A 72,089-nucleotide genomic window follows, 5' to 3' on the forward strand; every position below is an offset into this window, starting at 1 on the left:
GTAGCCGAGTCTTGTCTCCTGCGGAAACCCGCTACTGTGTCACTCGCAGAGAACTATTGGCGGTTGTTTTTTTCCTACGGCAATTTCGACCATACCTCTACGGTCGTTCTTTTATTGTGCGTACGGATCATGCGGCCTTGCAATATGCCCTTAAAATTGACCAGCCATCCGGACAGTTGGCACGTTGGTTGGACACGCTACAGGAATTTTCCTTCCAAATTCAACATCGGAAGGGAGTGCGCCATGCGAACGCTGACGCACTTTCCAGATTACCGCGGCGCGCCCCTTGTAAATGTGAGTCGGGGACGCATAGGTGTTCGCCGATTCCAAACCCCCCTCAGCCGCTCACGTTGGCCGTCGAGAAGTCGGACACTCCGATGGAACCGGGTCCGGCTGACGGGGTTTTGAATCTGCCGCGGTCTGTCTGGATCCGGGAACAGATGATGGATGAGTCATTGGTGTCCTTGCGGAAGCGGTCTGCTAAGGACGATGGGAGTCCGAGTACGGCTGTGGGGCCGCAAACCGCTCTCCGAGATGGTCTGCTTATGTGGCGGGAGGGGTTCCAGGAACGTTGGCGCCTGGTGGTACCAACGTCCTTGCGGTTCGAGTTGATCAGAACCCTCCATTGTGACACTCTCTTACATTTAGGGGTGCAGAAGACCTTGTTGACGTTGCAACGTCATTATTTTTGGCACGGCATGGCGACAGATGTCGTAGGGCACGTGCGCGCGTGCCCTGCGTGTGCACAACGTAAGCCGCCGAAACATCCTTACGTGCCGCCTCTCCAGTCGATTCAGGTGTCTCGAGTCAATGAATTGGTGGCACTGGACATATTGGGACCTTTTCCACCATCGGCGAGGGGTAATAAATATTTGCTGGTAGGGGTTGAGTACCTCTCCCGTTGGCCGATGGCCTGGCCGTTGCCCGATCAGTCGGCCGCGGCCATTACCGACGCCTTTTTGTTTGGGTATATTATGGATAAGGGGGCGCCTGAGAGACTCCTCACGGACCAGGGCAGGAATTTCTCTTCTAAATTATTGGCGGAAGTGTGCGCGGGCCTTGGGACTAAGAAAGTACGGACATCCCCATACCATCCGCAGACGGATGGTATGGTTGAACGGCTGAACAGGACATTGTCTGCCATGCTTTGCCACACCGTGAGTGAACAACAATCAGATTGGGATCTGCACATCCCCGGGGTGCTTTCGGCGTACAGGATGACGCCTCATGCGGCTACAGGATATTCGCCGTTTTACCTTATGTATGGTCGGGAAAACGTGCCGCCGGTGGATGTGCAATTGGGAACTGGGGTGAAGGGACCTCGTAAACCACTTCCTGAATACATTCAGGACACGGTTCGCCGAGTCACGGAGGCGCGGGAGAATGCCCGCGTGGCTACGGCCAAAGCCCAGGCCCGGAACGAGCGATATGCGCGACGGTCTGAGGGGGAGTGCCCTTGGAAGGTTGGGGACCTAGCCTGGCTTCATTGTCCACAGGTACGTCCGGGGACCTCGCCGAAATTGCACAAACCCTGGCATGGTCCCGTACGCCTCATTGCGGTTCCCAACCCACAGACAGCACGCGTCCAGATTGGGTCTCGTCGCTGGGTTGTGCATACGTCGCGCTTGAAACCATATGTTGCTCCCTTACATGATGCGTCATCCCCCAATATTGCCTTGCCGGGGTCTGTTGCTGCTGACTCTCCCCTGCCTGCGTCCATTGATCTCGCTGGAGCGCCTGTCGTACCTGTTCCAGACAGGCCGGCCGTGACATTGCGGGGGACGAGGGGCCCTGCTCGGAGGACGCCTGCCAGGTCTGCGGGACCTTCGAGCCCTGCAGCCCTTCCGACCCAGCTGCGGGCACGGTCACAGGACAAGCCCAAGACTAACTCTTTAGGGACACGGGACGTCGGTGGACTTCCAGCTGCGACAGGGGGATTACCCCCTGTCATTCCTCGACTTTCATCGCGTTCCCGTTCTGCGAGTGGGCCGCCGACCGTCCGGGACGGGCCGGCGACCCGCACACGTTCCAAATCGCTTACGTTTCGTTGATTGTTGCTGTCTTGTTATTTTTTTCTTACAGTTGTATTTATTGCATGCTTTTGTACGATCGTTGATGTTCATTGCGTTGTTGTTGTTCTTGTTGTTACATTATATGCTTAGTGTCCTTTAGGGGGGGAAGCTCGGTTCGCCGCATTACGATTTGCTATTGGTCAGCCGAGGTCGGCTGGGATTTTTCTACGGGGGAGGGTGGTGTAATGCGGGCGTAAGCGACCTTCCGGAGGTGACGTCACGGGGGGTGGAGTCATGTGACGTGGGGGTAAGGTTCGGGGCTTTAAGCGGGTAAACCGGAAGGGGAAGGTAGTCGGGGTGTGAGCGGAAAAGAGTGAGGCCACGCGGGCAAGTGTGGAGAGGGGGGGGCGCCGACGGCGATCGGGAGCCAACCCCGAAGATAAGAGGAAGCTGCGGAGTGGTGTGCAGCTGGGGAGGAGACAGCCAGGAGGGCTGCGTGTTAGAGGCAGCGGTGTGGCTGCCAGGAGGAGCTGCGGAGAGAGAGAGAGAGGGGGCTGCTTGTTAGAGGCAGCGGTGTGGCTGCCAGGAGGAGCTGCGGAGAGAGAGAGAGAGAGCAAGAAGCTGTGAGAGCTGCGGAGGGAGAAGAGCAGCAGAGAGTACAGCCAAGGGGGGCTGTGTGAGAGAAACAGCAGCGGAGCTGCTGTTGTGGATCGGGCCGACATTGGAGTCAGCACCGTGGAGAAGCTACAGAGTAAAGACAGCCGTGTGGGTGTACAGCACGAACCGAATAATAAAGGACACTGAGCCAGACATCGTGGTCCAGTCGTTTATTACATATGTATCGGTAGACGTACGTGTGTGGGGGTAGCGGTTAGCGTGCTTCAAACCCGGCGACCCGAGTCCGGCTCACGGTCAACACCAGTGACGATTATGTGAACTGGTCCTAGGCCTCCCCTCGGTCGACTCAGCCTCAAACGAGTACCTGGTGCCGAGTGTAAACATCGCCAGGAGGAAGACAAAGACGGCCGAGCGTGGGAATGGCCACCCACCCCCTCGTGTACCACGTCAGCCTCCAAAGTAGCTCGCTAACATTATCTTCCCTAACATACTGTTAAAGGCTACGTGGGGGATGTTTGTCGTTGTATAACACTGCGAAGAATTGCATTACTTGTTATTAAATTGCATAATGCACGGGCATAATATGACTTTGAAAACCCCCCGCCCACCTCCTACACATTCCATAAGTAGTGACTAATCCCATATCTGCATTTCCCATAAATATGCTAAATTCCTATTTATATGCAAATTCATTTGTCAAGGCGCTCTTCCCCCTCCAACCCAGCTTAAATATACGCTGCCAAGCTTGGTGGTGTTCATTCAGACGCTGTCTTTTCGACAGACCTGTTCTTTACTTGAGGACGGCTGCTTGCGTTGCGGCCGAAACGTCGTGAGAATTATTTTATGTTTTATTTTTATTATTTTATTATTTCCCTTCTACGTGACCTTACCGAAAGAACCACGAAGATTAAATTACTCGTTCGCATCGTGAAAATATTGCAACTGCAAACCCACGAGACGTAACCCCGAATGTATTTTGAGCAACAACAAAAAGTTCGCCCTCCATGTCAAGTAAAAATTACTTCCCGTCAGTAATAAAATAAATCAAGCGGATCACAAGCTTGCGGTGAAGGGTAATGCCATGTTCACTTTTGCCAAGCGCAGAAGAACGACTCTCACTTGTCAACGGATGAACATTCACCAAGCGAGGCTCATTGCATCTCAGCGTCTCTCAAAATAGATTCTGTTCAATGTGCCTTCTTTCTCTCGGCTTAATGAAATTTCAGACATTATTGATTTGCATCTATCTTTTTTATTTCACGCAAATTTGTTTTAAATATTTATAAGTGTTATTATGATTATTATTCAGAGGCTTTTGTCAACACAATTTCTGGATGAAGTACCACACCCGTGCCATATCGGTCGGTCACGGGGGATGTTTGACCATACTTCACCACGCTGGTTGGTGCACATATCACTCATCGACTGATGTTCGCTCACGAATCGAACTCAAGCCACCAGGTTCGGAGCAGCGGCGTGCTCAACACTGCGTCACCTCGAATTTACTCAATTCACTTTGCTAGTTGGCTTTTTTATGAGCATCTACTTTAGCATCACTTCAATAGGATAGATGTGACTTAATATTTTAATATTGGCCCTACACGCAATTATTTATTCCCCTGTTTTATCGCAATTAACGTTTGGAAGATATTCAAAATCTGTTGGCAAGTGGAAAATGTTTTATCAAGACATTTAATACAAATGAAACTTCGGTCCAAATACATTTTATTACCAACATTTACAATTGTTTCAAAATTTACATTGATTAACAACTGTTACGGATTTTTTTTTTGCTTTACATATATATAAGCAACTGCTTAGGGCAGTGAATCACCATAAAAGTAGAGAATTAAATATTTAACACGTGGTCAATTCATAACACAGCTATGCCTGATGATATAATGCAAGCGAACTGCATTTGTAAACACTCATTATGAATGTGATTAATCCATGAATGAAGCTTTAATAAAAACATAAAATGCAAGGATTCAGCACGTTCAAATTCATTACTTTTTAATTCCAATTTGATGAATGCTTGCGGACATTACAGATATATATCACGGCACACAATGTCCTCAGGAATATGCCAGTTATATACACACACAAACCAATAAGCAGAGTCTCTTAACCAGACCTGGTTAATAAAATGGGAGAAATCAAGTGAATCTGCGGCCACATGAGCATTGTGTTGGCACTCACCTCGTGGGGAAATTCCACATTGCCACGCGATATCCCGTTGTAGACTTCCCACAAAGTTGCTACACAATTTACCGATCTCAGAAGGATGATAAAGAAGCAAGTCGATCGCGTCTCGCGACCAGTGCTAGGGCATTTGTGACGACTGCACTGTGGCAGAGTGAAGTGGAGCATGTCTGCTGTTTGGTTATTTCGGTAAAGTCACGTGGGTATAAAATATAACATGAATTAAATCACGACGTTTCGATTGCAACACGAGCAATCATCATCAGGTGGGAAAACTACAGCAAGAATTTCTTTTTTTTTACGTGACTTTACCGAAAGAACCAAAGAGTATGGATCCCTGCAGTCACGAAAACTTCAAATATAGATTGTCTGCTGTTGTTAGCCCACTTGCGCTACGAACCCAGTGACCTGAGTTTGATTCCCGGCTATAGCTAACAGCAATGAGCAAATTGTATATTTGATCTGTTCCCCTAGGCTTCCCGTTCACCGACTCGCACTGACCGGCTTGGTTAAGTATGGTACAAAAAAACAACCCTTACCGTGACCGACAGAGCGTGTAAAACACATTCCTGCGGAGGGAGCTGGTAGGAACGTTGGGTTGCTTGGTCAATGGCCAGGGTCAACGGCGCCGTGGTGTTTTCCGCAAATATGCCCGACTGTGAGGGCGGGCACAAGCCGGCGTGAGTAGGTTAAACGTTGAGTTTTATAAGGGCACCACGGGGTGACCAGACCCACCCCTCCCACCCCCACCCAAGCCCCAAACTCCCCACCAAGCCCCTCCCCACCCTCCCCACCCAGCCCCTCCCCACCCTCCCCTTCCCAACCAGCCCCACCTCTCCCACCCCCCACCCAGCCCCTCCCCACCCTCCCCACCCAGCCCCTCCACACCCTCCCCTCTCCACCCAGCCTCACCCCTCCCATTTTTGAATGCACGACGGACGGACGGACACAATAATCCCCTCTGGGCTGGTGGAACCAGTTGGTTCCTACCAGTATTACAGTAAGTAATATACGGTGCTCAGAGTATTAGGCGTCCCAACGGACTTTGATAGCAACTGTGTAAATGCGATTGGGTTGGTCTCCAAACATTTAGACACAACTCTTTATTCAAAGCAATATTCAATATGACGGTGTGGAATGTCGCCGGTGTCAACGTGAGAAAGGCGAGCAATAGAATGCATACATTTGTGCCAGATGGCTTCCTGGAGCTTGCATTGTCCTTTTAAGCAGTGACGTGTAAAAAAGAAAGGGCGTAGTTTTTTTTCTCACGACGCGTGTGTGTGTTGTTTTTTGTGTATCTGTGTCACTCAAGCGTGTGTAATGTTGTGGATTAGAATGGCGCATTTGGTTTAAATTAAAACATCTCACCCAAGACATAAATAAATAGAAAATATGTGAGTGGTTTTATTTTAAATAAACACTGTGCAAATACCGGTCTCCATGTTTTATGTATACGTTATACACTACACCAGTAAAATACGTCATGATAAAAATTTGTAGCATTTTCAAACACGCGCAATAAAATAGACACGGGAGTAGCAAACAGCAATGCTCAAGAATATTCATAAAATAATGCCGCGGTTTCATTCCCAAGGACTTCGTGTCGTTGATTGACAGCTTGTGTGTGTGTGTGTGTTGACGTGTGGTACTAGTGAGGAGCGGTGGTGTAGCGGTTAGCATGCTGCACTACGAACCTGGCGACCCGGGTTCGATTCCCGCTCACGGCCAACACCAGTGACGATTATTTGAACCGGTCCCGGGCCTCCCCTAGGTCTACTCAGCCTCAAATGAGTACCTGGTGCGATGTGTAAACATCGCCACTAGGGAGACAAAGGCGGCCGGGCGTGGTGTTGGTCACCAACCCCCTCGTGTGCCGTGCCGGCCTTCATAGGTGCTCGCTAACAGCACTTGCCCCAACAGTCTGTTAAGGCTATACGGGGGATCTTTGTGGTACTCCTACCGGCTTCCCAGATGTCTGGCCAGCGTGAAAGAGTAGGCCAATAATAACTTCCAGAGGGAGCTCCAGAGAGCCTCCCCCCCCCCTAGTTCTGACAGCAGTGACCTGAGCAGGCGATTGCAGCCAAGGTACAGCAGGAGTCACGAATATCAAGAGTCATGCACCTTGCGAAAGCGAGTTTTATCAGTGCGGTTTCACGTTTATCCGTCTGCAATATGCCGCGAAAACCATTCCCATCGCACATTCCGGCCTCTTTACTAGCATTGAGGCCCATCTCTCATAACGGAGATAGCGCCCAGTGCCTCTGTTGTTGTTTGACTCTGGCTTTATTTTCAGCCACGGATAGAATTTTTATTCACAACGCCGAATCCCAAAAGCAAGCCCCTGACTCAATAAAGAAAAAAAACTTCTGCAGTGGTGGGGGACACTGCGTGACAAGAGATTTATGCCGATCTACATAAGCATTGTGGATGACCGTATTTATTTGCTGCCTGTTGGTATTGTAAGATGAAATTAATCCAAGTGTGTGCCGGCATGATGTTACAGCCAGCTAGCAGACGGTACTTTAAGTTAAGACCAAAACATTGCATTTTTTAAGTGCACTCAATATCAGAAATACATTTTTCAATGTCACTTGTTGGTACATGAAGCATTGTATTTGAGGGTAAGCCTGATGTTCAATTGATGCAACCTTTTTGATGTAAAGCTTTCGTGACTGCAGGGATTCATATTCTTGGTTCTTTCGGTAAAGTCACGTAGAAGGGAAATAATAAAACAATACAAATATAAAACAATAACAATTCTCACGACGTTTCGACTGTAACACAAGCAATCATCCTCAGGTGGATTTCACACCTGTCGTGAGAATTTTTATTGTTTTATATTTTTAGTATTTTATTATTTCCCTTCTACGTGACTTTACCGACAGAACCAAGAATATGATGCAACCGTATTTAATTTGTGCGGAATAATTTGTGCGACTCTTCATCAACAATTATGCAAAATTATTTTGCTTGTGTCTGAGATGTATTTAATTAAACGTAATCATCCCTCTGTCAGGTGTGAGGCAGAGATGCTGGCAAACATCAAAGTCAGGAGTTAATATTTGATTCACATTCCAACAATTTGTTTACTGCAGGCTGGAGCAAAGTGCCACTATTTTAAGCATAAAAATTCTGCAGTAAGTTAGCCAGACCTCGAAAAAAAATTTCAAATTAAATATCTCACAATCGGCTGTGTAGTCATGCATATGTTCACACACATGCACATAACACTGCATTTTCAGTGCAACTCTGCAGCCTCCTAAAATTATACTGTGCATTGTATAGTGTGAAATATAACACATATTACTCCTTCACCTGTCGATGACTTTTTTTTTATCCAAATACACATTGGCTGCATTCCAACATTTCACACATGCACATGCATTAACACGTACAGCGATCCCCAGCAAATGTTCTTTTCGGTTTACCATAATAACTTTAAAATAATGTCCATAATAATAGTAATAGGGGCAATGAATCGTTTTACGGGAAATAAAAACAAACATATCCAAGAGCAGCACAATGGATTCCCCTTCTGAGACATCTAAACGTACCGTTGCACCTAGCAAGGAGAAATATAACATCTGTAAATAACCACCAAAATCACCGTTTGTTAAACAAATATTTGAGGCACGGCACATATTTCTTTTTTAGTTTAAAGGACACAGGGTTGCGTTCGTGGGATCTGCAGAACCTTGTGGCTAGATTGGGGTGGTTGTCTGTGATGGAATGTCTTCATTTTGAATGATGGACTGAACGGTGGACGTGGCTAGAAGACACTGTAACTCTCGTAAAAAAAAAATGTTCCAGGATGAATGAAACTCAAGTCCACAGTTGTGCCGCGACAGCGAATGGGCTCTTACCCTGATTGAAATTGTACAAATTAATGAAAGGATTTCGTTTGCTGCCCAGCAACTTGGAAACACAAAGCAGAACCAAAACCAAAAAGTACTATCTTCTTGGTTCTTTCGGTAAAGTCACGTAGAATAGAAATAATAAAATTAAAAAAATAAAACTCTGTCTACTCGACAGACCTGCTCTCCACCTGAGGACGGCTGCTTGCGTTGTGGCCGAAACGTCGTGAGAATAATTTTATTATGTTTATTTGTATTATTTTATTATTTCCATTCTACGTGACTTTACCGAAAGAACCAAGAAGATGAATCCCTGCAGTCACGAAAGCCTTAAATCGAAACAAAAAGTAGTATTTCAAATATGAAAACGTATCTGCCCAAGGAGATACCTTTCAGCTTCCATACCGTTAATAAAATACTTCCGAGGACAAAACACACGTTGGAAGGCGGTGGTTACGTAATCCATGTTGCTCACATGCTTCTCGTCGGAAAATAATTTATTTTATTGTTGTCTCTACAACGCTGCATTCTGACCCACTGCCCTTTTGGTGTCATCATCTTTTACGTGCGTTTTGTACAGCGCTTTGAGATGCGGATGCATTGACGTGTGAATGCAAATATTTAACCTCAACCTATGTTAACAATGTCCATGACACTTATCTGTCAAAGTGCACATGGTATACAGAGCAATGTTTGTAATCTGCAAAGCTATTACTAGTGACTCCTATTATCCGTGGGAGTTTTACGGTCGAAACCCCTATTATATATGATCCTAGTCTTCTCATTGTCTGCGATTCTCCAAGGATTTCTTTCCCCATGGGTAGTGGAGTCATTTCGTGAATTACCTCATGGGACAATAAGATCTGCGATGTTCATGCCCCACGTCACCAGATAGTTTTACCGTAATGGGTGAGTTCCTTTTTGTAGATTGAGAATGTTACATTTATATCATTCTTCAAAAATGCACCATTGCAGCACAAGAAAGTATGCCAAGAGGCAGACAGTGACCGGTACGGTAGAAACCAACAACAACACGTGAAAGCCAAACACACTGGCTTCACCGAGCCCAGTAACACAATATAATATATATTTAATATAATGAATTGTAACTTTTTTGCAAGTGTATGCATCCTACAAAGTTGTCTGCTTGCACTAAATCAAATCTTGTAATGTTACGCTTAGTTTAAATCAGGGATGGGGAACCTTTTTTCTGCCAAGGGCCATTTGGATATTTATAACATCATTCGCAGGCCATGAAAAATAATCAACTTAAAAATGTGCTTGTTATATTTGTTCAAACATTTAATTAACTCGCCCCTAATGTGATGGCTGGAACTGCTTCTCTTTGGTGAGGCGTGTGATGTTAGCTGGTATTGATGATGTTGCTGCTACTCGGAATTGCTTTTCCAGGTTTGCTCCTAGATTTATTGAATTTCGAGTCCCGCCTGCGGTTGCCTTGGCAGGGCCACACCAAATGATTTCTCGGGCCTTATACGGCCCGCGGGCCGGACGTTCCCCACCCCTGGTTTAAATGTACTGCATGTACTGCATTGAACGTAAAACCTGTAGCATATGGATGATATGCACTGATACTTAAATAAGACATTTTTATTTTAGTAGTTCACGTTGGCATTGCAGACTCTATTAAATAATTGCTGTTATTGGCCACCAATAGCTGGTGATTCTAAATACCCCTTCGACGTATATATACCTTCAAAAGTGTATTTCTAAGTCAGCAAAAAGGGGAAATTATGAGCATAGGATCACTCGTCCCATCATGCATTGCATCTCACGTGACACCAACCAAAATGGACGTGTCAACGCAAAACAGCCTTGCTTTAACCAAATATTTAATACGAGCTCAAAAAGCCTGTCCAGACAAAAGTTTTCAATGAATATAATAATTAACCCGATTTGATTACTTTACAATCTGTATCTACGATCTGACACGAACAGCGACTCCAAAAATTTGTATTTTTCCACACAAAAAACTTAAAATTGTTGACGACTTGATTCAACTTCTTATATTTAAAGACGTACCCATCGGAAACCGCTCAATTTAAAGATCCCGTTTTTTATTAGAACAAAACATTAATAACTTCATACTCTGTGAGGGTATATTTTTTCTTTCAAAACCGCTTTAATCCGAAATATCTCAAAAGCAATAAAATATGAAACAATGGTTCTCCTTTTGATTTGATTTGCTGTTTAAGGCTCTATCAAATGAAAACACCGCAATCTTATATTTTGAACGGTTTCTGAATGACATCAGGCACATTTTTATGGGGCACCTAAAATCGAGATTGGGGGCCTGAAAATTAAAAATCTCCGTTTTTCAGATGTTTCCTGTTGTTTGTGTCCTTAAAGCTACGTACCAAATTTCAGCTTTCTACATTGTTGGGAAGTGCCTAAGAGGTTTTCAAACATACACACATGCAGATTAAGGTCTTTACTTAAATAGATATAATCTCGCTTCTCTGAAATACAGGCATCGGTACTCCTAATCCCTCTGAGTATGAGTTTACTGGATATATGCATGGGGGAAAATGACAAGCGAACCATGATATTTTTCCACTTTTGTACGAGCCTGGTTAAATCACTCAGTGCTATTAGATAGAATGGAACCGTAGTAATAAATTACATGCACATTTATTACACTTCATCTAATCTCACCCTCCCACCTGGTTGCTCAATTACAATACCGCCCCCCCCCCCCCAGCGGATATATGCCGAGTGGCCTGACCAAATATTTGGGGCATTTAAAAGGCCGTTCCTTAAAAACCCATTCTCTTTCTTCCCTGAATGAAACCCGTCCCTGCCAACATGAGATTTCACACGACAGACGCTGCGAAAACTTCAGACAGGCCCCGTACAACACTTTGCTGCCTCTTGAGCATTAAATTAGCTACAGAATATATTTTTCGATACTTATCGCTGTTGAAAAACGGATGCATATATTGATGGCCATTTTCACATCGATGGTTACTTTTTTTTTCCAGCCTTAAAATTTGTAATGGCCTATGAGAGAGCAGCCATTAACGAACCGGTGTAGATGAAGCATAGACGGTACCGTCTTTTTGCTGTGGCCTGATCTCACGCCGTATGGATAGACCGTCCACAGAGAGTTGCCCTTACCCTTGCTAATGATTCAATCAGATGCTGCGTGACATATCCAGTTAATAATGAAACATGATGGCATCCACTAAAATTTTTGATGGGAAATTTTTCGTGAAAAAATAACAATAGCCAAACCAATAGAATGCAATGAATACGTTCATCTGCAGATTGGCTATTTTTAATGCCTATTTGGATAAACATATGCCTGCTTGGCTAGAGAGCATTCCCTTTGCGCCAGAATGGTGTGATAAGGATCGATAATGTTGTTGAGTGCTAGATTAATCAGCTTTTGTCGAGTGGAAATTAAAAAGGAGTATTAAAAAAACCCCAATGGATTCTGTTGCTCTGCAATGTGTTTCAGGTTGTATACAACGTCTTTGCTCGGCTGCTTCGGGAAATGAATTCCCAGCACGCGGAGCGAGACGTCGGACATCGTGTCGAAACAACACGCGGTACGACCCGAAAACGCGTCGGAGGGAGCTGCCCATCACAACCGTAAACACCGAAGCCGTGGCAACTTATCTTGTCAGAACATTCATCATCGTCGTCACCTCCTTTACTTAAAATACACTCCCATATATATATATGTTTATAAAAATCACATTTCGCCAACGCATCTTCTACCAAACCATCCTACGGCAGCAATCGCCCTCCCAATTTCACAGTTGAACTTCCATATATATATTTATTTACATCATTGAATACAGTTCTTCTTGTATGAACATCAATGCAGGTATCCCTCAAGATTTACAAACGTTCGTTTGATGAAATTTCGCACTTGACAAACTGTGGACACCATTGGAACCTCATTTGCCAGTAAAAATATGATAATTGGTTTTTTACCCTTCTATCTGGCAACAAACCTGACACCTTTTTACAAGGAGTCATGTTTGCATAGACCACAATACCTGCAGTCATAATGCGCCTTTTGGCGTCATCTGGTCCAACCCATGTGAGACTAGGCTCTAAGGAAAGCTGTCTCGGGTGTGAACCAATCAACTTCAAGGACAGTGCACATTATCAGAGCTATGTTTTTTGTTTGCATTATGACTGCAGGTATTGTGGTCTATGCAAACATGACTCCTTGTAAAAAGGTGTCAGTTTTGCTGCCAGATAGAAGGGTAAAAAAATAATTATCATATTTTTACTGGCAAATGAGGTTCCCATAGTGTCGATGCTTGCCCCGAGCTCTCAAACTCTGATGGTGCATTGTCTTTGAGTTGTGCGCCTTTTGGCGTCATCTGGTCCAACCCATGTGAGACTAGGCTCTAAGGAAAGCTGTCTCGGGTGTGGACCAATCAACTTCAAGGACAGTGCACATTATCAGAGTTATGTTCTTTTGTTTGCATTATGACTGCAGGTATTGTGGTCTATGCAAACATGACTCCTTGTAAAAAAGGTGTCAGTTTTGCTGCCAGATAGAAGGGTAAAAAAACAATTATGAAACTGTGGACACTTTTCGATCGACGCAATCGAATTTCCGCGTGAACGAAATTCCACACGGCGCGTGCCGTGACATAAAACAAGGAGCACCTGGGAGGCTGCATCGTCCATCCGCGACAGCGTCGTAACGCCTCGCACCACCTTCCCATTCTAGATTTGAAGCTGTCGTGACTGCAATGATTCATATTCTTAGGTTTTTTCGGTAAAGTTACGTAGGTAAAACATTAAAAAGTAAAATAAAATAAAATAAAAATCACGACGTTTCGGAGGCAACACAAGCTTCCGTCTTCAGGTGGTACCGTCACAGCCACGACAGCTGTATTAAGTACTTGTCGTGGCTGTGACGGTACCACCTGAAGACGGAAGCTTGTGTTGCCTCCGAAACGTCGTGATTTTTATTTTATTTTACTTATTAATGTTTTTACCTACGTGACTTTACAGAAAAAACCTAAGAATATGAACCACCTTCCCAGTCAATTCCAAAATGCAGATCTGTTGATGCTTTCCCCGAAAGGTTAATTATTTTAGTTTGAAATGAATTATCATTCAATAGTTTTCATATGTGTGTTCTTTGTTGTTAATCAGTGTACTGTGGAAAGTGATATAGGTGTTTATTTTAGGTTAGGAAGAAGAGTTGGAATGACTTTCCGAAACGCATCCCTAATTTTAAGCATGATATGAATGGGAAAAGCCATTCCGATTTACGAAATTTCGTTTAACGCCGTGTTTATTGAAGAACGCATCCCTTTAGCAAAACGAGGGATGCCTGTAATGACAGACTGCAACATATATATATAAACACTCTAACGTGGAAAATTTGCAAAAACTAAATTGCAGTGTATATTGCACTGAAAATTACCACACTAATGAAGGCAGCCTAACGTTCAGATTTCAAATTTGTATTTGTACTGGAGGAATAAGCTATAAAGCTCTTTTTTTTTTACACAGAAGTACAGCAGGGTCGGGTCAGAAAGTTCTACAAAGTCGCTTAGTGATGCCGCAACACAGAAAATCAGCTCGACGAGATAGAGCCAGGGAGGGAGGGCTCCAAGGGAACGGGGCAGGGCGGCGAGTCAGCAACTTGCAAACTTAGATGATGAACACCGCACGCACCGGGGGCAAGCGAGCGAGCGTGCGTGCCGCGCGCGTGCGTGCCGCGCGCGTGCTGGCTACAGGGTGGTGGTGTGCGACGTGCACATGCCGTTGCCGAACACCGTGTGCAACGGCGCCGCCGCGCAGTTATCCGCGGCGGCCACGGGGGTCACCCCCACCGTGCTGGAGTTCCCGCTGGCGGTGCCGCCCACGTCCGCGCGCGCCCTACCGCCGCCCCCTCCCTGTTCCGTGCTGCTCCCGGCCAGGCGGGCGGCCATGAGCGCCGCCGTGGCTGCGTTCGCCCCGGGGTTGCTGCTGCTGTTGTTGTTTTGTTGCCGGTGGTGGTGCGCGCCCCCCCCCGCCGCCGGCTGCGCGGGCAGCTGCTGCCCTCCCAGCGGGCGGCTGCGTGGCGCCGTGGCGCGGTAGTCCATGGGCTCCTCGGCCGTGCCTTCCACCCAGCGCAGGCACAGGATGCGCTGGAAGAGCCTCTTGAAGTTGTCCGACAGGAAGCCGTAGAGGATGGGGTTGGCGCAGCTGTTGGCGTAGCTGAGGATGACGAAGAAGTTGGTGAGGCGCGGGTCGAGGGCGCGGCTGAACACGTTGACGAGCTGCATGATGTAGAAGGGCATCCAGCAGACGACGAACACCGCCACCACCATCATGACCATGCGGGTGATCTTGAGCTCGGAGCGCCGCCGCTGCTGCCAGCCCGCCTTGAGGGCGACGACGCGCATCTTGACGATGATGAGCAGGTAGCAGAGGCAGATGGCCACCACGGGCACGAGGAAGCCCACCATGAACGTGTAGACGACGAACGCCGACGACCACGTCTCGTTGGGCCAGATGAGGTTGCATATCACGAGGTCCTCGCGGATGAAGTCCGTGTCGGCGTAGATGATGATGGGCATGATGACGGTCAGTGAGAAGACCCACACGCCGAGGTTGATCAGCTTGGCCACGGTGGGTCGCCTGCAATAATCGTTGGACACGAGAAGGACAACGTCAGACTGCGGTGAAGCGAACGTGCTTCCAGTCAGGGAAATCCATCGACCACATTGCACTCCACCAGCCCGCCACCCATAGCCACTGGCGGAGCCAGTGGGGGGGGGTGGGGTGGCACGTGCCCCCCCCCCTCCAATGATCCGATCGAAATCCCTCATTTCGATCGGATCATTGGGATTTATTCGTAATAAATCGGCATTTTGCAACCCCCACTGCCACTGTGTAGCATATTATTACGTGTCAGGGACTCTATGAGATGATAGGACAATAGTTTGCCCCCCTACCTGAAAATCCTGACTTCGCCATTGCCCACAGCCAACCACCATCACGCGCGCAGTCGGATTGCCACTTGCCCTGGGCGTCCCAAGAATCATCCTCTTTCTGAGAACTTTTCTCAGAACATCTGTAAGTCCCGGTTTGTTTTTGTCAGTGATGAAATAACACACCACTCCCGTCAATGCATTTACTCGTAAGGTAATTCTCGCTCTTGGTGTTGTGCGATATTTCCCTTCGCGTGACGCGTCCCAGCTTTTTTGTTGTTGTACCGCGGGAGGTGGCAATTCTCGCTATCACTCACCTCCACCAGCCAAAATCCACCCTCAAATAGAATTCACAGCACCCCTCCAACACACCCCATTAGCAGGACTCCCCTCCCTATCGCTCACCCGGCCCCAGCCCACTGTCACTCAGATGTCTCACACGCAAAAAACGAACCATTCATTTCTCATGTAATTCTTCCCAGCACCGTGTTGCTCATGTTTAATAAATAAAGTGGTACAAAGTCAGGGCAATCCTTGGCGTCTGTGGTCACGGTTGTTTCTATTGAACATGTCATCCATTTCATTATCACCTTTTTGCACACGGAGCAATGTGCGGTTCTTTTCTCAGTAAAAAAAAAATACTCCTGTGCCTGCTAATGCATGCGGTAATGGGTGAGCAATTCCCACTCGGCGGATGGGTATGTTTAGTGGGTCAACGCACAAGACATTGTGTGATAACCAAATCACAGCTCTGAAAGGCACTCAGCAGGTGATAATGCATCATTAAGGCGCTTCCACACTACGCTCGTAATCGAGGTTTGTTTTTCTGCCATCGGCTCGAATATTTTACGTACAACAGGGCTTCAATAATCCACGGGGCTGCAGGAAGCCGCTGATCACTGGCGGTTAACGAATCCTTCCTGGACTCCCCAGGACCGTTGATCCAGAAACACTCGAAAAAAAATGTCACGGACATCGAGACCCGCTTACGGGAGCAGCCCATTCCCATCGCAATCCGCGGTGCACCGACTGCATCGGCTGCGTCCGCGGATTAACCTGCGAGCCGCGCCAAACCTCTTTGTTAATTCGCAAAATAAATATTTGTTTTGGGTTCAACGGAGGCGGCCAGCTCCTTCCTCAAAATCCACAGCGCACCGCGGTGGATGGGAAACCGCGATGAGCTACAGGAGCGGGGAGCTACAGGGAAAACGCGGAGGTAGGAGGTTGTTTTTTTTTTATCCTTTATATTAAGTTCACTTGCTTGCTTGCTTGCGCGCTTACGCCCGTGCAAATCTTTCGGTCGTTTTTTAACCCACTTCCCGTGATCCAATCGAGCTGACATTTTGCACACAGACTTGTTGTGCGTGACAATTTATTTTCGTGAAAAATTTTTTCCATAACTTTACACTTTTAAGGAAAAAAAAATTATATTTAATTACCAATTGCTTAATGGTGGCAGGCAATCATCTGACCCATAGGTGGCAGCCATCTCAAGCCAGAGGACGAGAGGACTCTAGCCGCCACGCATATAAAGGATTTATAGTGAAAAACTTTGTTTTTACGGGTTAATTTTTCTTAGCTGTGCTCCTGCAGCTCAGCGTTAGCCGTGCCCAACTTCTCTGAATGTCAGTTTGCGATCCGCAATGCATCATTTATTTAGACTAGCTGTGCCAACGTAATTCCTTGAGTAAATCCATAATAAAGGTTTTTTTGGGTTAGATCACGTAAATATAAATGTGTCGTTATACCCACCACCACCCAGCACAGCCAATTAGTAAGGTTTGTTTCGTAAACAAAACATGCCAATTCATTACGAGAACAGCACACCGGCGTGTTGGAGAGTAAACCCACAACATTTACAATTCGAGTGCGACGTTTTGCCAGTCATTACAAGCAGCATCATCAGGCGACAGCCAGATTTATGGAGACATGCTCCTGTTTCATTCTTAAATAGAGGGATACGTGTGATGACACATTTATATTTACGTGATCTAACCCATAAAAACCTCTATGACATTACCTACTATAATCACCCAGAAATGTCTGTCCGTCCCGCGTGTGACGTCACTCCACATGACGCCACCCCCCCCCGTGACGTCACTCCACATGAAACCCACCCCCCTCATTAATATTCATGAGTGGGTGGATTTTTACACTAACGCAGAGGAAGGTCGAGCTGAATGAAATAATTTATTACTCAAAGTCACTTATGACGTTTCTTTACAGAAAGTGACCGTACAAAATAAATATACGCAGCACAGTGCTACATCCGTGCGTGACGTCACTGCAAAAGAGCCCCCCCCCCTTCATTAATATTAATGTCCGCGTGGAAATTGACACTAACGCGCAAGAAGGTCGCGCACTCCACATGCCGCACACCTCCCCTCATTAATAATCATGAGCGGGTGACGTCACTCCACATGCTGCACCCCTCCCCAATAACCATGAGGGGGTGACGTCACTCCACATGCTGCACCCCTTCACAATAACCATTAGCGGGTGACGTCACTCCACATGGGCCAACCCCCCCCCCCCCCCCATCATGAATAATCATGAGCTGAACAATTTTTCCATTGAATATTTCAGATTTGCTGCAATATTACACCCGTCCTTGGACGGGTAAAAAAGCTAGTGTATAATATTAGCCGCGAAAGCCTACGTGTTAAACAGAAAAGAAATTAACATTTATTTAGACTCCGATATCAAGTTTTTAAAAATGCAACAAAATTTTGTTGTTTTGAACCATCACCCACATGGTAAACTTGTGCCATTTGGGTCTTAGGAAAACATTGCCACCTCATTATCCGTGATTCTTTTTTGCTGATTACTTTAATCGCATGGCTAATTCCTCCTATATTCTGTGACGTACCCCACCAAATTATTGGGACAGACCTCTGCGGTGCAATATCCATGGTGCCTCCATGTTCACGGTGGATTATCGAAGACTAGCTATTCACATTTTTTGAAGACCTTTAACTTTCGCGTTCCCCATTGCAGAAGTTGACACCATGCATTCATTTCAGGTACCTAGGTGTGGCCGAATAAATAAATGTATGAGCTGGAATGAAACTTTAGAATGCCAAGAATTGTCATGCAGTGCATTAGTCACGATGGCACTGTGAAATAAAATAAAAAAACACAAAAGAACAGTAAAAACCGCACAGAAATGTATGAACCGGCCTCAAGCTCAACTGAGGAAGAAACCGCATTAGACTATGCCAACCCACGTGAAATAATGGACAATTTAGCAGAACAAATGACTGCGTGCAAAATTGTTTCGGATAATATTTCTTGGGAGTTTCATTCTCATACAGCTATTTTCTGCCGAGTGGTCACATCTTGTTGGGCTTGACAGCTCGGTTGCTTTGCTTTGTTGTAACAAGCGGAAGGAGACTTCCAATGAGACGTTGTGAAGGAAACATGAAGAACAGCAAGAGTCGGTGCTCGCCCCCCCCCCCCCCCAAAGCAGACGGTGGTGAACGAGCCTTTAAAGATCCAATCTTCAAAGTTGGCATCGAAGTGCAATGCCCTCTGCGTAGCAACATTTTGTTCAAATGTTTTCATGTCAGAGGTGAAGCGCGAGAGACGACGTTCACACGGAGGCCAGTTTGCAGAGGAAAATCATGCAAATTGCCCTCGGGCGCATTGAAAGCAGAAGTGAATATCTACGCGGAGTAGCTTGCTTTCGTTAATAACCGCTCTGACAGCTACAGGCTTAGTGCGGCCTGGAAGCGTATTTTTAAACAACACATCTTACAATTCCTTCTAAAGGAAACACATACTACACTTATTAACTGATTACTAATCTATTATATAATTACAATACTCCCCCCCCCCACCCTCCTCTGATCTCTGCACCTGATGGGTTCAGAGATGACGTTGTCCTGCTACTCGATTTAGGACCGGAAGCAGGTGGATTGCTTCACTCTTCTGGCAAATCGCCCGATGATGCTGGTTGTAATTACCAGCGAAACGTAATATTCAAATTGTAAATGTAGATTTACTCTCCAACACACCGGTGGGCTGAAGTAGTAACTAATTGGCGCGTTGTTTACGCGACAAATCTCTTACTAATTGGCTGTGTCGGGTGGTGGAGTGTTACGACGCATTTCTACTTACGCGATCTAACCCAAACACCTTTATTATGAATAACATTCGTCGCGAAAGCCTGCAACGTGTTAAATGTCCTTAATGAGTTTGTCTCCTGTTTCTCCTGCGCAGCAACTGATATACAGAGAGAGAAAAAGCCACGTATGCGTTACAATGCAATGGCCAACATGCGGATAATACTGAATATGAATCCACAAGAATTATCGTTGACTTTAGTGTTCATGAAATTAATGACTTTTGTTTTTGAGTTTGTCTCCTGTTTCTCCTGCGCAGCAACTGATATACAGAGAGAGAAAAAGCCAAGTATGAGCTACAATGCAATGGCCAACATGCGGATAATACTGAATATGAATCCACAAGAATTATCGTTGACTTTAGTGTTCATGAAATTAATGACTTTTGTTTTTCGCCTCTGGCTCATAGGCCATCAATGCAGTACATCTCTCTGGCCGTTTCCAATTAAAAACACGAAATATTCCGCTTGCGAGCACCCACATTTGTTTTCCAAATTACTCCATGGTCGGCAAAGTAATCGTCGCGCAATTACAAACTGGATTTACGTAGCGTCTGGCGGAAGGGGGTTCTAGACTCTGGGTGCAGAAACAGAAATATTGAAACGAGTTGACAAGCCGAGGCATTAGCGGTGCCCCCGTGATCATCGTGGTTAAGGAAGAGATGATGATGATGATGACGATGGTCACATCTCAAGTTGAACTTCTTAGCCAACCATGCCAAACAGCGGGAATTGTTACTACTTTGCAGGGAATGGCATAGGCAGAGATACACTTGCACACAATACGGTTTGGATTTATTTGAGGCTGTACAGAACAGTGGGCATATTTATTTGCATTCAGAGATGTAGGCAAAGGGAATTTCAAAAAAATGAATATTTTTAGCCTTGGAATTGATCAGGAAGAAAGGAGGGGAGGGGTCGACAGCATGGACAGCTGGGGGGAACGTGTTTGGGACTGTGGGGCAGCAGAGGAGAAAAAGTGACCACCAACTGAGAAGAGACTTGACAGGGAGATTCAATAGAATGCCTTGTCTGCTGGAGCAGAGAGGCGTCCGTGAAATTGAGTAGAGTGGAGAGTTTGAGAGTGTGGCGAGGGGAGTGGAGTGAAATGACAGGGAAGACGTAGGAGAGTGCGTGGAGGGGAGTAGAGTTGGATGAGAAATGAAATAGAAAAGAATGTGTGGAAAGGAGTAGAGTGAGATGAGAGGCAGGAGAGTGCGTGGAAGTGAGTAGCGTAATATGAGAGGGAAGAGGCAGGAGAGTGCGTGGAGGGGAGTAGAGTTGGATGAGAGAGGAGAGAGAAAAGAATGTGTGGAAAGGAGTAGAGTGAGATGAGAGGCAGGAGAGTGTGTGTGGAAGTGAGTAGCGTAATATGAGAGGGAAGAGGCAGGAGAGTGTGTGGAAGGGAGTAGAGAAAAATGAGAGGAGAGAGGCAGGAGTGTGTGGAAGGCATTCGAGTGAGATGAGAGTGGTGATGTAGGTATGGCCGAGTACATGGAGCATCTTGAAGCCAATGAATTAAATCTTGAAATTTGATCCGGGAAGTGAATTCAGAGCCAGTGGAGCGAAAGGAGAATTGGGGTGATGTGATTTCGTTCACGGGTGCAGGTGAGGACTCTGGAAACTGCATTTTGGATCATCTTGAATTTTGAGATCAGAGATTGTGTGTGGTGTCTGTCCCTGTGTGTGTCTCAGCATACCTGTACAAAAGCAGATGTTTTCCAATAACATTATAAATGAAACATCTATGACTCTGCCTCTAATTGCACCGTCGATTTTTTTTTCCACAATAAATGCCAAAGCGGTGTTCCGTGCCGTTTACTTTGTTTTAAAAGTTTTCCTGTTTGCCCTGGCTGATGGACCACGTGTTGCCGTCCAGGGCACAGAGGGGAGGAGGAGGAGGAGCCGGCGGCGGCGTGTCGCCAGGTAGCGGCGCACTGCGGGGGGGTGCGGGAGATTCCAGTGCGTGGGGAGTGGGGGGCACGGAGGGGGGCCTGGGTGGGAGGGCTACTGGGGAGGTAGTTTCGTGTTATATTATTTGAAACAAGTTTTGCTGGCTCGCTGGAGGGAGGGGCGGACGGACGGTTGGATGGACACATCTAAAGTCCGTGCGAGCTGCTAGTTTCAATTTAAAAAAAAAAACTGTTTAAAAAATAAGCATCTAAGGAGCTTTATTGCCCGAAGGTGAAATCATTTTTTGCTGGTTTTCAATTTAATTTCTTGAGTATCGTGTCGATTTTTAAGTGCCCCATTGTAGAAATTGAAACCTGCTAACATGATTGAGACTTTAAAAATAAATGTCTAAACCACATTACCGAGCTTAAATGGTTCACGCGACATGCCTCAAATAATTTGTAGCGAATGTGCTTTACTGCACTCAGCGCAAGGTCACAACACAATCCATTAATTCATACCGAATACATCTCCTTGCTCTTTAAAACGCATGGACAAGGAAGGGCTAAACACGTGATTCATCATTATTATTATTATTTCCATTTGGGTTCGATCGTCTTGTAGGTATAATGTCAACATTTGACTTTCACCCGCCACCTCCACCTGAACGAGCTGATCAAATCTAACTGATTCGGTATTTCAGCAAAACGTAGCGGAATGTTGAGAAGCGAGAAATGTATTTTTGACAACGTTGTACGACGTTTCGCCGCGGATTATCACACCCAGCATCATCGGGCGTTGACAAAAGTTGAGTTCCCCTCGCGCGAAAGAGCTAAAACAGAGCCCCAAACACGACGGTAAGATTAGGAACACCGGCCTCATGTTGCACAGGTGAGATGTTTCAACTTCAGTAAATACCATGGTGGTGGTGGTGGTGATGGTGGTGGTGGTGATGGTGGTGGTGGTGATGGTGGTGGTGGTGATGGTGGTGGTGGTGATGGTGGTGGTGGTGATGGTGGTGGTGGTGATGGTGGTGGTGGTGATGGTGGTGGTGGTGATGGTGGTGGTGGTGATGGTGGTGGTGGTGATGGTGGTGGTGGTGATGGTGGTGGTGGTGATGGTGGTGGTGGTGATGGTGGTGGTGGTGATGGTGGTGGTGGTGGACCTTTAAGGGCCCTAAGCAGTAATTCTTTTTTCTTGGTTCTTTCGGTAAAGTCACGTAGAATGGAAATAATAAAATAATAAAAATACAACATAATCAAATAATTTTTAAAACATAATAAAATAATTACTTTCTTATGTTTTATTCGTATTATTTTATTATTTCCATTTATTATGTTTTATTTTTATTATTTTATTATTTCCATTCTACGTGACTTTACCGAAAGAACCAAGAAGATGAATCCCTGCAGTCACGAAAGCTTCAAATCGAAATTCAGTCATTCTTTTTTGGTCTCCCCCCCCCCTCCTCCACCTCGTGAGTTGAGATGACAAGATAGATGGACAAGAGTTGGATATTTAGCAAGATGAGTAAGAGGTTGTGATTTCATTACTTAACCATGAATAATTAAGTAATCACGTCACAACCTCAGTAGTATAGTGAACAATATTGACGTTAATTTCAATTCGCATAGCATTTTATAACATTTCTAACCCTATAATATAATTAATTAACTATGACTAACCTGTATCACCGGGTAAGTTTATGGACTTTCTGATTACATATGTAATATAATTTATTATAACCAAGCATAACCATTTCGCATCATTAACTATAACTATCCTGTATCGCCACATAATGCCTACATATTAACATATCAAACATAATTAATTTTAATGTAATTGTTTATGTTAATATATTCACCTCTAGACATCACTTCCTGCTACCTCCTGCAAGCTTGTGGAAGTGCAGTGATAACATGACACCATCCATTTATGGGGCGTCCATAAATGACGTCACGCGATTTTGGACGATTTTTGACCCCCCCCCCCCCCTCGTCACACGGCGTCACAAAAAGTCAGGCCCCCCCTCAAACATGACGTCACAAAGCTCTGCACCCCCCCGCCCAAACCATACAGTATTTCCATTTTGAAAATAAAGCATGCTTCAAATCGCTTTAAACTATTGTCATTGTAGTGCGTATTTAATGTGGCGCTGCACTCTGATATTGTGGGAGAAAACATTTATTTAAAAAGTCTATTTAATTAAGTAGAACGTGTTGTTTATATTAATTTAAAATTGCGCATTTTGATGTGAAGTCACATTTCTCAACCCCCCCCCCCCCTGGTCACACATCGTCACAAATATCTGACCCCCCCCCCCAGGTGCGTGACGTCATTTATGGAGGGCCCCTAAGACCCGAGACTGGGGGGGGGAATTCACAATTGACGATGGTGATTGTAACGCCCAGCGAAACGTCTCACCCATTCTTCGTTCCGTGTCCTTGTGCAGTGCTCGCCAACACACGAGGGAGGGTGCTCGGGGCAATAACAAACTGTCACATTTGACCACGTGACAACTAGACTCTTGGGTGTTTTTTCGGTAAAGTCACGTAGGTAAAAATGTATAATAAAGTAAAATAATAAATAATGAAAATAACTCAATTAAATCACGAGACAACACAAGTCTCCGTCTTCAGGCGGGACCGTCAAAGCCAAATTTACTTGATACAGTATTTTAATTTACTATAATTTTATTTTATTATAATATTTTCCCTACGTGACTTTACCGAAAAAACCTTGCAGTCACGAAAGCTTCAAATCTAGAATAAACACGTGACAACTCTTACTTATTCGTCCGTGTCGGGTGTACGACACACATTGTCATTGCACCCACGTGGCAATCTGAGCTGAAATTTATTATGAATCATCTCATTTGTTAAATTTTAAAAAAGGCTCTGGCCTTGGGGTTTTTTTTTATTCGCGGGAAATCTGTTACTACTCCCCCGTCCTGTCGCGCACTCTCTGTACAGGGCCTCTTGTTTTCATTAAAACAAAATTGCCGCCGTGCCCCAACTGGTTGCCATTGAGCGTTCTTATTCTCAGCCACCCCTACAACAATGATTCTTGCAGGGGCATATCTCCTGATTTACTGCCCGCGTTATAATCCTGGTTCATAATCATGCTCATTTGGATTAGATCGTCGTGTAGCTATAATGGCAACTTACCAATGTAACCCTGCACCATGTATCGAAGCTAATACAATCAAGTTTTCACGTGGGCAAATGTGCCAATTAATTAAGTTTTTTCAGCAAAACGGAACAGTATAATATGCAAGCAAAATGTTGATAATTAGAATCCTATGCAGGTTTCCTCGCCTGGATGAAAGATCTCAGTTGAATGTGAAGTGGGCTTTTACAGTTTTATTATTTCAACCTGCCTTTGGCTCGGAACATTCTTTTTGTACAAACATTACACACTTTTATAATTGAAATTAATGGCTCAAGGGTGGCCACGTGAAGTAGTTTTGCATGGCCTACAAACAATGACCTATTAGGGTCACGGGGCTATCATTTATTTTTCGATTTTAATGAGGTTATTACCATGCTGTCACTTTATATGGCCATGCCTTTCACTTTAAATAGGGTAGAGTCACCAATTACCATCTGATACACTACTATAATGTCTAATCCACCTGTGCTTTATACTAAAAGAAATGGAAAAGCTAACATCCAGGTCACATCATTGCTTGTCTCGTCAGTTAAAGTGGCTTCATTATCACTCAAAATTAGTTCTATTCGCAGGCACCAGGAACAATTATGAAAAGATGAAACAATTACCGGTATATCTCTGTAGGTTTTGCGCATCAAAAATCCATTCCAATGTTTGCAACAGTTTCCTAGCAGACATGAATTATAATAATCACAATAACGCAGCTTGCTGGGGAGGCGATAAGTGTGCAATCGTGAATTCATCTCTCGTGAAATATGCTGCGTGCTAATGATGCTCGGAGATTTCAAGTTCTCCTTGTGGGCCGACGTTGACTTGAGATTATTATTCGTGATAAAGACACGCCGCCGACATTTAGCAGCGCGCATGCACAGCCCATTGGTCAACCCACCGCTGAACGAGAGCTTCCCCATGCTGTATGGGTCACGGGGATTTATTTGGCCTTATTCGGTCAAATACGGTGGCGAAATGTTAACTACCTCGCATGGTATGGATGAGGTGGTGGGTTCGAACCCGACTGTATTTGGAGTTTACGTGTCTCTCTCCCCCGCAGTCGTGTGGATTTTCCCCCGGGTCCTCCGGTTTTTCCCTCCACATTTAGAATCAACGTCGCGCGTTTAGAGTATTTGGATGCTCTAAATGTCTACGTGGCGATACGCCGCTTCGTCGAGCTCTCATTTGTGATCGCCAGGTCACTTCTCAAAACGAACTACGTAGCTCGGTGGGCCTTACACGGTAAAATAAAAATGTTTTTAGAGTATTTGACTGCACTGGTCAGTGTGGGTTTATGACTGTGGGGAGCATAGACATTGCAACATAGTACAGTACAACGATGAATTTTGCTGCACTGACAACGTGGCCCCACAAGAGCCTATAGCACCTGTTTCATAAATAAGTGATGTTCGCCCGTCCAAGTACGATCCAGTCTCAACCCCGCTTAGCTTCTGACGAGATCGTAGCGTGACCTTACTTAAAGGGGCATGAGGTGAGGGTGGGGGGTCATGGCACAGATGACGCCTTGTCCAACCCATGTGAGACTAGGCTCTAAGGAAAGCTGTCTCGGGTGTGGACCAATCAACTTCAAGGACAGTGCATATATCAGAGTTATGTTTTTTGTTTGCATTATGGCTGCAGGTATTGTGGTCTATGCAAACATGACTCCTTGTAAAAAAGGTGTCAGTTTCGTTGCCAGATAGAAGGGTAAAAAAACAATTATCAAACGTTAAACGTTAAATATTGTACCAACATATTTTTGCTTGCCTATAAGATGTTTGAAAGAGGACAGGGGGCCCCTCCCCCCGCGTCCCCCCTCCCCCCACCCCCTCATCCCACACCCTATGGCTGGATTGGGTGCATTCTGGGTGACTTGGTCACAGGCTTGACTTGAGATTAGCATTCTTACAATAGTAATACACATGCTAGCCATGTTAACAACACACAACACAATTTGGGTTGTGTGTGCAAGCGCAGTTTTTGTTGTTGTTGTTGTCACTCTTGGATGATGAATGCACAGGTTTGTGAAAGTCGACAAATAGCAACGCAATGCTTTAAACCACAGGGTCAAATTCTCTTGCCATCATGACTACCAAACACCATGAAATAAACAGGATATTGCAATCTCGTAACACGCTAACACATTAGGCGATGGTCTTTCGTGACCGGTGAATGTATGATGTACGATGTGGTCTGCAGAGGTCAAAACTCCTGCATCTGATGACCTTTCAAAAGTCAAATGTGCTATGAAAAAGGTCCAAAGCCCTACACGTCACCTAATCTAGATTTTTTTCCTTTTGGGGCAGTGTTCCTGACGAATTTGTTGAGTTGTATGTCTTATATAACCTATGTTAGGGACATTTTAACAATGTGGTAAGGGCAAGGAATTATATTTAGAGCAAATTTCATGAATGTAGCAATCAATGCTTGAAGACAGTGGCGAAGGCCGCAGCACCATGGAGGTGAGGGTTGGATGACCACACGAATGTTGTGAGAAGCCCTCACCTTGAGCATCAAAGCGCCAAACCCTGGCATGCCAGAGAAAGACAGCACCGCAAGAGTGTGGACTATTGCCACCTGTCCCTTAAGCTTGGGATCGAGTGTTGCCTCCTCGCACGTTTGGTGGTTGTTTTCCAGGCGCTCAGGTTTTATCCCACGCATAAACACTCATGCACAGCGGCTGTGCTGTACGGCTCTGCAATACGTTTCCAGATTGTGCCGCGTTGATTGTCGCGATGTCTGAAGCGTTTTGCTCAAAGTGCTCGGAGCTTCTTCAGGACCCGAAGAAAAACGTCGAGTTTGTGAAGAAACGTTGGGCCGCCATGCCAAACAACACGTGATACAATGCGAAACACACACCTGAGAAGCTGCACAGTGGGAGATTCAGAGGGCAATAATTAACTGAATAAAAAAAGAACACATTCCTGCGGAGGGAGCTGGTAGGAACGTTGGGTTGCTCGGTCAATGGCCAGGGTCAACGGCGGCGTGGTGTATTCCCCAAATATGCCCGACTGTGAGGGCGGGCACAAGCCGGCGTGAGTAGGTTAAACGTTGAGTTTTATAAGGGCACCACGGGGTGACCAGTCCCTCCCCACCCAGCCCCACCCCTCCCACCCCCCACCCAGCCCCATCCTCCCCACCCAGCCCCTCCCCACCCTCCCCACCCAGCCCCTCCCCACCCTCACCTCCCCACTCAGCCCCACCCTCCCCACCCTCCCCACCCAGCCCCTCCTCACCCTCCCCTCCACACCCAGCCCCTCCTTCTCCACCCAGCCTCTCCCTGAACGACGGACGAACGGACACAATAATCCCCTGTGGGCTGGTGTAACCAGGAGGTTCCTACCAGTAAAACCTCTGTCAATACTGTTTTCAAATAAACACAGCCAGTAATGCACCTAAGACGAAGGCACATTTACAGTTGGATTACGTGAAGATAAAAATGGTCACTGGCTTGTAAACAGTAATGTTCACTTCAGAATCTCTATCAGAATCTGAATTTATGCTGGATAAATCCGATGAGCTATGAAGCTCGTTTTTACAGATGTCCAGTCGGGACACAGGGTCAGAAAGTTGCAACCACAAACACTTCTGAAAAAAACGATAGGAGTGCAAAGTATGGGAAAGCTAAGCAAATCACTGAAAATCAATATGTATAACACGTTCCTTCGGAGTGGGCAGGTAGGAACTTGGTCGGACAGCGCATTCGTGCACGACAGACAGACAAATAATCCCTGGTGGGCAGTGTGGAACCTGTTGTTCCTACCTGTAATAGATCAAGTAAAACAGCAAAGAGAGTCCCAGACTGCACCAAGACACGCAGTCCCTCAATGGCATTGCACTATCACATTGAACTACCGATAACATGCGTAAGGATGAAAGTTTGCAAATCACATCTGCAAATGCAGTTGTATGCAGCACCGATCGACGGCTTCGGGATATGTCTGAAGGCAGATTGACGATCTTCTTGGTTCTTTCGGTAAAGTCACTGACGCTGTCTCCGCGACAGACCTGGTCTTCACCTGAGGACGGCTGCTTGCGTTGTGGCCGAAACGTCGTGAGAATTATTTTATTATGTTTTATTTTTTTTTTATTTCCCTTCTACGTGACTTTACCGAAAGAACCAAGAAGATGAATCCCTGCAGTCACGAAAGCTTTAAATCGAAACAGATTGACGATGTTACGGGAGGAAGCAAGGTTGTTCCAACAACCTTGTTATTTTGATTGTTTCTTCCCTTTACGCTGGTGGCGATACACAATTCGGCAAGGCTCGCATTGTCCACCCTTTCATAAAGGGAGCTGTGGCCAATCCTTCCTAATGTCATACCGCTCACTCATCAGAAGTCACATTTCATAAACCCCCGCTGTTTTCCAACCGAGCCAACGGTACAATGGGGGAGATTCTCTTTCGCCAAAGGCAATTCATTTTTTTTCTTCCTGAAAAACATTGGGAGGGCAGCGGGTGGCCTGCTCGCGCAACAAAAGCATCCCCGACCGAATCCACCGTCGGAGCTCGATATGTTCGAGGAGTTAATCAAGAAATGACTGCACAGCTACGCTACGTGGTTTCGAGGGGGCCTTCCAATAATGTATGGAACGAGGACATTTCTGTTAACAATCGTTCGCACCAAAACAACTCCCCCGTTCTCTGCCCTTCCGAGGTATGACTCACTCACCTAGGATCCGAAGAGGACCGTTATTTTTTTTTCCTAATATGGGATTTGTATTTATCTTCCGCTCGTCTAAAGCCCAGCCGAGAGATGGAGTGATGGAATTATCTCACGTGCAGGTGCTTAGATGGATGGCTGGTCGCATCGCAATGACTGTGAGGGATTGTGGCAGCTTTCATTCAGGAGTGCATAGATTATGGCCGATGATGACAAGTGTACGATCAAAATATATATATATATCCCATGTCGCCTTAACAGGCTGTTGGGGCAAGTACTGTTAGCGAGCACCTATGAAGGCCGGCATGGCACACGAGAGTGTGGATGGCCAGCACCACGTCCGGCCGCCTTTGTCTCCCTCGTGGCGATGTTTTACACATCACACCAGGTGCTCATTTGAGGCCGAGACAACTTAGGGGAGGGGGGCCCGGGATCGATTCAAATAATCGCCACTTGTGTTGGCCATAAGCAGGAATCTAACTGGGGTCACCGGGTCCGTAGCGCAGCGTGCTAGCCGCTTCAGCACCACCCTCCACGTCGTGTCGGTACGCATTTGTACACACACACACAAACACGCCGCACTTACACACACACACAAACACGCCGCACTTACACACACACACAAACACGCCGCACTTACACACACACACAAACACGCCGCACTTACACACACACACAAACACGCCGCACTTACACACACACACAAACACGCCGCACTTACACACACACACAAACACGCCGCACTTACACACACACACACACAAACACGCCGCACTTACACACACACACAAACACGCCGAATGCACATTGTAATGCTTCGAGTATATATTAGCGACGCCGAATGAGACCTTTGTCAGTCGGCACGCTGAAGCTTGGCTGAGCTGCAATGCATCGCAAGCAGAAGTTCAGCAATTGAGGGTGTCGTGGGTGTCCGGACACCCCCCCCCCCTCCAACAGTCTTAATATATTGCTGGGAGGGAAAAAAACAACATGTGTGATTTGTCCATAGATAAGGGAAACTTTTACTGGTAGGAACGAAGTGGACCAGACCACCAATAGATTATATCGTCCGTCCGTCCGTGTATCAACATCGCCCCCTACTGCAAACACTTGGCAGGACCCTACAAAAACCTTTTGACTCAGTGGGGCTTTCCTGGCTTAACAAGTGTAATAATACATTATGTTTATATTCTTTGGTTATTCGTTCCTACCAGCCCACCCCGCACGGTCCTGTTTATTATTGTTATTATTCCGATTTGCTTCCCAGATTAATTGTTGAAAACCATCCTCTGTTGCCTCCGTGAGCGGCCCGCCACCCTTAATAGGCAATGGAATTAACGTGCAACGAAGATTGCGTTGTCGTCATGTTTATGGACGGAAACAAACTCCCATTTCAGACAACCATAATATATATTTTCCAAGCTACTCGTAAAAGAGGCACCTGTGTGAATTGCATTGGCAGAGCATGCAACTGGCCATTAATTACCGGTTAAAGCACCATTACATTATCGACACAGTGCTGTAAATTCAGCGAGCTTCACGAAAAAAACCGTCTCTCATTGGGAGTTGGAAAATGTTGGAATCTGCCGTCGCAATCTCAGCCACGTTCAAATCCCATCTACGCCATTGCGTTTTGCCCTGTGGCCGCGTTTAAAGCATTCCAACGTTGGGTCTGAAGGCTGTCCGTGCTTTGACCTTTGGTGTCGTTTCACTTACGCGATGTCTGGTTGGATGATGTGGACTGTGAATCACTGACATTTATGGAAATCGTGTCAATGTAAATCGGGTTCATGTAAATCAGGTGATCAGTGTTCTACATGGAAAAAAATGACATTTAGACTTTGCTGCCATTTGCTATGGCAGCGGCAGCAGCAGCAGCAGCACCAGCAGCAGCAGCAGCCATGGACAATCCACTGCTGCATGAAGGCCTCCCCAAACCTCCTCCAATCTTTCGATTTAAAGCTTTCGTGACTGCAGGGATTCATCTTCTTGGTTCTTTCGGTAAAGTCACGTAGAAGGGAAGTAATAAAATAATAAAAATAAAACATAATAAAATAATTCTCACGACGTTTCGGCCACAACGCAATCAGCCGTCCTCAGGTGACGCTGTCTCCCCGACAGACCTGGTCTTCACCTGAGGACGGCTGCTTGCGTTGTGGCCGAAACGTCGTGAGAATTATTTTATTATGCTTTATTTTTATTATTTTATTACTTCCCTTCTACGTGACTTCACCGAAAGAACCAAGAAGACTCCTCCAATCTCTCAGGATACTGCGAATGCAATGAACCACTACACATGCCATTAATAGGTGGTTTAAATGGCATTCTTACATATTTCACGTTTACATATACACACCGACACGTACGGTGCATGGCACATTTCACAAGCAGGGTATATTATTTACACTATGTCAAGCGCTCATCATCAGGTTCATTTGGTTCTTGGCAAGGTACGACACCGTACTCCCCACCGTGTTCTCGACTTTCAACACACTGTTAATAGTGACAAAGTATGTTTACGTAAAGAAAGGCAGAAGGATTAATGCCAGGCCAGTTCATCTCGTAAAGTGTATTTTCATAAGGCACAAATCAGTGTTTCAGGAAACAAATAAAAGCACGCTGTGGCTTAAAACGTTGATTATGTGAACAAGTCTCAATCATATGTAGCTCGCACACAACATAGCGGTGGTGTGGCGTGGCCCAGCTGTGCTCCTGCTGCTACGACTGCAACAGAGGCAATGCACTGACTGGGAGATGGACCCCCTTGGGATGTTCCTGCCCGAGCCAATAGCGTCATACCATATGCTCTGTGGGCACTACTTTTGGACTGAATTTAGACTTCATATCCTTAGGTTTTTTCGGTAAAGTCACGTAGATAAAAAAATTAAATTAATAAAAGTAAAATAAAAATAAAATAAAAAATCACGACGTTTCGGAGGCAACACAAGCTTCCGTCTTCAGGTGGAACCGTCACAGCACGATAGCTGTATCAAGTGAGAGAAATTCCAAGAAAACAGTCCTTGTATATATACTGGTTGAGGGTGGGAGGAGCCAAGGTAGGCCCTGAATATTATTTTTGTGAGGTTCGGTGCGGCTGAAGCACGCTGTTAGGAATGAGCCTTTGTTGTGTAAACTGGGTGCGGATGATGTAAAGGTGCGTGCAAATGGGACTGAGCCTTTTGTTATGTAGAAGTGATGCGAAAGCTTCAAATCTAGAATGAATTTAGACTGGTCCTTTCTGCATATGTATATGCACAACGCACACGTTCGGCACTTTGTCAATCGGCTGCTCAATGAACACCTCCCCCCAAACCGCGTGGATCATCGCGGTTATTCAACCGTACTTCACCGCCACTTGGCGTCTAATGAGAAGAAGACCTTTGATGCTGAGTGAAGACATTCAGATTTTTTAGGAGAGCAACCTCTTGACGAGGGCGATCCTGGAAAAGCAGTAACAGGTGGCGACCCTATTCTCCGCTCTGGCTCAGTGCAGGTTTGGCGGAGACGAGAGGACATGGAAGGGTCAAAGTGCGGTACAACCGTGGATTTGGTGCATCGCCCTCTGCTGCCCCCAGCACGGGTGGCACGGTTGGCGACGTACGGTGTGAAAGAAGTTCAGCATACACGCGTACGTGCATAGGCGACACCTGCCGTGCATGGTAGTCTCCCCGTCCGAAAAACCTATTTCAGCTTAGTGCCGCTGAGCTGTTGAGATATGACAAGATCAGGATCATTCCAGGTGGTTTAGTCATCGGCGCAAGGCTGTTATGCACGGGTTTGTAAAGAACGATATGTCATTAAGTGTATTATGAATAATGCCGCCCCCCCCCCCCCCCCATTAAATAACAACCTAATTTCCTCATTCAAACATTATTATTATTATTATTGAAACAAAAACACTATTTTCATAACTTAGCAAGAAACGTTGATGGCCACTGAACCAGAGTTATGGACGGAGTGGCAGCCAAAGGGAATGGAATGCGCCGAAGAGTGAGCTCCACCAGAGAGAGATGGAACAACGAAATGAGCACGTGCGCGGGAGCGAGGTGGATTCTTACACTCAAAGATTGTTAGAGTTGTGCCGAGGGTTTTGTGGAGGCCTTCGGTCATTCGCACGCTGCGCGAAAGAAGTTCAGCATGCACACGTACATGGCGGATGGATTGTGGCTGATGATGATGGCGATGGTGGTTTGTAACCTACGTGAGATTGGGGTGTACGGCGTAAAAAGCGTTGTCTCCTATCTGATCCATCACCTCCCCACACTCACTTAGATTCATGCCCAGAGGGTGAGCCGAGCACCTCGCTGGGCTCAGCCATGTGGTAAAGGAAGAAAGGAAAGTGGTGAGGGGTTTAGTCCAGATCATGGAAACATAATTTGTGCTAATCTGTGTCAAAGCAGCTTGGTGCCACAAATCCCGTATCATTTCAGGACATTTTTTAAAAGGTAAAGCGAAACTCTCCGTCAATCCGTTCCAGGTTGGATCATTTTTTGTAAACATCCCTGGATCCATGTGCAGCTCCCCAGATAAAAAAAAAATTGTAGGAATAATAAGTAAAAAATAAATGAAATAAATGAAAACAACGACATGACTTTACCGAAAAAACCAAAAAGTATGAATCCTTGCAGTCAAATCTATAAGTAGGAATAATAAGTCCGATCTGTGAGTCGCTAACACGAACCAGTGGCGTAGGAAAATGCATTCCACAACCCAGAATCTTATAATGACGCTCGCTGCCCGCAGGAAAATTTATTTACAGCATTGTAGACGCTCTCCATAGGCCATACTAAATGTATAATAAGAAACTACAGAGGTTCTCTGTCAAAAGCAATAGTCAGTGGGTTATATGAACCTCAAGGTGCCTGAAATTTTAAATCAGAAAGGCATGAGTGTCTGATATTGAATTCCAAAATTACCCATGCACCCCCTCGTTGCCAAACAAAAGTCGGTTGTAACTGCTTTTGTTAAGGCTATTAATCTGAGACACATTGATTCATGAATAAATAGCAAGGTACTTGCCAATCCTATCAATTTAAGCAGCGATTTGTTTTTCGAAACACATGTAAATGCTTTCACTGATTTTTTATTTTTTAATCATGCCACACTCTCCAATACTTTTGAAAAACATTTTTGGTCTTCACTTCGAAATCCGGTATGCGGCAAAAGGGTTCGTACATCGGCAGCCACCTGCCTAAGTTGAACAAGATTGGCAAGTATGTGGCGCTGATTGGTTTTTCGGCCCCTTCACTGGTTTTGTCAGAATCAACATTCCTCTATTTGAGGCAGCTGGCCTGGGAAAACCTCGACAGTCTCCATGGAACGGTGAACGTCAGAAAGTTTCGCCAGCTCTTGCGCAGTTTCTCCCCTCTCCTGGTATTTGGAGACGGTTGTTTTCATCTTCGTTTTGTCCATGACATGCCCGAGTTCTGTTTGCACCCCAGCAGCGAGCAGCCCCCCTAAAGCACAACATGAAGACGAAGTTGACATGCACGGTGTGATTTACACAGCCAGGCAGATTGCAGGGCAGCTGCCGAGGACAGGAAAAATGTTTGTTGTCGCAAATCCGGGCATCCTTTAAAACTCAAGATTCACGGTTTAAGAGGTGTTTTTTTTTCTTCTCGTAAAACGCAAAACACTATCATCAGAAACGCAACACATCGGAAAATATCGATATCGGTCCATTGCTTCGCAGACAGCGTAGATCGACGTGGAATTTGCTGCTGCCCACCACCTAGTGCCTGCAGCAGCCTATAACACCTGGTAGGCATAGTGGTGGTCCATCCAAGCACTTATCCTCCAGGCTTACCGCTGGGGGGAATTTCGAGATCTGACAAGGTCAGGTGCAATTCCGGTGATTTTGGTCAGAGGCGTTTGGTTCTTGTCGCGCGGAATTGTTGAACAGATTACTGTTACCGATGTCGTTACATACAGAGCGGAATTAATCTTAATTTTAGAACTTTCGTGACTGCAGGAATTATTATTTGTTTCTTTCGGTTAAGTCACGTCTAAAGATAAAATAATAAATTAAATTAAATAATAGAATACGACGTTTCGATTGTGTTGCAATCGTTTCGATTGTGTTGCAATCGAAACGTCGTATTCTATTATTTAATTTAATTTATTATTTTATCTTTAGACGTGACTTAACCGAAAGAGCGGAATTAGTTTATTTTTGGGATAGATCGTGTGGATGCATCGTCAGTGCTTAGCGAGCACACCCTCCACCCACTTGACAAGCGCCAATCAAATCGAGCTGTCGCGTGTGCAAATGTGCCGATGAATTTGGTTTTCAAACATGATATTAGTGGCGAAAGGCGACGTTTGAACGTAACAGAACACTTTCAAGTAATCTCATCAGCGGTGCATTTGCTGCCCAGTGATAATTCAATGAAGGCCAATCGAGTCTCTTAATAGCTTGGTTTGGAGAATTAAAGTGATTTTACAAAGACATTTAAGTTTATATGTACAATTAGCCCAACATATTCGCTGTCATGAGATGTAATAATGGTAAGGGCTGAATCGGGGATATTTATGTTCAACGCTATTTCATCGAAGCCCGCTTAATGTATAGGTTTTTTTTTACTTGTGATCTCAAAACCAGGGTTAAACAACAACTATTGGGGGATAAAACATTCTGAATGTGGCAATGAAAAGTAAAGTCGTTTTTTTTGCTAGCAATAGCTGCGTGTTGAACAATGAGCCAGAACGTACGATAATTGTGGGCCTGCCTGAGGCACCGGTGTTATTGATGGTGATATTTTTTCATATAAACGTTTAGCCATACATTTGTGATCAATTATTAAGATCATTATTTTGTTATCTCACAGAACTGCATGTACAGGTGAATTATGAGTGGATTTGACTGGTTCGTTGGGCATGCTATTCCAATTCAGGGGGCAAGGAGGCATGCTGGAACCTAATTACATTTTAAGGCCACCTCCAAAGCTGTGTGAGGATGCCCCCTTGCCAGTTCAATTAAATCCCCCAACTCTGTAGGTGAATGAAGCAATAGTGCAAGTTTCTTAAATCCCTCCCGCCTCTGTCCACACTCAGCAGTATACAAATTGGGCACACCACAATTCGCTGATCGGCAGATTGCGTGAAGTGGGGTACTTCCACCTCTTCCAAGACATCTGGCCAGTGTGGAAGAGTAGGCCAATTACACCCTCCAGCGAGGGATTTTCGAGAGCCGCCTCGAGCGAGGGCCCCTTCTGCCGGCAGTGGCGTGAGCAAAACATTTGCAGGGCTGCGCCTAAGACTCGAAATTTTTTTTTAAAAAACAGACTGAGCCATTGCAACAACAGCCAGCTTAACGAGTGAGGAGGAGAAGTGGCCACAAGCAAAAGATGCAAGCTCTTGTGTCGACACCTCCTGCTGCATCATGGGATCAGTATAGGGTAGGGTTTTCGTGGGTGGTGAGAGGGGATCGAGGGGCTGCGTCCAGAACGAGAGAGAGCGAGAGAGTGAGCGAGAGAGTGAGCGGGAGAGTGAGCGAGAGAGTGAGCGGGAGAGTGAGCGGGAGAGTGAGCGGGAGAGTGACCGAGAGAGAGAGCGAGAGAGTGAGCGAGAGGGTTGGCGAGAGAGTTGGCGAGAGAGTGGGCGAGAGAGTGAGCGAGAGAGTGACCGAGAGAGCGAGAGAGAGAGTGAACGAGAGAGTGAGCGAGAGGTGGGGGTTTACATAAAGCAAAGTTATTTTTTTTTTATTACGAAATGATGAACGAAGCAAAGTGCCGACTACACCGAGCATTTTCTTGTTTCCACTGATCGTAAAAAAAGAGGGGATCGTGAATAAGCACTGGGGCACAGGCAGAAGGATGAAGGATAGTTCGAGCACTGATGAGTCCTACAGCTACATGGACAGATCCCGCCTACAACATCTGGAAACATAACAGCATTAGTGTCAAAGGTCTGACGCTGCTGATAAAACCCAGAAAATTGCCATACGGTCCAAAGTTTTTATGTTTAAACAAAGGCTGTTATGAGATGCTCGTCCCAAAGGCTAATTGGACAATGGACTATAAAGCATTTATATTTTATGTGGATGGATTAACTCGTTGTCTGCTTAATTATAAACACAAAGCATGCCATAAGCCGATGCCAGATATCCCTCTTGTGTGAATGACAGGTAAATGTTTCCCTTATCGGGAGCCTCAATGCTGCCGTAAGAACTGGTGCCATCTACTGCTGTCTGTAACTAATCAGTCAAACGCAAGAGCAAATTTTGCATTAATTCAAGTCCTTTATCAAGCTAGCTTCCAAAGGGATTTGCATGTGTGCGTGTGCTTGATTGTATTCTTCAAAATGTATTTCTTGCTTCTAAACATTCCGTTCGGCTGAAAAAAAGAAACTCAATTGGCAATACATCTCCCACGTGTCAACTTGAGTTGATTGCCTCTGTTGGGTGGTGTTGGGATATTTTTAAAATTGACATTTTTGACATTACCTCCATGATCGAATTCAAAAGAAACGAATTATCATTCATCAAGTCCTCTTTGCGGACTCCCGTATGATGAAGCTGAGTGCCTTGCCCGTGCCTCTGATGAGCACGATTGGCTATGTACGGTGCGAAAGAAGTTCAACATACATACGTACGTACAACCCACACGTGTTGTCGAACACTACTATGGATGAGGTTTTTCTTATCTACATTTTTCAGTTTCTAAAGAGTCAGCTTCAATTAATTTGTGTTGAAGTGGCATGGTGTCACGATGTTTCACGTATAAACTAAAAAAACAAAACACATCTATTTTATGAGCTATATAGCCCTTTCTCAGAAGCGTCCTGGCCAACAAATGATAGCTCAACGAAGTGGCCTATCGTCTGGAAATGTATAGCAGCCAAATACTCTAAACGCGTGATGTTGTTCGGATGTGGAGGAAAAAACAGAGAGACCCGGAAAAAATCCACGCGACCACGGAGAGAAAATGCAAACTACAAATATGCAGCAGGCGTCAGGGTCGGGATTGAACCCACGAACCTCTTATACACCAGGCGGGGCAGTTAACATCTCGCCACCGAGGTACTGTGATTAACATTACACGTTGCACAATTAACCCAACGAAGTGAATTTAATTTCAAGTTACGCCTTAACATCATTGGTGTGCGATATCTGAAACAGTCTTGGGCGCTCGAATCACCAACCCGCATTTGACCGGTTTGATGAAGTATGGTCAAACAACTCCCATTGCCACATGTCACGAGGAGGCCGTCATCGGGCAGTGGGTAAATCATGGCAGATGATGATGATGATGAAGTAATGATAATCATAATTTGCACTTCTATATAGCGCCTTTCACCCAGAGGTCACAAAGCGATTTGGAGCCACTGTGACATTTTAAAAATGCGCAGATTAACTTGTCTCCTGCTACAGGTTAACCAACGAGCTACACTCCAACTAAATGACATTTATTCAAAAAAACGGAACGTTCAGTAAAATAGGCGCTCCGCATAATTCTTGCAGCACCTGTAATTTGTGCATGCTCGAACTTGGAATGCAAAACACGATCATTCGTATTATATTAGTTTTACGACGAATCTAAACAATTATGTAGTGCGGCAGTTACAGCCTTAATAATCGGGAAACTAAAATTAAGTACAAATATGTAAAGGAGACATTTGTTTAAAAAGTTATAGTCAATTTAATTCTACATTGGGAGCGTGCGTGAGAAGCCCATTTTCCCCGATTCAGCCGCACGACCGAACTACCAATCGTTTCAGGCCAGAAAATAATTCACTGCTGCTCACAGTAATCAAACATCACGTAGGCAGTTGAGAAGTCTGGGATTTCAGCGACGATCCTGCAAGTGTGGACGGCGAGTCAGAGCCAAGAAGCGGCTCACTCTACGCGTCTTTTATGCCATCGCTCAAACGTGAAACATTTTTTGAGATGGAAATTGAGGCTGCCGTTAGCGAGAATGGAGGAGCATCGCTACAAAGAGGGAGAGAACCTTTGTTCAACGCTTGGCAGCTCATTAAAACAAAGCCGACTCTCACCTGCGCAAACACTGTCAACTGCCCGTTATGACAGCAAGCCCGTGGCTTTAGGCCATGCTTACAAATCGTACCGCGCTTGGTGGGCACGTGCAACCTTAATGCGACCATTGTTCCCAGCGTGAGCCCCACGTGATCTCTCGCACGTGCATCGGAGTGCGATGCTGCGAGCGTGTCCCGAGTCCGAATGAATGGGTTTAATATCCCACATCATGTAACTGAGTCGAGGCGGTGTTGACCGTTCCATAGTTTGTTTACTTTGGGATAGGAGGCCACGTGGTAGTTTAATGTCCAACATTATTGTCATAAATCCCTCCACCGCCCAACAAGATTGTCACTCTGACAAATGTGTTATTTACGTGCGTCAGTCTGAGAATAGGTTTTCACATTTTTTTCTGGCAACAAAACTGTTGTGTTAAGATGTTAAAATACCAAACTGAAGCCTTTTACAAGGAATCATGTCTGCATTAACCACAATACTTGTGGCCACAATGCAAAAGGCCTAACACCATTTTGAGACCGGGCTCAAAAGAAAGCTGTCTCTGTTGTGGACCAATCAGTTTCAAAGACAATGCATATACTATCAGAGTATGTTTTTTCTTTGCAATCTGACCACAAGTATTGTGGTTAATGCAGACACGATTCCTTGTAAAAGGTTTCAGTTTGGTGTTTTAACATCTTAACATCTGTTTTATTGCCACAAAAAGAGGGGGAAAACGATTCTCATATTTTGGCACTGGCAAAGGAGGTCCCATGATGCGTCATTCCGTTGATCCAATTCTGACCAATAATGCTCCTCACTGGTGATTAAGACTTTTCATAGCTTGAAGGCCACATCAACGTAGGACGATGTTTCACTCACAGTGCTCTGAGTGTACACGGCATGAGGCTTTGTGCAAGCCACGAAATAACATAGCCTTTTGTTGCATGACCCATTTTCAGGTAACATATCTCTAACTCGGGGTAAGCATTTACACTAAGACCTCCTTTACCAGTGGCAAAATATAGTAGTAGGTTTTTACCCTTTCAACTGGTACAAAAACTCACACCTTTATACAAGGCATCATGTTTGCAATAACCACAACACAAGCAGTCAAAATGCAAACAAAAAGAAACAACTCTGATAATGATAATAACATGCACTGTCCTTGAAGTTGATTGGTCCACACCCGAGACAGCTTTTCTTAGAGCCTAGTCTCCATTGGTGTTGGACCAGATGACGCCAAAAGGCGTTTGCATTTTGACTGCTTGTGTTGTGGTTATTGCAAACATGATTCCTTGTATAAAGGTGTCAGTTTTTGTACCAGTTTGAAGGGTAAAACCCTACTACTAGATCTCTAACTATTCAGATGGTGCTGTACCTGCCAACAATTAGCAATATATGTTTGTTCCATAGTGCCGTGATTCCTATTCCACTCACTCCCCAGTGACAACTTCGGTGTGCAACTACCGAGTTTCTCCCACGCGCTCTACCCTTGTCGACGAAGCATGCGAAGTGTCCCCTCTTGATATGGCTCCTCCTTGTGACGTGGGGCAATGTTGGGTTTTGATCCTGGGATTCTTACCGCTTAAGATCCGTCTTCTCTCTCTGCAATCACCGTTAACCACGAACCCACTTCCACAGTCCGCGAACTCGAGTGGCCATACAACTTTGGAACGTTTCGATTTAAAGCTTTCGTGACTGCAGGGATTCATCTTCTTGGTTCTTTCGGAAAGAACCAAGAAGATGAACTTTGGAACGATGCTCTTCTGCCAGGCATGCTGAGAGTGCATTCGTTTTAACTGTTGGACGGGCTGCCAATTTGGGTGTTGCTGCGCCGTACGCTTTGTGAGCATGCTCGCCGTTTGTTGAGCATTCAAAGAGTTGACCGGTCATCTTCTGGAGCAGCTCGGTAATTTCCTGCAGGGAATGAACAAAGCCGTCCCACTCTAAAGTCGACATTAAACCCTCTGGAGCTGGATGGATCCGAGGTCAGTGCTCTGACCCCTGAACCAAGTCTGCAGCCACCCATCATTAAATCGGGTTGTCAAGTGCAGAGAGTTGATGGTCGCGGCTTGGCCACCATTGACTGCACGGCAATCCATCGTATTAAAAATGTGACTCTTGCGCGTATGTTTGGCTGAATTCCATCTCTGAGAATTTAGAAAACGCTTTGACTGTGATGCGACAGTTGGATAGCGGTGTGCGGGAAAACGCGACCCCGAACGTGTAAGGGATGAAAGGCCACTCTTTCGGGATCAGTACTTGTGCGCGTAAAGGTACTTTGCTCAGCCATTCTCTCTGTGCAGTGCGCACGATATTCTGCAAGGCTTCTGAATGGATTATTCATCTCGTGATGCTGAATGCACAAGATCTGCATTACATTGTGGGGGGACAAGACAAAAGAGCATAACTCAGTCCACGCTTTAACAACAATTGCTCATCATCCATTCGCAAGTGAACTTAAGACTAATAAGGTACAATTTGAACATCAAGTATCTAAAAGCGACCGCATCGCAAGATGCTGTACAAACAGGGAGGAACTTGCCAACACAAAGAGTTTGGAAGACGTGTTTCGTTGGAAACTTCACACACGTGGAAACATGCATGTCAAGCATTGTGGTCCATCCACCAGCGAAACCCATGGACACTGAGAGCGCGGATGTAAACTTCCCATGAGGATAGAGTCAACTGATTGTTCCTGAAGGGCTGGTCGTAATAATTACACTGGTCAACAAAAATTAAACATTTTTTTCTGGCCTGGACTTTTGCAGCTGTTTTAGACTAATTTCAGGGTGCTGATTCCAAATCTGATCTCAGATTTGCTCTATCACATCATTTTTATGCTATCGGCATAGCCCATTTTCATTGCTTTTACCAAAAATTAACTCTGTCACTTATGATTGCAAGTTGTTGCGAGTCAGTGACTGCTTTAGTGTTAAAATATGGTGCTGTATTTTTAGGATAGTGTGTTTATAATATAATTTTATGTAGATATCCACATTTATTTAATATTTTTCTTCTGCAGTTTTTATTGAAAATGCAATATTTGATATCTCGAAAACCAAAATTACCTTAAAACCGTTGGAATACCTTATGCCAGAAAAAGTGTGTTGACCAGTGTAATGAGCACCTCCTGGTGATAAGTAAATAAAAAAAATCCCCAAATTCGAACGTCTCCGTGATTACTCTGAACGAGGGTGATGTGGTGCTCCTTCTCGTCAGAAGCCCCGAGCGTGCGGGCAGAAATTCCACATTCCTATGGCCTGAAGCAGGGCTGAAACCATACTCTGGAAGTTGGGGAATGTCCGCCTAGTGAATGGTTCTTGGCGGTTATTGGATAGATTGCAGTTACGCAGTAGCCCGCTGTTTGCGAATGCTGTCATTAATTACGTAGCCACGACATTTGTAGAACAGCACTGACAGATCCTATTTGTATGTTTGTATGTTGAACTTCTTTCGCACCGTACGTGGCTAACCATGCTCATCGGAGGTGCGGGGGAAGGAGAGAAAACTAAAAACACAAAAAAAACAGTCCTGAAGAAATTCGTTTTCAATCTAGATTTAATAGTGAACGCACGTTTAACTTGACTAAATTATTGCACTGTGAATTATATACAAGAAATGCAACTACTTGCAACTGAGCACTGTAATGAACCTGCAGCTCGTGCGCTGCTACTACGACTGTGTCTTTAAAGGTTCCATTATCACTGGTCAACACACTTTTTCTGGCATAAGGTATTCCAACGGTTTTAAGGTAATTTTGGGGTGCTGATTCCAAATCTGGCATCAGTTTTTGTCTATCACATCAGGTTTTTGAGATATCAAATGTTGCATTTTCAATAAAAACTGCAGAATAAAAATATTAAATAAATGTGGATATCTACATAAAATGATATTATAAACACACTATCCTAAAAATACAGCACCATATTTTAACACTAAAGCAGTCACTGACTCGCAACAACTTGCAATCATAAGTGACGGAGTTAATTTCGGGTAAAATCAATGAAAATGGGGTATGCCGATAGCATAAAAATGAGATGTGATAGAGCAAATCTCAGATCAGATTTGGAATCAGCACCCTGAAATTAGTCTAAAACAGCTGCAAAAGTCCAGGCCATAAAAAGAATGTGTTTTTTTGTTGACCAGTGTTATCAGCGTCATCAGCATTGGCGTCTCATGTGTTGTGGGTGTCTCTTAGCCGCATCTGAAATCGTGTGCCGTGGGGGGGGGTCCCTGGACCCCCTCCACCCCCACCACGACTCCCACAGTGGCTGGCAGCCGTAGCCTGACCACATTCGCACCGACGGTTGGCTACGTACGGCGCGAAAGAAGTTCAGCATGCGTACGTACATGCATTCTCACACAGTTGTTGCTCACTTTATTGCTTGACTCATGGTGTCTAGTGCCGGATTGGGTTTAATGTGGGCTCGGGGCTGTTTTTAGTTTTGGGGGAGCCCTCTTTATATTTCATTTCTACCATTTTACTGTCTTACCGCCACCCATAGCCGATGACAAATGCTCCCTTTCTTATTTACCTTGGTTCCTGTATTTCCGTTCCCCTTGTTGTGAAATCTGATACGCGAATGATAAAGCTAGATGAAAGTTAAAACGAACAAAACCGTGATAATTTCGGCACACATTTGCCAGTCGCACACGGTAATGCCACGGATTTCCATGGACACATGACACTGAAATATGTATCATAACGGTGCATCAGTATCGCATTTAAACCACCCCGCACCTGCGAATATCACGGTTGGCTACGTACGGTGCGAACGAAGTTCAACGTACATCCAAGGCAGCCTGTATGTGTTTTGGTTGACCGCCTCTTGTATTTTTTTAATCCGAAGTCCCGGGGCAGCATCCCCTTAAAGCCCCTGCGCTAATCCGGCCGTGCCCACGAGATCCACAGACACCAACAACAACAACCACCACCACCACCTAGCGCAGGGACAGTCAGAGCAATCATTTGTTGTTATTGTTGTTATTGCGCAAAGCCGCGGGTGGGGGGAAGGGGGAGGGGTGGTTAGAGAAGGGCCGTTGACAAACTTCGACAACGCGCGATCAACGGCCCCTGTAACGGAACCGATCACCCGAACCTGTAACGCGCCGACTTGATGGGGTGCACCACGGCGATGTAGCGGTCCACGCTGAGCACGGTGAGGCAAAAGATGCTAGTGAACATGTTGATGCCGTCCACGCTGAGCACGAGGCGGCAGAGACCCGCGCCGAAGGGCCACCGGTTTATCGCCGCCGCCGTGGCGAGGAAGGGCACGCTGAGCATGAAGAGCTCATCGGCCACGGCCAGGTTGAGGATGTAGATGTTGGTGGCCGTCTTCATCTTGGCGTAGCGCAGGATGATGTAGATGACGAGCGAGTTCCCCGAGAGACCCACCAGGCACACGACTCCGTAGATGAAGGGGATGACCACGTTGCTGGCGTCTGCGTCCCACGCCTGCCCCGAGCTGTTGAAGAAGTCGTTGTCATAGAAGGAGTCGTTGACGCTTCGGCTGCTGCTGCTGCTACTGCTGCTACTGCTGCTGTTATTGATTAAGTGGCCCATTGTTGGGAAATCGCGAAGGCAGCGAGCTGGTGGCTTGCTGATGGCGATGATGATGATGATGACAACCGTCTGGTGACTACACACGGTCTAGCAGCTGCAGCTTGCGTGGTGCTGAGACTGTGAGGCACGCACAAGTCAGCACCGCGTATGGGAGTGGAGAAAGTCCTGAGAATTTAACCATTGCCTAAACAGACGGCGCTTCATCCGGCGCCAACTCGCGCTGGAGAGTCACTAATTACACCGGTCAAGCCACCACTGCTGCTCGCTCAAGCATTCGTTTACCATCACCGAGTCGACACGCGAGCGTGCGTGCGTCATGCACGCGCATAATAATGATAATACTACACCCTCGCATCGCTGCCGCTGACCACAGCCTCGGTAGGTAAAGCCCTCGTCATGTCTTTTATGATCCACACGAAGGCGAATAAACACCACGTGCAAACCTCGACCACGTGTCTACGATGACTCACTCGACTGAGCACGTGGCCTTGATTGACGCAAATCAAAACGAGGCGCCGCTTTCAATTCGGTACTTTGGGAACCACGAAGAAAATAAATAAAAAAGCGTCGATCACGCTCTTCTCATCCCCCCGCACTGCGCGGCACCACGAGCTGTCGCTCGACAACAACCAAAACATCCGTGTCAAGTCGGGGCTGCCAGCTGATGCGGGCACGACAAGCCCAAACTTGGCGGTAGGCGAAATAAGACCGCTGTAACGATCTTCTCACACCACTAACTGCGTCTCGTCCACCCAGAGCTGCGTCTCGTCCACCCAGAGCTGAGTCTGTCCACCCAGAGCTGAGTCTGTCCACCTAGAGCTGAGTCTGTCCACCCAGAGCCGAGTCTGTCCACCCAGAGCTGAGTCTGTCCACCTAGAGCTGAGTCTGTCCACCCAAAGCTGCGTCTGTCCACCCAGAGCTGAGTCCACCCAAAGCTGCGTCTGTCCACCCAGAGCTGAGTCTGTCCACCCAGAGCTGCGTCTGTCCACCCAGAGCTGAGTCCACCCAAAGCTGCGTCTGTCCACCCAAAACTGCGTCTGTCCACCCAGAGCTGCGTCTGTCCACCCAAAACTGCGTCTGTCCACCCAGAGCTGCGTCTGTCCACCCAGAGCTGAGTCCACCCAGAGCTGCGTCTGTCCACCCAGAGCTGCGTCTGTCCACCCAGAGCTGCGTCTGTCCACCTAGAGCTGCGTCTGTCCACCCAGAGCTGCGTCTGTCCACCCAGAGCTGAGTCCACCCAAAGCTGCGTCTGTCCACCCAGAGCTGCGTCTGTCCACCCAGAGCTACGTCTGTCCACCCAGAGCTGCGTCTGTCCACCCAGAGCTGCGTCTGTCCACCCAGAGCTGCGTCTGTCCACCCAGAGCTGCGTCTGTCCACCCAGAGCTGCGTCTGTCCACGCGGCTCTGAGCGGCGTGTGCGCGCCAAATGCTCTCGCCGGCAACAGCGCGCTGCTGCTGCGGCGGTGGTGATCGCGACAGAAGCAGCGACGCTCTGAGTCGCCGCGAGCGAGCGTGGTGGTGGTGAGTGGGGGGGAGGGTTGAGCCGGAATTCTCACGCAAGCCGCCACCCACCACCACCACCACCGCTTTAAGTCCCCTCCATCCCGTCGCGCCTCTCACTCCTGCGCGCGTCTTGGTGCGCACGGTGATTGGCGTGGCGAGAATGCGCGACGCACGAGGTTTGTTGAGAGACGCGATGGGGGCTCTTGGGGGGGCTCTTGGGGGGGGGGGGGCTCATCCCGTGTGTCTCGTGCGTCTCCCGCCAGCCCCCTCGCCACGCGATGAGACCGTGCGTGACCCTTTGGTTCTTTCGGTGAAGTCACGTGGATAGAAACATGAATAGATCGCGACGTTTCGATCGCAACGCAGGCAACCGTCATCAGGAGGTGAGACAAACACAGCCAGGAGGACTGCTGACGCAGGGGACTGCAGTCGCGAAAGCTTCAAATCAACATTGATGCCACGTGTATTGCGCTAGTGGACAGCGTGCTGCCCGATATGCGTATGTATGTTGAACTTCTTTCGCAGCGTACGTAGCCAACCGTGCTATGTGTGCACGTATGTTGATCTTCTTTTGCACCATGCTTCGCCAACCGTGCTTTGTGTTGATGTTGAACTTCTTTCGCACCGTACGTAGCCAACCGTGCTAATCGGAGGTGCCGCGTGGTGTAATAGGGTGGTGAGCGCGTCGGGTTTGCGATCCGAAAGGTCTCCGGTTGGTTTTCGATTTCCCCGTGCGTTTACACCACAAGTCGATCGGCAGGTCACAGTGCGGTGGGGTAAACCGTGGGTATGCCCCACTTCTGCACGTCAAAAAGAGCTTCACAACTCATCGGATTCCTCCAGTCTAAAACAATAAAACAAATTCTGATTCTGGCCATCGTAGAAGAGAAGACCAAACTACCCAACTCTCCTTCTAAATGAGGGAAAACCGCCACGCGTCTTTTTTAAACGAGATATTGCAGACTGGATTCGAAGCTTTCGTGCCTGCAGGAATTACTCTTTGGTTCTTTCGGTAGCGTCACGTCGAAAATAGAATCAAACAATAATAGAAGACGACGTTTCGATTGCAACACAAGCAACCATCATCATTCTAGGTTTGTTTTTTTCTCATTCATTCTTACATGATGATGGTTGCTTGTGTTGCAATCGAAACGTCGTATTCTATTGTTTTTAGATTTTATTTTCTACGTGACGCTACCGAAAGAACCAAAGAGATATTGCAGGGCCGCACCTTTACCCCTTTACCCCTCGCCCTACATAGAGCGCAACAGCGCCACTCAATATTAAACAAAAGCGCAAACTTACACTCGAGCCTGTTATTCGTGTGCTTTCCCCGATGAGAGAATCATCCGGGGATGGGCTAGTTCTCGCCGAACATCGGGCAGCCGAGCGAGAGCTGAGCCTTGACAGCGCATCGATGGGCGCCCACCAATGCCCGATGCACAGGTGCTGTAGGTTGCGGCGGAGGTCACGTTGCCAGCAGAGGGCAATGCAGCAGAGGTCACGTGGGCCGAGGCCACCAAAATGTTCTCAGCTGATGAAGGCTCAACCTCCTCTCTCACGCTCCCCCCACCTTCGAAATTGTGATAGCCAAGTAAACAAATGTTGATGAACACACTTGATATATCTATATACATATGCGCGTTTCCTTGGGTATGCAGAGAGTTGGAGTTCGAACAGACTGCACGACAGCAATTGGCGCCGGATCAGACCGATATTCATTCTGTTGTTTTCTTCTGCTCCTGCCCTTTTAAAATAAGGTCACGCTCCACGGTTGGCATAGATAGGCCGTGGGGGGCGTGGGGGGGGAGGGTCTTGGCCACTAATATTGCGAGAAGAGAGATTTTGTTTCGATTTCGGTAATGAAACAAACCGAAACACAACAACACCAACAAGTCACGTGGTGAATAGGAGGACGCTGGGCCTTGACTGGATGACGTCCCAAAGTAGAGCCGCCGTGGGTCTTTTTATTATTACTACTACACGCTTTCATTTAACTCACTCTGTCTGTTGTTGTTGTTGTCGTTGTTGTATCCTCAAATCTTGTAACTCAATTTTAACCCACTTCCCAATGTGGTATCAACTGCAAACTTGGTATACTTATGTCATACTGATGACAATACTATATTATATCATTAAAAAAACATTCTTTTTTAGATGTTATGTTTCGGCTTGGGTCTAAATGTCCACGCTCAACTGACGTTGGCTGTAATTGGTCACGTTCCCTTACGTTATGGCAAGCTTCGGGGCCACTTCCTGGAGTCGTGGAGTTCTTCCATTACTAGCACGGTACATTTCATAAAAGCGTGTTTTTTTTTAAGTTTTTTTTTTTAATATTACTTATTTTGTGTGTTGTCGGCTCGCGTGGCGTCGGCAACACACCAAGACGCGTCACAAAGGACAAACGCCCACAGGGGTTTGGGACAGTGGTGGTGGTGGAGGGTGTTAGGGGAGCGATAACACGTTGGCACAAGCAGACCGCAGCCTCTCAAGGAACGGCGCGTTCTCGTTTAACAGATTAATGTCCCGGTAAAAACTAACAAAAAAAATACATTTTGTGAAGGTCAAATCCACACAGGTTTTCCACCCAATGGTAACGCGTAGTCTCGGCTCGGTGGTGCTGTACGTCTGTACGATGTTGAACTTCTTTCGCACCGCATGTAGCCAACCGTGATAATCGGAGTGGCAGCCGAAATCGAGATCGCGTGCCGAGGCGCTGAATGCATTGCCCCGTTGGGGAAACCGTGCGAGATGGTGCCAGCTTTGCGAGGCCTTCATCCAGCAGTGGATTGATTGTGGAGGATTCTGTTGATGATGATGGGTGGGACTATGACCAAAGCCTTCGATTTAACAAGTAAAAGGTCGACGGTAGACGCCACCCATCACTTCTCTGGCGTCATTAAAAATGGAACCAATATACAGGAAATACACACTGGCCGTTCCATGGTTAAACTGGCCCCCGCCATCGTAACGTGGAATGTCCAACGCTGGCTCAGGACCGCTGAAGAAAATTGAGCGCCGTGAAACACGCACATGAGAAGGGAAAGCACTTTGACATGACCCAAGATATATCAACGTCCTTAATTTAAGCCTCACTGAATCTTCATACTTTAAAAAAAATAGGATCATGTATTGGAATGTTTGGCCAATTCCGTTTCTGTGCATTTGGCTTTATAGGAAGAAATCTGAGTTCCAGGATGAAACTCGCACGTACGCGATGCTAAAGCTCTAAACTCTTGACGATGAAACACAACGCTGCATTGTTATACTGCCATCTTCTGGCCACCTGGCTGCCCAATCACACAACGCCTGCCATTGCCAGGCGATTACTCATCTCAATCATCATAATCAGGCTCTTTTTCTGCTTAGCTTCCGAGATGCAGCGCGATCGGGGCGCATCCGAGGTGATTTCATTATTCAAATCGCTCTCTAAGCACCAGGCAAACGTGGCTCACCAATGCATAGCTTGTGATTATAATACATGGGCACAGCACAGCTTAATACGCACGCACATTGAGACATCATTTGTTGATTATTCCACAACGCAATATGCACGGAACGACTATTAATCAAAGGCGAGATTGTAACACAGTTTGAGCGAATTTACATAATCCGATGTGCTACTAAATCAGAAGTTCATGAGGCTCGGCGCCAGGAGAACATCATCGGCAAGTGGTCCTTTGGGCTATTTGCAGACACTAGCATAGCAATGAACATTACGCCCACATTTATCTTCGCTTGCCCTTGCCCCGTAAACATAATTTCAACAATGCTTAATTAGAATCACAGCCGATCCGTCACAACCAAGGCAAAAAATATACGTACAAAGCGTCCATTTAACATACGCACGTCAATGCGATGTTGCACACCCCACGAGGCAGATTTACAACCCTCTGTCAATCCACTGCTGGATGAAGGAAGGCCTCGCGACGTCGTTGGGTCACGATGGTTGTTGTCCACACTTCACCACGCAGGCAGATGTGTTGCTAAATTCGTGCACACTTGCTTGGCAATGTAAGTAGGTGTACGCATATTGTAGCCTACATGTACATGTGGGGCATCTTCTATTCTATTAAGATGCATGCCGACGGCGTTCAGTGAGGAAGTTGATGGAATGAACAGATGCTGGGAATGGAGCAGATGTTGCTGTGGTAGGTAAGGTGGAATAATATTCTTAGGTTTTTTTCGGTAAAGTCACGTAGGTAAAAAAATTAAAATTAATAAAGGTATAATAAAAATAAAATATTAATCACGACGTTTCGGAGGCAACACAAGCTTCCGTCTTCAGGTGGTATACCAGGTGGAATAAGGTGGAGTGTGATGGTGAGCGAGGGTGTCTGATGGGGGCAACGTGGACGAGAGGCAGTGAGGTTGTGGGAGCACACGTGTGAAGTGGTGAAATGGGTATGGATGAGGGTAGGTGAAGGTTGGTCGGGGCAGAGGTCTGGTGGCCAGACAGTTGAGCCGATGGAGGAGCACAGCGTAGGGCTGGGAGAGAGACGTGGCTAGGTGCACGTGGAGAAAGCGAGACGTGGGAGCCGGGTCAGGAGTTAGGGTCAAAGGAGGAGGAAGATGACGGGAGGGCCTGGGAGTAGGTTAGAGGCGGGCGATGGAACCGGTCGGGGTGGAGGCAGTACGAATTTATGAACAACTTGTGATTACATTAAACTATTTAAACTAAACTCTTTAATGTAGCTCTTTTTCAGAAGCAACCTGACTACACATGATAGCTCAACGAAGTGGCTTATCGTGCGAAAGTTTATAGCAGCCAAATACTCTGAACGTACGTGTCTGAATGTGGAAGGAAACCCCGGAGGACGCGCAGAAAAACTCAAACGACCACGGGACGGGAGACGTGCAAACTCCAAATATACAGCTGGCGTCAGGGTCCCGATCGAACCCACGACCACCTGTATGTATACCAGGCGAGAGAGTTAACATCTCCTAGCCACCGCGGCGCCTTATTGATCTGGCTATGACAAAATCACCAGGGATGATGCCCATTCTCGTCAAATCTCTGGAGCCCAGAAGGGCGGTTTGAGCTTGGTCAGTGCTCGGATAGATTGACCACCACCAATACTGCCATGTGTAATAGAGAGGTGTCGTGAGCGCTATGAGCAGCAAAGGGGTCGCTGCAGCTAAAGTCTACTTTGGTCTGCACTCCCCATCAACCCAACCCCGCAGCTGACCAGCGTGGTGAGGTTTGGTCCGAAAAAAATTAACCCGTAAAAACAAAGTTTTTCACTATAAATCCTTTATATGCGTGGCATCGGTTTTATTTTATTATTCATTTCTGTTTTACTTGAGTAAGAGTTTCATTTTATCACATTGGTATTTTAAATTAAATATGAAATTTTTTTTTCCTAAAAAGTGGAACATTTTGGAAAAAAAATTCACGAAAATAAATTATCACGCACAACGAGTCTGTGTGCAAAATGTCAGCTCGATTGGATCACGGGAAGTGGGTTTAAACACGACCGAAAGATTTGCACGGTCGTAAGCGCGCAAGCAAGCAAGCAAGTGAACTTAATATAAAGGATTTAAAAATATCCCCCACGGCTCACACGCGCGCACGTGTGCGGGGAGGCATCATCCAGCAGCTGGATTAAAACAAAACAAAAACGAGGCCGCGCATCTACGAAGTGATTTGGGAGGCGGTGAATGAGATTTTAAGTGATAATTGTTTTGTTATGAACATGAATTGAAAAACTTCGCCAACGACCAATTATAAACCCAGAGATATAGCCCGTTTCCCCCCAATAGCCTGCTAGAATTCGTGAATACCTTTGAGAGAACAGCAGTGACATTTCACGGCTGTGGTGTTATCTGCCAAAGGATACGATTCTTGTGGAATTCATTATGAAGTGGCCAGCTTCTATAGATATCCGAAAGATACGTGCTATACACGCGCATACTGCAAGGCCACTACATGTTCTATTTATATCCATAGCATTTTCCTAACTGTGTATGGGTGATATTTCCGTGGTAATTCCTGGGATTAGCCTTCAAACCACGCAGAATGCGACATTGTTACCGCTGGAACCTTTGTTGCGCCCAAGGCCAAAATCAATTGTCCGTGAATCGCGACGTTTTCGCCATCCCTCGCTCTAGGCTGCACCTCAGCATGCAGCTCACGCCTTTAAAAAAAAAGCCCTTTGTGAATCTATGATATCGGTATACCGAACTGCTATTGTTGTAGATAAAGGCGCAGCCTTGCAATGGCTTGCTCTCGCACCACTGCAAGCAGAATGTCTTTCAGCAGAGGAGGCACGAAAAGGACAATTTTTGTCTAAAATTCCACGGCGATCGGACGTCTCCGAGCAGGTGGGAGTTCCCGCATTTTACCCCACCACACGTGACCTGTCGATCGACCGGGGTGGTCTCAATTATACCGCCTGGTGAACGAAGAGCGGCGGGATTTAAAGAAAATCACCCCATTGTCTTGACTGCCGAAACCGGCGTCAATGGATTTCAAGACCAGTGTGCTGACCGTTACACCGCGGCAGCATCCAATGGGTAAGTGGCGAGTACACATTCTTATGGGGGGAGAGTTGACTCATCATCTCTCCGGGGTCATCTATCCGGGGTGAATCAAGTATTACTTAAGCACACAACGTTGGTACAAAAAAAAAACACAGCAGCGATTGTCCCACGAGGAGACTGGTTCCCGTCAAAGTAACGTGGAATCTTCACCGCTGACTTAGCGCCGTCAATATATATGAGCACCACCCACGCTGGTTTAAATGATGTCAACAATTGGCTAAAACTAAGTTCAATATTACATGAAACCGAACGCGTGAACAATCCCGTTCTTTTAGCTGCACTGCCCTCTGATGCCCACTACAGAGCCCCCCCCCTACCCTCCCTTAGCCCTATGGCAGCCTGTTTGTGCATAGTGGTCATCCGTCAAAGCGCCACGGAGACTCAACCCCTGCTTAGCTGCCCGGATTGGACGAGATCGAACGCGTCAGTGAGTTTGTCCTGAGCAAAATAAAACGGACAGTGTCAAATTAGGCGCCGTGGGGTAAATATCGCTGCAACTCGTACATACGGTGGCCACATTCGACGCATAGGCGTGAAAAAGTACACATGCCATCAATCCGCCCATTAATGAGACAGCCGACAAGGTGGTCTTTGTGCTTTCTTGGCCCGGTGTAACCTTTGAAGTTCATATCAACGGGTGCAGTTTTTATGGCCACGTGTGAAATTGGGGCGGGGGAGATACTTTATTTCTCAGAACACCCAGCTGTCTCCGAAAGAACCCAAGTCTAACAATTAAATCACAGCTGCTACAAAATATTGAGATGTGTCAGACCCTGCGGCCTATTTGTGTGTACGGTGCCTTCAGGAGCTGGTTGAGGAATAGAAAGCGTTGCCAGGATGTGGAGGCATCAGTGGCTTTGCCCCATGATAATGTCATTTATTGTTGATCTTGATCAACGAAGCTTGCACGAGCCACACAAAGTAAAGATGCCTCTCTCTCGGGGGTTGTGCACGTTGCACGAAAAGCTGAACATGCACGTGCATGCGATTCAAAACTAGTTAGGTCTTAACACAAATTCAATGAAGGAACAACACGTGAGACCGTTAAATATCGCGTAAATAAATCATGAACTGCTATTATTACATAAATGCTGCACATGTGAATTCTATAATGAACGTTGAAATACATGTTGAATACAGTAAACCAGTAGCACCAGCATATTCATGTGCATTGTAATATACCTTAAAACATTAATTACAGTGCAGTATAATTGCTTATAAAGCAAGGGTTCTCAAATGTCAGCATTTATATTTCCACAAACGCCTACACTTCCACACACAAATCAAAACATATCATCTTCTTAGGTTTTTTCCGGTAAAGTCACGTAGAAAGTAAAATAAAATAAAAACAAAAATCACGACGTTTCGGAGGCAACACGGAGACTTGTGTTGCCTCCGAAACGTCGTGATTTTTGTTTTTATTTTATTTTACTTTCTACGTGACTTTACCGAAAAAACCTAAGAAGATGATTCCTTGCAGTCACGAAAGCTTCAAATCTCAAAACATATCATCATTAATTTTAAGGTTATATTATCATTATTGTATTACCCATTCCCTTCCATCCTAATTGGACAGTCTGATTTGATATTAAATGATAATAATACAAAAATTACAATAATGTTCAGCCCTTTGTGCAATCGACTTTTGTCGGTTTATGGAAGGGGTTGTTTGACCGTACTTCACCACTCTGGTAAGCGCGGGTTGGTGAAGGGGACGAAACACGCCAGAATAGAAACCTCGTGCAACGTTGTCCAAGTGTGCTTGCACCTCAGCATTCCGGTCTTGCTAATAAACCAAATAAATTTGCATATCGTCTTAGCCCACGACGTGACAACTTGATTTGATTGGCTCTGTTGGCTGGTGGAGGGTTACAATTGAAATGTGACATTATGCCTACACGACATAAATCATAAGAAATGAATTATGAATCGGGACAAGACACCCGTTACTTTTAGTATTACAACGCACGTCTTGTGCACGGCTCGCCTTCACGCGTTTCTGTAACCATCGTCGGCTGGGTAGGGGGGGGGGGGCGTTTGGCGGGGAAGGGGGAGTAACTGCTATGATTGGACATGCTCTGCTAATGAATGCCTCCTCCTATCCCTTCATTTAAGCTCGGTCAATAAAGAAACTGCGACACTGCGGGCGCGCATAATGTGTGCCCCAATGATTACGACAGAGCCATCTCTGCATGCATTGCACGATGCGCAGATGCAGCTCGTTCCCCCCCCCCCCCCTAGTAAAAAAAAAACAACACACATCCCTGGTCAGCTCTCCTTACGTGAAAACTATAATTTCCAATAAATCAAAGCCTGCTTATTACGATCCGAGGCGGGGATCCATACGAAGGTCGCCTCAATAAACACAGAGTCTTGGGACCAGGGGCGCTGTCCGTGGTGCTGAATTATGCGCGTGCTCGCTCGCGCGCGCGCGCACACTCTCGTAACGAGCGGTAATTAAGCCCCACCACGGATTAATGGGATTGTGTTCCTCGCAGCGAGATGCCCGTCTGAGAGGATGCATCGCCAATCATGGCTCGATGCTGTTCGCCGCTTGAGCTGAGCTGTACGCTGTTTCGCATTCGCTTTTACGCTTGCAAGTAACATCGGTTACATTACAATAGTGTGCACTGCTCTGTATACACAGCGATTAAGATTCAGTGTTCTCAGATTAAACCAGCGTTGGGTGGTTACTGATTCCTGTTGGCAATCGTCAGTCAAGTGTGAAAAATGCAACATTTCTATGGCGATGGCCGTTCTATCTCTATAGACAGGCACTGTCTATAGACAGGCACTGTTGTATAACACACAATCGCTATGTTGCTTTGTTGACGTTGCATCTTTATTTATTTCACGAGGCTTTCGTCCATGACCTATTTTATCGTTTCGTGTTTGCTTGTAATGTATATAGATTCATGCCTGCATGTTGTTGTTGTTGTTTTATCCCAGGCAGTCGAAGCTAAAGATCATTGTCTTAGTGGACTCTGGTTTGGCTATAAAAAACATTGCTGAAAAACAGCACTGGCTTTAGTCGGAAAACCAAGAGCGTTGGCAGCAAGCTGTGAGCACAGTCAATGGCTTTCCTGTGTTTATTGTCGTGTGCAACACCTACATATACATTGTGTCTTCAAGTATTAAATGAAGCACTACACTGCTATCATTGTAAAACAGAAAAACACAACTCTGAAGAATACTGCAACCTGTAATTAAAGATGAATAACAAATGCACGAACACAACTTGACACAAAACATACGAGTAAGCCTAAGGACTGGTGACTAACCATGGACACACCAGCAGGGTTGTGCCTGGGTTAATTTTCTCTAGATTTCCTAGAATTGCTTAGATGATCATTCAATTATTGTGGTACACTGCCCATCCACGATAGAAACGCGCCAATTGTTTCGACTGCTGTGCCAACAGAGCGAGCCGGCGCTACCTCTAGACTGCAAGTCCAGCGTGCTAACCACGACACCACAGTGACATTCCGGCTCCAGTCGAGTGAGCCCTCAATAACCTGTGGCGGTGGCTTGTCTGTCAGCTCAGAGCACGTGGAGGCACAATGCTTGCACCACGTGGAGGCACAATGCTTGCACCACGTGGAGACACAATGCTTGCACCACGTGGGGGTACAATGCGTGCACCACGTGGAGACACAATGCTTGCACCACGTGGATACACAATGCTTGCACCACGTGGGGGTACAATGCTTGCACCACGTGGAGACAATGCTTGCACCACGTGGAGACACAATGCTTGCACCACGTGGAGACACAATGCTTGCACCACGTGGAGACACAATGCTTGCACCACGTGGGGGTACAATGCGTGCACCACGTGGAGACACAATGCTTGCACCACGTGGAGACACAATGCTTGCACCACATGGAGACACAATGCTTGCACCACGTGGAGACACAATGCTTGCACCACGTGGGGGTACAATGCTTGCACCACGTGGAGACACAATGCTTGCACCACGTGGAGACACAATGCTTGCACCACGTGGGGGTACAATGCTTGCACCACGTGGAGACACAATGCTTGCACCACGTGGAGACACAATGCTTGCACCACGTGGGGGTACAATGCTTGCACCACGTGGAGGCACAATGCTTGCACCACGTGGAGACACAATGCTTGCACCACGTGGAGACACAATGCTTGCACCACGTGGGGGTACAATGCTTGCACCACGTGGAGACACAATGCTTGCACCACGTGGAGACACAATGCTTGCACCACGTGGAGACACAATGCTTGCACCACGTGGAGACACAATGCTTGCACCACGTGGAGACACAATGCTTGCACCACGTGGAGACACAATGCTTGCACCACGTGGAGACACAATGCTTGCACCACGTGGAGACACAATGCTTGCACCACGTGGAGACACAATGCTTGCACCACGTGGAGACACAATGCTTGCACCACGTGGAGATACAATGCTTGCACCACGTGGAGACACAATGCTTGCACCACGTGGAGACACAATGCTTGCACCACGTGGAGACACAATGCTTGCACCACGTGGAGACACAATGCTTGCACCACGTGGAGACACAATGCTTGCACCACGTGGAGGCACAATGCTTGCACCACGAAGCCAACTTAAATATCATAGGGGGAGCCACCCCTCTACATGTAGCTCCGTCAAGCACATACAAGAGTTCTGACTGCTTAGAGCTTATATAGCAAATCAGAACTCGTATGAACAGCTAAGCAAACTATGTCAGTTCAGATTAAATAATTTGTTGCGGAAAGAGGGTGCATCTAAATATTGTAGATGACCACCTGAGGGTGACTTTGTCTCGACGGAACCTAACCATAGGACAGACTCATCGAAAGACCTGCGATTCCCTTACCTGCCAAGCTGAAGTTACAGCCGATAAGCCCAAGTGCCAACCAGCAGAGAACCTCCGTTCTTTCCTGGGTTTCATTTTGTGCAAACAACCACACGTGCACCGCTCGCCGTGCAATCTTCGAATGTACCGAGGCTCTCCACGTCTAAGTTTCACTTCGCCGCGGTGCACAATTGTGTAACATCGTCATTATCATAATCATATTGATGGAGCTTCACGTCACGCGATGAGATGACATCGCGATCGGAGAGACGCGCGTTGAAAATAGGAAGGGCCCGATGACGGACCCCTCCTCCTCCCCTGCAGCACGCGGACTCGGCACGGGCGATGACCGTTCGTCGCCCGGCTTGACGAACTGTGATCGACCACGTAGGTACAAAGCAATCCACCCCAGTACCCCCCCCCCTTCCAATACACCGAACAGTGACCTCAGCCACCTGATGGTGTCGAAGTCGGCTCAGAGAGAGAGAGAGAGAGATCTAGGTCAACCAACACTGCGGCGCGCCAGTCGTCCGTGTAGTAGAGAAGTCTCGGTGCTGTGGAACTTCCGGGTACGCCGACTGCAACGGGGATGAATCTGCACATCTATTTTAGATTTAAAGCTTCCGTGACTACAAGGATTCATATTCTTAGGTTTTTTTCGGTAAAGTCACGTAGGTAAAAAATTAAAAAAGTAAAATTAAAATAAAAATCACGACGTTTCGGAGGCAACACAAGCTTCCGTCTTCAGGTGTCGAGATAACAAGGTAATACCCATCGCTTTCACACTCACATCCGCTGCTGTGTCCTCACCGAACTCCCTAAATATATACCAGTAGAGGATGTTATTTCTACGGAGTGGTATCTCTTGTAATCTCTCATTTACTTGATACAGCTGTCGTGCTGTGACGGTTCCACCTGAAGACGGAAGCTTGTGTTGCCTCCGAAACGTCGTGATTTTTATTTTTATTTTACTTTTTTAATTTTTTACCTACGTGACTTTACCGAGAAAACCTAAGAAGATGAATCTGCACATCGCAGCGACGTGGAGAAGCAGCCGCTTCAGACACTTGCACCCTGTGACCGCGGAGTGAGAAAGCATTTGCCGGGCTGCACCTTTACTTTTTACCTTGACGGAACTACGGTAACAAGAGCCTTTCGTGCGTGCAGATACTGATCATAATGGGCTGTTACTTGATTGCATTGCACTCTATGATTATACATGATCATGACGATGGTTGTTACGCTGATTAAATTATACAGCACAGCAGCCTGTAGACCAGCACAATAACAATGGTAGCAATGGGGACGCAGATTGATTTTCATATGAAAATCTGGACTGAGCTGAATCGATTTTTGTTTACGTATATTGAAGGGAATATTTGCTCTAAGTGCATCTGCCATCTCTGTCCACATGTGCGACCTGCCGATGATGTGATGTCCCTCCCCAGCTGAAGCCTCCCCCCGTCATTTGTTTAATCAGTAACAATCGGGCTCGCGGTGCAAATGTCAGAATTTTCAATGGGAGATAATGGGAGTGATTCTCACCTCTTTTAAGAGCCAATGCACAGAGCCACCCATGCATACCATTTAACGTTGATCATTTATGGGTATAATTTTTAATGTTATACAGTAATGTTACATTTTGGGGGGGGCGGGTGGAGCAGCGATGTACAGCCTTCGCTTGATCTATGCGGGTGATGTTAGTGCGATTTAGTATGCTTGGCTACGTACGGTGCGAAAGAAGTTCAACACATTTCGATTGAAAGCTTTCGTGACTGCAGCGATTCATCTTCTTGGTTCTTTCGGTAAAGTCACGTAGAAGGGAAGAAATAAATTATGTTTTATTTTTATTATTTTATTACTTCCCTTCTACGTGACTTTACCGAAAGAACCAAGAAGAAGTTCAACACACATGCATAACCTATTTCTACTCAAAACCCACTCTCTGCGGTTTGAATTCACTCATGCCTTGCAACGCCGTCGGAGGCGGGACAACGTTATCCGTACACCATACGTGTCCTACTCGGCTGGCAACTCTCTCGTGTGCTACATTGTGGGTTGGATGACTGGGCTGCAAGGTTTCGCTTCGTGCGCAATTTCTTTGTAATGCATCTACCGCTTAAAGTATCGGTGAGCACCATTGTGATATCGAAGCTCGGCCTCTCGCCTTCAAGCTGCGTCCCCATTGCTACCTTTGTTATTGTGCTGGTCTGCAGGCCGCTGTTCTCTGTAATTGTTATCAGCGCAACAACCATCATTATGATCATGTATAATCATAGAGTCCAATGCAATCAAGTAACATCAGATTATAATCAGTATCTGAATGCATGAGTCCCTTGTTGACCATTGTAGCCGGTCTTGGGCATACAACATCTGCACCAACCCGCACTGACCAGCATGCTGAAGTATGGCCAAAAGAAAAGCCCACGACCGAAAGGCATGGGGAGACCTTCATCTAGCCTTGTGTGGACAAAGGGCTCTTACATTATTTAGCTACTGCACTGATGAGTGTAAATCAATGGCAACACTTTTGTTTGGTTAGTTACGGTGTAAACAAAATATATCAAAAGAGTCCCTCCATACCTTATTGACAAAATAATGACTCATTATAGATCTATTATTATTTTCTTCAAATTCCTTTGATTCTGAAATCAAAGGGTTGTGTTGTGGTGGGGTTTCTATGACCTCGTGTACAGCAGAGTTTTACAAATGCTCCCTTGCCAGATGTGTCCGATAGATACAGGGCAGGTGAAGGGCGAGTGATTTCCCAAGTCTATTGGCTACATCTATTGAATGAATGGAACTGGTAGATCCCTCAGGGCATGTAACAGCAATTCCATACGCACCACACTTTAAACTCTGCACGCCTGATGCGACATGCCTGAACCGGGACAAGATTCACACATGTATAACACCTCGGGTGTAAATCCGTGAAACAAAACGAAACGGCGGTAAAGTTATGCACACACAAACATTCATTGACCTTGTGTGTGTGTGTGTGTGGTGCGTGTGCGCGCGCGCGTGTGTTTGTATACGTGGCTTTATGGAATAACGGAATCGTGGGCAGCACACTGACCGACTGGACATGTTGAGATTGTATGCGGTTTGATTTGTTGAGCTGTGCTGCAAGTCAGCAGCTGAGCCATGAGAACACGAGCTGACGGTTGGATTTTGAAAGGGCCATGCGACATCAACAGGGCTGAGGTTGCCCAGAGCGCCAGGCCCGTGAGCGGCACTCGCAAATGCATACGGCCCAAAGAACGTTATAGTTTACGCTATGAGACATCTCCTTTACCAGTGGCAAAATATAGTAATAGGTTTTTACCCTTTCAACTGGTACAAAAACTGGCACCTTTATACAAGGCATCGTGTTTGCAATAACCACAACACAAGCAGTCAAAAATGCAAACAAAAAGAAACAACTCTGATAATGATAATGATATGCACTGTCCTTGAAGTTGATTCGTCCACACCCGAGACAGCTTTTCTTAGAGCCTAGTCTCCATTGGTGTTGGACCAGATGACGCCAAAAGGCGTTTGCATTTTGACTGCTTGTGTTGTGGTTATTGCAAACGTGATGCCTTGTATAAAGGTGTCAGTTATTTTGTACCAGTTGAAAGGGTAAAAACCTATTACTATAACGTTATAGTTTTATCTTCTTGGTTCTTTCGGTAAAGTCACGTAGAATGGAAATAATAAAATGATAAAAATAAAACATTAAACATATTTTTTTATTTTATTATTTCCATTCTACGTGACTTTACCGAAAGAACCAAGAAGATGAATCCCTGCAGTCACGAAAGCTTTAAATCGAAAGTTATAGTTTTACACAAAAAAATACGGACGCACATACTAAACAAGTGCCTATCACCGATTCGCACGGAATGATATCATCAGACCTCGCAAGCCAAGCAGGCTGGAGCCTGTATAGTACTTGAGTGGGTAGCCACCGTTCATAACACATACGTCACAGGCTGCTTCGAGTCTACATTGTCAGCGCAGGGCGCTGTGGTAACATCCATTGTTGTACTGTGCTATGCTCACCGCCATCACCGACCCGCACTGACCAGCAGACCTGTATCTGTCCTGTAATACGGTCAAACAACCTACAGGGCCCGCGTGGCGTGGAGAGACCCTCATCCAGCAGTGGGTAAAAACAATTGGGCTGTACATGCGCATTTAATATAATAGGTAACACACGCGAGTCACGTGACGGATTACTGGAGGGTTACAATCTGGGGGGGGGGTGCTCATGTTTTGCTTTGTCCGGCCCAGTCCCTTTTACACGCACCTTTACATCATCCTTTTACACGCACCTTTACATCATCCTTTCACACGCACCTTTACATCATCCGCACCTAGTTTACACAACAAAAGCCCATTCCTAAAAGCGTGTTTCAGCCGCACCGATCCTCACAAAAATAATATTCAGGGCCTACCTTGGCTCCTCCCACCCTCAACCAGTATATATAGAAATACTGTATTCTTGGAATTTCTCTCACTTGATACAGCTATCGTGCTGTGACGGTTCCACCTGAAGACGGAAGCTTGTGTTGCCTCCGAAACGTCGTGATTTTTATTTTATTTTTATTTTACTTTTATTAATTTAAATTTTTTACCTACGTGACTTTACCGAAAAAACCTAAGAATATGTTTACATTTCTGTTAAGACCCCACACGGCCATCGATCTCAAGGGCAGTTGTGCAGGAACTGATAGTGAGTTGCTAAAAAAAAATTTCTAGGACGCGGAGCGAAACGTCGGACAACCACGCCGAAACGCAAAACGACTCGAAGACACATCGGAGAGCAGTTGCGGTGTAGAGATGTGTAACAAACAAAAAATCTGAAGTTTGCTGCGCACTGGTTCAGTTGAGATGAGCGCTGCCCAACATTGAATTGAGAGTGGGAAACGCAACTTTCACTTAAGCACAATGATGATGACTGAATGGCAAAAAATAATAATTGCGGTGCAATAATTGTCCTTTTATTCACCCAATAAAGCATGGAGAGAGACGCGTGCTCACAAATTAAACTGCGTCACACAAAGGGGAGCAACGCTGGCGAGGAAGAACATTCAAATACGAGACTCGACAAGAGTGGGCTTGAGATCCATTGTTGATGGACAATACTGGTTGATCGAATAGCAGCAAAAGCAGAGAACGTGCCCCCGAAAGGCAATAATGGCAGCACCATGAGGGGTGGCGATAACATAGGAAAACGTTAATGCAGCAGTGGATATGCCATAGTTTACGATTGTGATTCAATTGGTCTTCATTATGGCGGGTTGAGTCCTCCTAACATCGTATGCACAAATTGTCTGACATTGGGAAGCCTTCATCCAGCAGTGGATTGGCCAGAGTCAATGGCGATGTTTTAGCTGCCCTATATGATGCCACCTGCTGTTGTATACGCAGCGGGCCTGTGGAGTGCATTTACTAAAAACAATCTATTAATTTTCAATTGCGTTATTAGTGTTTGCTACTCGGAAACAGCAGCAGCAGCAGCAACAACAAAGGAGTGCGTTAACACAAAACAAACAAACTAGAATCTGAATACGAGACATCGTTCTTAATTTGAAGCATCGTGCCCAAGTGAGTCATCTCTCGCATTCACGAGCTCCGAGTGGACGTGCATCGTGTCGTGTCACCGCGTGAGAGACATCGCAGGATGGATATAATGATTCTAGATTTGAAGCTTTTGTGACTGCAAGGATTCATATTCTTAAGTTTTTTCGGTAAAGTCACGTAGGTAAAAAATTAAAATTAATAAAAGTAAAATTAAAAAAAATTAAAAAAAATCACGACGTTTCGGAGGCAACACAAGCTTCCGTCTTCAGGTGATACAGCTGTGATACAGCTATCGTGCTGTGACGGTTCCACCTGAAGACGGAAGCTTGTGTTGCCTCCGAAACGTCGTGATTTTTATTTTATTTTTATTTTACTTTTATTAATTTTAATTTTTTACCTACGTGACTTTACCGAAAAAACTTAAGAGTATGGATATAATGGCCAACGTCGCACGCCCCATTGTCGCGTCGGTGAACTTGAATTGAACGTGACATCAATGATGGGGGGGGGGGTTCGCAAAAAAATAAGATGTTAGGCATCGAAGAGAATGGGCTTCTTCTGCGAAACCTTCACGATGTTATCGACAAGATGATCTCCTTATTTTAATTCCTAACACGTCTTTAGATGTGAGGAAGGTGTCAATATATGATTAATTATTATCTTAATATATGCAGCCCTTTTGTTCATCCATTGTTGGATGAAGGCCCTGTTTACAGAATGTCCATCATGGGGGGGGGGGGGTGGCTTGTCTTCACCATACTTCACCGCACCTCCAATTAGTATGTTTGGCTAGGTACGGTGCGAAGGAAGTTCAACAAACGTTCCATGCTGCTCAGACCGGGTTGGTGATGGGAGGTTGCCCAGGACCAGTACAGATAGAAATTGCAACCAATGTCGTCAGCTTTGGCCACGAAATGAACTCATGCCACTAGGTTCTTAGCCACTATCGAGAGATTAGTGATGCCTCTTTGCTCACTTGAATAGACCTAATGGCAGAAGCTGCCACAGCAGGAGCAATAGAAAACACAAATAAGTACGTGCACGCATGTGCGTTGAACTTCTTTCGCGCCGTACGTAGCCATGTCACATTTAAAACGGCGTAGCAACCAACTGAGACAGAAGATATAGCACCAACAGCAGGGGCATCATCGTCATCAGCAGGAGCATCATCGTCATCATCAGCAGCATCAGCAGAAGGGGCAGCATCAATATGCAGAAGCAGCATCAACCACGAAACACGTATGGGACAATCGGAAAACAGAAATGAGATCTGAGCCTGCATCTTGAAATACAATTGCACTGCAGTTTCCATCAATACCTTGAAAGCGACGATAGTGGCCAATGCATCAACATCAGCAGAGGCAGGAGCTGCAGCTTCAGAGTAGTATAAACAGCAGTGACATCATCAACATAAACAGCAACAGCTTTCAAACTATAACACTAAACTATTTCTTATTTTACCAGTTAAGGCCCACAAATTATAGCTCAACGAAGTGACTTATCGTATGGAAATCGATAGCGGCCAAATATTCTAAAATGTGTTTCTAAATGTGGAGGGGGAAAAACCCCAGTAGGACCCGGAGAAAATTCTACGCGACACGCAAACTCCAAACATACAGACGTCAGGGTCGGGATTGAACCCACGACCTCCTGCATAGCAGGCGAGGGAGTTAACATCTCACCACCGCGGCTCCCCTCTAGCAGTGGCACCAACGACAACACAATCAACAGCAATAGCAGCAATAGCAGCAGCAGCAGCTGCAGCTGCAGCAGCAGCAGGAGCATCAAGGAGATCTGAGGCCAGATCTTGAAATAGAATTGCACTCCCATTTATTTATCCTGCCGGTCCCCAGTGGCTAAAGCCTTGCTGATCGTCGCGACCGCGGGGTTATTGCGGAGTGCCCTTGCTGCTGGGACGAGCTGCACAGAGAGGAACATCGTCGTCTTTTGTAGGTAGCCTTTGTTGTTTATTTGAAGGATAGTGTCTGGTCCAATTAGGTTCCTTTGTCTTGTTTCACGGACGCATTGTAAAATAATGTATTGTACAAAATTAGACAGGATGCTGGCGTGATGTAATGGGCATCACGCGTGGTAAAGTAAAAATAGTTTTAGTTTATAGTTTAACCATTTATTATTTTTCAATTGATTCTTATGGTGGTACCCCGGGGTACCAAATAATACAAAACGGCCGAGGCAATTAAATTTTATATTTCTGGGACACAATTTTGTTTCCAGGCGTGTACTTCACTCCAATCAATCCGAAATCAGTGCCACTCCACGATGTCGAAACGCCAAACATTAGCATAGAAAATAAAATCCGTTATCGAAAAATTCTAGTGCATCGTGTACAGCTCGTCGAGATGAGTCGATTGCCGCATCGCCGACCATCCACTGACTAAAAGTGACTGCATCACGGACATGATGCGAGAGCCGGGATACTATGGTACCCCGGGGTACCGCCATGAGGTTCAATTGCAAGACAATGGTGACGACGTGTTGGCAGTGGGGCATAAGTGACACAAGTCCAAAACATCCATCAAACACGCTGACGTCAAGTGGGAAAGAATTACATCATCGGAGCTGTGTTGACATCCGCAGCGTTTAACAGTGCTCCCCTTTTTGGATTGTCGGCCAACACCGGTTACAACCCCAAGTGCACCTATTGTTCTCTTTTAGCCCCGCCCACCCCCCAACACGCTCCATTCATTGGCTACCACATTCAGAGAAGCCCCTCCTCCCCTCTCCCTTAACTTGTATTTAAGAGCTTGTCTCTTGGAATTTTGCGTCACGTGATACAGTAAATCTGGCTGTGACGGTCCCACCTGATGACGGAGACTTGTGTTGCCTCCGAAACGTCGTGATTTATTATTTTATTTCTATTATAATTTCTATTATTTTTATTGTTATTATTAATTTTTACCTACGTGACTTTACCGAAACAAACCTACGAGTATAATCGGAGCTGTTTCGGGCAATGTCCCTGCTTCATAGCAGAAGTCCCATTGCAAGTGGCTATGTTGAGAATTTAAATGTGATCATGCGACGAGTAATAACGTACCGATGTCACTCTCTCTTCCGTACGCATTTCTCCTGGGGCACGGCACGCTGCATTTGATATGCTGCAAAATCCAGAGAAGCAGACCGAGGCTCGCAAGCCACCACTGTGACAGCACCCGTATGTTTTATGAGCGTTTTAATGCACCCAATGTATTCTTGTCGTGATAAAAAAAATATTAAACCATTGTAGTGTGCGCATTGAACATTCATGACTTACAAATGTCTGTTCACGTTTAAACATCGCACGTGTAAATATTGAATGGAACTATGAGGTTTGAAGATTTACAAGAATGCAATTCCAAATTCTTATTCATCACACTCTTTTAGGTGTTGGCGTTCTAATGCGTGATAGCTATCACCATATTACCTTTTGTGTGCTGTTCTACAATAACAGATTTCGAGTTGTCAGAAATGACATTTCGTCATTTTGCAATGTCAACATTTTCAAGTTAATGCCATTTAATCTGTTTTCATAAATGGAATGAAAAGAAAAATCAATATTCCATAGATATTACATCGCTTTTTTACTGCCGTTGAAACTCAACATGAAACCAAACAAGGCTTCTTTAATAAAAATTAATGCAGCACCGAGAGTAACTGACATGTTTATTTAGGAACTAATTCTAAGCGTGACTTCATTATATAAATGCAACATTACCGGACTGCCAGCGTGAAATAATGCCAATTGTCTTCTGCGTCAATTTAATTTAAGGCCTGTCTTAAAAAGATGGAAAAAACGGGAGATGCGGTGCTTAAGGTCGAAGAGAAATCGTGTCTTATTGCATGGGACACACGCACACGCACGTACCGCTGTGAGTGGCCGTGACATTCGGTGGGTGCACTGCCATATTACGTGACCTTTGTGCGCCCCGTGGTCCCCATCAAATCTGTAAAATTTCACCGACAGGAAATGAAAACCCTTTGTAATGAAGTCGTAATTGCAGGAATTTTCATAACAACGCATTGTTGAATTTAATATTTTTCAAAGGCAAATGTACTCTACCTCCAAATTATGATATGCATCCTTTGAAAGCATTTGATTGTGAGGTGGTTATGCTTATCTGTCCATACATCTCTCTGCCCATTAGTGACAATGATATATTTTTGCACAAAAGGCATTCATTTCTTTTTCTTGCTTAAAATGTCAAGGATTTAAGTCATAAGGTGCTGAAATCCTGCCATTTCTGAATGTTGTTTTCAGATTATATTTCAGATAATACGCTTGACCCGAGTGACCTACTAGATGATGTGATGTGAATGCTCTTTGGCCAACGGTGCAATTTCTTATATTCTGTCTAAACCAGGGAAAGGTAAAGAAACAAGGTCAAAACGTACACGACAACCATGGCCTACAGACGAGGTCACACATTTAAACAGTTTTTGCAAAAGTCGTACATGCAATGAGCATAACGCAAAGACGTAGATAAATACATAAACGCACGCACACACAGATAGATACACGCACGCAATTATAGATACGCACAAAGACAAAGATTCCCCGTATAGCCTTAATAGACGTTTCGGGCAAGTGATGTTAGCGAGCATCTATGAAGGCCGACACGACACACGAGGGGGTGGGTGGCCAGCACCACGCCCGACCGCCTTTGTCTCCCCAGTGGTGATGTTTACACACCACACCAGGTACTCATTTGAGTCTGAGTCGACCTAGGGGAGGCCCAGGACCGGTTCAGATAACTGTCACTGGTGTTGGCCGTGAGCGGGAATCGAACTCGGCTCACCAGTTCTGTAGCACAGCGCGCTAACCACTACGCTACCGCTCCCCACAAGAACCAGGTCACACACACACACACGTAGACAAATATGAGCAAACATCAAAACTAAAAAAGTTATAGAAAAACAACTACGACCATCGACTCTTTAAACAATACAAAGACTGTGATTATGAGACTGCTTGTGAAGTATGACCAAATAACCCACCCCCCCACCCCCCCACCCCCCCACGATCGACACGGCACGGAGAGACCTTTTCGTCTAGCAGTGGATTGACAAGGGTCTATACATTGATTCTAGATTTGAAGCATTCGTGACTGCAAGGAATCATATTCTTAGGTTTTTTTCGGTAAAGTCACGTAGGTAAAACGTCAAAATTAATGAAAATAAAATAAAATAAAAACAAAAATCACGACGTTTCGGAGGCAACACAAGTCTCCGTCATCAGGTGGGACCGTCACAGCCGAATTAGCTGCATCAAGGGCTATACATTGCATTGCCGTGAACTTTCAAATACATTCAAGCGCCGTCAATTACGACCGCCTCCACACAATAACACGGCACGCGCTCGCTCCTGCATTCAGGCGTGACGCAGCCACGCGTGCATGCCGTGCCCAATCTACGAAGATTGCCCATCACGCACGAAGATGGACATCCGTATTCGTGGACGAGAGCCATACGCCTGTGATTCACTCCAATGGTTCGTCTTATTTTCAATGCAGATTTTGAGAGTGCAATTAAACCGGACCGGGTATGTATGTTTAAATAGCTCATCATAAAATATGTGTGTGTACGTTTAAATATATAAAAATACAATCTGCATATCACTTGCTCCATTGCCCTTCTGTTTTGCTGCCTGTGTCTCGAATTCCCTCCAAGCATGCACACCCATTGTTTTACTTTGCTAATGAGTTGTTGTTCCAGCAGGCAAGAATGAGCTTAAACTACAATATTACATATATTCCAGGATGCAACAAAAATACGTGGGTTGGCATAATAAGCTCAAGGATGCGAATGCATCTCACGTCTGCATTTGCGCAGATGGGTTGACTTTGGAAATACGATCTATGGAATATTTTTGTGACGAATGCCAGAATATTGCCAACAAAATGATCAAACAAAACTGACCAATAGGATGATCAAAGTGGGGACCAAAATGCACGGTATGGTTATATGCAATGAATTCATCATTTAATCATCCGTCTTTTCTAGCCTGATCAGATAACATATGTATTCGTGTTGGTTCAGAGCAGTCATGAAATGGAAATAAATGGATGAATGCTTCTGATAGTCCGATTCTATCAAACCCAAAAACCTTCATTATGAAAATATTGGTCGCGAAAGCCTATGCATCACAAAAAAAACACATATGGCCAACGAGCTTAGACACTCGTTTGGGACACTACGTGGAGGAGACCTTGGAGGTCAAATGTCAACTTCCCAAAGCCACGGGATCTGGCACGGTGCGCGTGCGATGACATCAACGGCAATTGCCTCGGACAACTTCCATTGAGATGATACTTCGTTTGAAGTGTCCTCGTGCGTGTAGGTGCCCAGCAGTGTGTTCAGTCGTGCGCTGCATGCAAGCTGATGTAGTGAGCAAACAAAGATACAATTCACCCCCCCCCGTCCGCCCCCTGTGAGAACTGCTACTCTCGAGTGATCAAAGCTTCGGAGGGCGGTCCAACGAAATAACTTCATCAGCGTGTAGTGCGGCCGACGATGGATTTAACGCCGATACGTGCGTGGAATTAGACACAGGCCTACGTACGGTCCCGGCAATCGAACGTGGGGGGGGGGGCAGACGCAGGAAGAGCGTTCGGAGCCAATGATTTGTATTTTATTGGAAGCAACAGTTGAGGGTCCCTTTCAATCACTGCGCCGGTACAATCATCAGTATTAACCCCTCCAACTCCCTCGGACCAAACCGATTGCTGCCTCATTCGCTGCTGCCTCGCGTCGGCATTACGTGAAGGATGACAATGGGGGAAAAAATAACGCTCGCATGCCCAACGATTCTTCGCAGATTGCATATTTCTTTCAGAGCAAAGGGGCATTTCAGACCTCGTAATGGATGCGCCTCCCGTCACAACGAAGGTCCATTGAAAGGCTGATTGGTAGCAGTGTGCAAAATGAGATTGGCTTGCAGATTCCACTGAGACACCCAGACCATTCATCATTACCTGTGTTTGTGTACACTATTAGAGCGGGGTGGGGGGTGCTTTCAAAACAATGTCCTTGGAGGGATGTCCTCAGAGGGCGTCTACCTTTGAGGACAATAGGGGCATGCTGCTGCTGCGTCCTATTATGAGACGCGGTGGCGAGATGTTAACTCCCTCGCCGTGTAGACAGGAGGTCGTCGGTTCCATCCCGATTCCGACCCTGACGCCTGCTGTATATTTAGAGTTTGCATGTCCTCTCTCCACGTGGTCGCGTGGATGTTTTTCTCCGGGTCCTCCGGTTTGTCCCTCCACATTTAGAATCAAAGTGCGTTTAGAGTATTTGGTGGCTGCTATAAAATTCCACGTGACAAGCCACTTCGTTGGGCTATCACTCGTGGCCAGCTCGCTTCTGAAAAATAACTTTCTCGATCAGAGGGGGACGGTAACCTGTTGATCCGGAGCCACATGCATCTCTTTAAGCATTGTGGCTCTTGATATATGGAGGGGGGGTTTTTTACCAAATTCCCCAAAAATGATATTATTGTTATTTTGTTTGCTGACCGCTGACCGCTGACCATGTGAGTCCAGTTTACCATGAAAGTCCAGTTTATCATGGTAGTCTAGTTTACCATGGGAGTCCAGTTTATCATGGGAGTCTGTATTGTGGCTCTTGAAATATCGAGTGTTTTACCGAATTAAAAAAAAAACGGCTCTCCTTGCTATTTTGATTGCTTTAGAATGCATTGCACAATTCCGTTTTCCATTCAATGTTTACCCTGTGTAATATCATAAATTGCGTCCTTAAATACAAACACTCATTTGTATACTGGTCGAGAGAACTGTTTAGTAGCGTTGGGTGAGATGCCCTGGTGGGGTAAAATGCCTTTTTAATGTCCTGGTGCTTACCGCATGTAGTTTGTTGAGCCGTCGTAACCATGCAGCAGATGCCTCTAGAGAAGAGCACGATCTGCACCTCGAGCTAACTATGACTGATGACATAACTTCTGTTAGTTCACACAGTGTTTCATCCGCAGTCAGGCTTGCTCTCATACTCCCTTAAAAATATGGAAAATATCTACACGTGTAAGCGAAAAAGAACTTAAATTTCGATTTGAAGTTTTCGTGACTGCAGGGATTCATCTTCTTGGTTCTTTCGGTAAAGTCACGTAGAAGGAAAATAATAAAATAATAAAAATAAAACATAGTAAAATTATTCTCACGACGTTTCGGCCACAACGCAAGCAGCCGTCTCCAGGTGGAGAACAGGTCTGTTGAGAGGACAGAGTCTGACTCTGTCCTCTCTGACTCTGTCCTCTCGACAGACCTGTTCTCCACCTGTCCTCTCTGACTCTGTTCTCTCGACAGACCTGTTCTCCACCTGAAGACGGCTGCTTGCGTTGTGGCCGAAACGTCGTGAGAATTATTTTATTATGTTTTATTTTTATTATTTTATTATTTTGCTTCTACGTGACTTTACCGAAAGAACCAAGAAGAAAAAGAACTTATTCTATATATACTGACATACCAGCCAGGTGATGTTGTGGTTGTAGTGCACTTGACTCACAACGGAAAGACTGCGAGTGCCAATCGCAGTCAGTGGCCCTATGATCACTGTTACATTGTTTTCATAGCTTTATTTTGGTGATTTTGAAAACGTTTTGATTTAGCCATGTTTCTTTGTTGTCGTACAGAGTTAGACT

At 45.9% G+C, this 72,089-nt stretch overlaps 1 protein-coding gene across 1 annotated transcript; it reads right to left on the minus strand.

The window, feature by feature from the left end:
* Positions 1 to 14,273: 14,273 nt before the first annotated feature.
* On the minus strand, positions 14,274 to 44,981 carry LOC144941611 (somatostatin receptor type 1-like). The gene is made up of 2 exons (XM_078867932.1): positions 44,518 to 44,981; positions 14,274 to 15,307 (listed from the first exon to the last, which is right to left on the minus strand). Exons 1-2 carry the CDS (start codon positions 44,979 to 44,981, stop codon positions 14,416 to 14,418), a joined length of 1,356 nt encoding a protein of 451 aa, XP_078724058.1. The 3' UTR covers positions 14,274 to 14,415.
* Between the last annotated feature and the right edge of the window lie 27,108 nt (positions 44,982 to 72,089).

This window comes from Lampetra fluviatilis, chromosome 25 (genome assembly GCF_964198595.1).
Source record: "Lampetra fluviatilis chromosome 25, kcLamFluv1.1, whole genome shotgun sequence".
NCBI classification, from domain to species: domain Eukaryota; kingdom Metazoa; phylum Chordata; class Hyperoartia; order Petromyzontiformes; family Petromyzontidae; genus Lampetra; species Lampetra fluviatilis.

Excerpts from the sequence above, each read along its gene's own strand:
- LOC144941611 (XM_078867932.1), bottom strand. The coding sequence starts at position 44,981 with ATGGGCCACTTAATCAATAACAGCAGCAGTAGCAGCAGTAGCAGCAGC. Across the intron at positions 15,308-44,517 it reads ATCAAGTCGGCGCGTTACAG|GCGACCCACCGTGGCCAAGC; the intron begins GTTCGGGTGATC and ends CGATTATTGCAG.